Below are 68,161 nucleotides of genomic sequence, written 5' to 3'. Positions count from 1 at the left end.
AATACTTAGTCACTTAGGACAATACTTAGTCATGCAGGACAATACTTAAGTCACTCAGGACAATACTCAATTCAATACTTAGTCACTCAGGACAATACGTAGTCACTCAGGACAATACTTACTCGCTTAGGACAATACAATACAATACTTTGTCACTCAGGACAATACTTTGTCCCTCGTGACAATACTTTGTCCCTCAGGGCAATATTTAGTCACTCAGGAAAATACTTAGTCATTCAGGACAATACTTAGACACTTAGAAAAATACTTAGTTACACAGGACAATACTTAGGCACTCAGGAGAATACTTAGTCACCCAGGACAATGTTTAGTCACTCAGGACAATATTTAGTCACTCAGAAAGGCCTTCAAACAGTTTGATCTTGACTAAGGGCCTATAATGCTGTCCAGTTCTGGACTTGAAGTAGGCTGCACCACCTTTCCTCCAGTTTGGAATTCTCATGTGACATTTTTAGGTAGTATCCGATGATATAAATGCAATTAAAGTGGTCTATCATGGTCCACTGAGCGATTATGCTGACACATAGGAGGATGACAAGCTTACAGACTAAATCTGCGGACTGCTGATTCCCAGATGTGTCTGCTCGGCGTTAGGATGGGGACTGCCATATCGACTCATCATCAGTGTGTGTGGTGGTGTGTGTGTGTGTGTGTGTGTCTGTCTCCATGCGTGTGAGTGTGTATACAGTATTCACATCTGTATGTGGGGTTCATGAGGGGTTCACGTGAGTTCCATGTGTGTAAAATCAAATGAAATCAAATTTCAAATGAAATCAAATTTCACATGCGCCGAACATTTCACCTTACCGTGAAATGCTTACTTAATATTTACTAAATAAACTAAAGCATTACCCTCTGTAGAGCCTTACGGTCGGATTCCGAGCAGTTGCCATACCAGGAGGTGATGCAACCAGTCAGGATGCTCTCGATGGTGCAGCTGTAGAACTTTTTGAGGAGCTGGGGACCAATGCCATATCTTTTCTGTCTCCTGATGGGGAAAAGGTGTTGTCGTGCCCTCTTCACGACTGTCTTGATGTGTTTGAACCATGATAGTTGGTTGGTGATGTGGACACCAAGGAACTTGAAACTCTTGACCTGCTCCTTTGTCTTCCTCACGTTGAGGGAGAGGTTGTTGTCCTGGCACCCCACTGCCAGGTCTCTGACCTCCTCCCTATAGGCTGTCTCATCCTTGTCGATGATCAGGCCTACCACTGTTGTGTCGTCAGCAAACTTAATGATTGTGTTGGAGTCGTGCTTGGCCACTCAGTCGTGGGTGAACAAGGAGTACAGGAGAGGACTAAGCACGCACCCCTGAGGGGCCCCCGTGTTGAGGATCAGCGTGGCAGATGTGTTGTTGCCTACCCTTACCACCTGGGGGCGGCCCGTCAGGAAGTCCAGGATCCAGTTGCAGAGGGAGGTGTTTAGTCCCAGGGTCCTTAACTAAATGATGAGCTTAGTGGGCACTATGGTGTTGAACGCTGAGCTGTAGTCAATGAACAGCATTCGCACATATGTGTTCCCTTTGTCCAGGTGGGAAAGGGCCGTGTGGATTGCAATTGAGATTGTGTCATTTGTGGATCTGTTGCGGCGGTATGCAGTGGTGGAAAAATAACTAAATTGTCATACTTGAGTAAAAGTAAAGATACCTTGATAAAAGATTTAGATGCACTATTGTAAAGTGGTTGTTCCACTGGATATTTAGGTGAATGCACCAATTTGTAAGTCGCTCTGGATAAGAGCGTCTGCTAAATGACTAAAATGTAAAATGTAAAATAAAATGACTCAACTAAAAGTGAGTCACCCAGTAAAATACTACTTGAGTAAAAGTAAAAAAGTATTTGGTTTTAAATATACTTAAGTATCAAATGTAAATGGAATTGCTAAAATGTACTTAAGTATCAAAAGTAAAAGTATAAATCATTTCAAGTTCTTTATATTAAGCAAACCAGACGGCACAATTCTCTTGTTTTTTTGTTATTGACGGATAGCCAGGGGCACACTCCAACACCCAGACATAATTTACGAACAAAGCATTTGTGTTTAGTGAGTCCGCCAGATCAGAGGCAGTAGAGATGACCAGGGATGTTCTCTTGATAAGTGTGTAAATTGGACCATTTTCCTGTCAAAATGTAACGAGTACTTTTGGGTGTCAGGGAAAATGTATGGAGTAAAAAGTACATACTTTCTTTAAGAATGTAGTGAAGTTGTGACGACTTTCATTTGAAGGAGTGGACCAAGGTGCAGCGTGGTAAGTGCTCATGATTAATCATTTATTATAACTCAGAACACTAAATCAAAACAACAAACAAAGGAAACCGAACGTCACATTCCGCAGGCTTTACTGAGCTGTACAAAAACAAGATCCCACAACTGAAGGAGGGAAAAAGGGCTGCCTAGGTATGATTCCCAATCAGAGACAATGATAAACAGCTGCCTCTGATTAGGAACCATACTCGGCTAACCACAAAGAAATAGAAAACATAGAATGCCCACCCCATGTCACACCCTGACCTAACCAAATTAGAGGAAATAAAACGTCTCTCACAGGTCAGGGCGTGACAGAAGTAAAAGTAAAAGTTGCCAAAGATAGAAATAGTCAAGTAAAGTACAGATACCCCAAAAAACGACTTAAGTAGTACTTTAAAGTATTTTTCCTTAAGTACTTTAAACCACTGGCAGTATGCGAATTGGAGTGGGTCTAGGGTTTACGGGATGATGGTGTTGATGTGAGCCATGACCAGCCTTTCAAAGCACTTCATGACTACCGAGGTGAGTGCTACGGGGCGGTAGTCATTTAGGCAGGTTACCTTCATTTTCTTGGGCACAGGGGCTATGGTGGCCTGCTTGAAACATGTAGGTATTACAGACTCGGTCAGGAAGAGGTTGAAAATGCCACTGAAGACACTTGCCAGTTGGTCCGTGCATGCTCCGAGTACATGTCCTGGTAATCCGTCTGGCCGCGCGACCTTGTGAATGTTGACCTGTTATAAGGTCTTGCACACATCGGCTGCGGAGAGCGTGATCACACAGTTGTCCGGAACAGCTGGTGCTCTCATGCATCCTTCAGTGTTGCTTGCCTCGAAGCGAGAATAAAAGGCATAAAGCTCATCTGGTAGGCTTGCATCACTGGACAGCTCGCGGCTGGGTTTCCCTTTGTAGTCCGTAATAGTTTGCATGCCCTGCCGGTGTAGTAGGATTCAATCTTAGTCCTGTATTGACGCTTTGCCTGTTTAATGGTTCGTCTGAGGGCATAGCGGGATTTCTTATAAGCATCCAGATTAGTGTCCTGCTCCTTGAAAGCGGCAGCTCCAGCCTTTAGCTCGGTGCGGATGTTGCCTGTAATCCATGTCTTCCGGTTGGGATATGTACGAACGGTCACTGTGGGGATGACGTCTTCGATGCACTTATTGATGAAGCCGGTGACTGAGGTGATATACTCCTCAATGCCATTGGATGAATCCCGGAACATATTCCAGTCTGTGCTAGCAAAACAGTCCTGCAGTGTGTGTGTATGCGTGTGTGCTCATGTGTGTTTGTGTCGTACATACGTGTGTGTGTGTGCTCACGTGCCTCTGTCGCTCTCTCTCTTCATCCTCATTCAAATTTGACTCTCTGCCTTATATTCTGATGGTGACGGTGTGAGCAGGAGGTCAAAGGTCAAAGTTTCTCTACTTTGAGTGTTTTACTTCTTCCCCCAACATTATGGCTCCTAAATAATTCACACTAAAAGACAGGGGGAAGGTACTGAAGCGAGACAAAGAGAGTTGGCTGAATGGACGGGCATGGGTCCACTGTTTGAACGCTTGCACGAGTTTTAAAAATGTTTGTATTCATATTTTATAAAGACGGTTACAGGGATGTGGATCCATGAATGATTGAAGTTCTCACTCTCGACATGGGCTGTGTCCTCTGTCCACACAGTTTCATGTGTTTTGGTACAATGTTTACGTAACTTTTAGAAACCGACGACTCTAGATTCCCATTCCATTGTTCATGTAGGCTACGGTGAGAATGTTTGCATTCATGTAACTGATAAAACAATGTTTAATGTGTGAAACAAAAATAACCTTAACTGTATGACGATTCAAACATGCTCTAATCCCCAAAATGTTTTTGTATTACCGGCAAACAGTCATTTTAGATGAATGAAATTGAATGTAGACGATCAAAATCCATTCTTACTTCCCATGACCTTCTGTTCATTACATAACAGTGCACAGACATGCATGTCACTGAGATCACGTTAAAGATTCCTATTTCCTCCATCCATTTTTTTCCTTTGGTTAAAAGGAAAGCTCCTACATTAGTAATAATAGAATTACAGTGCCTTGATCAAGTTCATCACACTCAGAATGTAAAAGTTACAGGGCGGAACCGGTCGCTGCCGGGCTGGCGGGATTAACACTCCCGTGGGATAAAAGTGAACTTCGGGAACGTCTGGCTCCGGCCCAGATCTAGGAAATCCAGCTTTCCCTGGACAAGGCCTTAATCCATGGTTTGTGTTTCCTATAGACACTGGGCAGGTGGCTTAGTTCAGCCGTGGCCATTCAGATGGACTGGCTTTCACTGGGAGACTGGCATAAAGTACTGACTCACACACACTCTCCTACTTAGTATAACTTTACCTGGTAAACTCTCCTACCTAGTATAATCCTACTGGGTACAAACACACTCCTGCCCAGTATAAACCTACCACACATACTGCTGCCTAATATAACTTACCACACACACACAGTCCTACCCAGTACATTCCTACCATGTAGGATTATACAGGGCACAAATACTACTCTTTCAGCCTTACTCTTGCAGGGAAAATACCATATAAATGCAAACTTTTGTTTGAAATGAAAACAATAAAAAATGACAGGAAGTCATTATCGGTACTCTGGAACCACGTACAGTTTGTCCCAACACCGCACTTTCACTAATTTGTTCAGCAGTATTTAGTGACACAATCACCTGCAGGGATGGTAGAGAACTCCATGGTACTGTGCTGACCGGCCTTAACTACAGTACATTCCTCTGTCCCCATGAACCGGTGAGGCTGATTTTGGGGTTGTTGTGGCGCTATTCCCAGTACTCATTCCCTAAGGACTCCCAGGCTGTGTCGCAAATGGCATCCTAATCCCTACATAGTGCACTACTTTTGATGAGAGCGCTATGGGTACTGGTCAAAAGTAGTGCACTATATAGGAAATAGGATGCCATTTAGGACGCACCCCTATCTCTGTGCTGGGCTTTGGTCCTGATGTATGACATCATCAGAGGAGAGGGACTCAAAAAAACAGCAACAACCAAACCTGGTCTGAATCATCAATCCACCAGTGAGACAGAGTTCACTTTTATACAGGAGGTTAGTGTGTTTGGTTTTGTGTGTGTGTGGTGTGTGTGTGTGTGTGTGTGTGGGGGGGGGGGGGGGGGGCGGCTGCGTGTTTGCGCGGTTGTGTGTGTGTATGCCCTCCAGACGGAGCTCTCTTGGACAAGCAATATGAACTCAGAATATAGTCCTTTACCTTCTATCAGATCATTTAGATGCACTTGACGGAGCTGGCCTGGCAGCAATATAACCAATAGAATAGTCCCAAAGGTACAAACTGCAACCCCCCCCTCATCTAGCACTCCAGTCTGGCTCAATCAAACGCTTGAGCGAAAAAACAAACTATTTGAAGTCCAAACTTTTGAAACGGCACCAGAGGAAGGTCAGTGAGTGAGATGATTTGTTCTATTGGATGAGGATGGTGCTCGATATCGTAAGTAAACAATGGGTCGACCTATGATGCAATCACCCTGCAGTTAGTGTGTTAGAGCCATAATGGACTTTCTATTTACGGTGATGCTGTAATGACCCTCTAATTACCAACTTAATGGAGTGGAGATGGAGAGATGGGGTTGAAAGAGAGAGAGAGGGGGGAGAGAGAGAGAAAGAGAGAGGGTGGAGGTGGTAGAGGAGGAGGAGAGAGAGAGGGGGGAGGAGGAGAGAGAGAGAGAGAGACGGAGGAGGAGAGCGGGGGGAGAAGGGGAGAGAAGGAGAGAAGGGGGAGAGGAGGAGGAGCGAGAGAGAGAGGGGGGAGGAGGAGGAGGAGAGAGAAAGGGGGGAGAGGAGGAGGAGGAGCGAGAGAGAGGGGGGAGGAGGAAGAGGAGGAGAGAGAAAGGGGGAGAGGAGGAGGAGAGAGAGAGAGGGGGAGGAGGAGGAGAGAGAAAGGGGGAAAGGAGGAGGAGGAGAGAGAGAGGGGGGGAGAGAGAGAGAGGGCTGATGGCCCCAGTGTCTGAGTCACATTAGTGGGGTCTAGGGACTTTGTGAAGGACACAGGTAGGGCTGAGTGCCTCACCTGACCATTCATTAACAAGTCTCTCTGACAATGTGGACACACTCATAGGATAAACACATATCCAATTATTTTAGGAATTAGTCAAATAAACACAGCTAATTGGAGAAAATGGATTAGGTGATTGAGTGGTGTTTGATATGGAGATAAGGTTTACTCTTTGCAGAAGAGGTGTGTGTGTGTGTGTGTGTGTGTCTGTGTGTGTGTGTGCTTGCCTGTGTGTGTGTGTGCTAGCGTCTGTGTGTCTGTGTGTCTGTGTGTCTGTGTGTCTGTGTGCCTGTCTGTCGTCTGTCTGTCTGTCTGTCTGTCTGTCTGTCTGTCTGTCTGTCTGTCTGTCTGTCTGTCTGTCTGTCTGTCTGTCTGTCTGTCTGTCTGTCTGTCTGTCTGTCTGTCTGGTGTGTGTGTGTGTGGGGGGGGGCGTGCGTGCGTGCGTGCGGGGAATAACAGGATGCTATCAGAATGTGGTTGTGATTAAGTGTGTGTTGATATGATATGCCTCTGGAAGAGAAGACCAATACAATCAGCAGATCAAGATTAAAAATCACCACAACCCAGTCCTTTTCCTACTGTCTCATCACCAGTACATCACCACAACCCAGTCCTTTTCCTACTGTCTCATCACCAGTACATCACCACAACCCAGTCCTTTTCCTACTGTCTCATCACCAGTACATCACCACAACCCAGTCTTTTTCCAACTGTCCCATCACCAGTACATCACCACAACCCAGTCCTTTTCCTACTGTCTCATCACCAGTACATCACCACAACCCAGTCCTTTTCCTACTGTCTCATCACCAGTACATCACCACAACCCAGTCCTTTTCCAACTGTTCCATCACCAGTACATCACCACAACCCAGTCCTTTTCCAACTGTCCCATCACCAGTACATCACCACAACCCAGTCCTTTTCCAACTGTCCCATCACCAGTACATCACCACAACCCAGTCCTTTTCCAACTGTCCCGTCACCAGTAAATCACCACAACCCAGTCCTTTTCCAACTGTCCCATCACCAGTACATCACTACAACCCAGTCCTTTTCCTACTGTCTCATCACCAGTAAATCACCACAACCCAGTCCTTTTCCTACTGTCTCATCACCAGTACATCACCACAACCCAGTCCTTTCCAACTGTCCCATCACCAGTACATCACCACAACCCAGTCCTTTTCCAACTGTCCCATCACCAGTACATCACCACAACCCAGTCGTTTTCCAACTGTCCCATCACCAGTACATCACCACAACCCAGTCTTTTTCCAACTGTCCCGTCACCAGTACATCACTACAACCCAGTCCTTTTCCTACTGTCTCATCACCAGTACATCACCACAAGCCAGTCCTTTTCCAACTGTCCCATCACCAGTACATCACCACAACCCAGTCCTTTTCCAACTGTCCCATCACCAGTACATCACTACAACCCAGTCCTTTTCCAACTGTCCCATCACCAGTACATCATCACAACCCAGTCCTTTTCCAACTGTCTCATCACCAGTACATTGGTATTATGTGACCAGTACATCACCACAAGCCAGTCCTTTTCCAACTGTCCCATCACCGATACATTGGTAGTATGACACCAGTACATCACCACAAGGCAGTCCTTTTCCAACTGTCCGTCCCATCACCGAGTACATTGGTAGTATGACACCAGTACATCACCACAAGCCAGTCCTTTTCCAACTGTCCCATCACCAGTACATCACCACAACCTAGTCCTTTTCCAACTGTCTCATCACCAGTACATCACCACAACCCAGTCCTTTTCCAACTGTCCCGTCACCAGTACATCACCACAACCCAGTCCTTTTCCTACTGTCTCATCACCAGTACATCACCACAACCCAGTCCTTTTCCAACTGTCTCATCACCAGTACATCACCACAAGCCAGTCCTTTTCCAACTGTCCCGTCACCAGTACATCACCACAACCCAGTCCTTTTCCAACTGTCTCATCACCAGTACATCACCACAACCCAGTCCTTTTCCAACTGTCCCATCACCAGTACATCACTACAACCCAGTCCTTTTCCTACTGTCTCATCACCAGTACATCACCACAACCCAGTCCTTTTCCAACTGTCTCATCACCAGTACATCACCACAACCCAGTCCTTTTCCAACTGTCTCATCACCAGTACATCACTACAACCCAGTCCTTTTCCTACTGTCTCATCACCAGTACATCACCACAAGCCAGTCTTTTTCCAACTGTCCCGTCACCAGTACATCACTACAACCCAGTCCTTTTCCTACTGTCTCATCACCAGTACATCACCACAAGCCAGTCCTTTTCCAACTGTCCCATCACCAGTACATCACCACAACCCAGTCCTTTTCCAACTGTCCCGTCACCAGTACATCGCTACAACCCAGTGCTTTTCCAACTGTCCCATCACCAGTACATCATCACAACCCAGTCCTTTTCCAACTGTCTCATCACCAGTACATTGGTATTATGTGACCAGTACATCACCGCAAGCCAGTCCTTTTCAACTGTCCCATCACCGATACATTGGTAGTATGACACCAGTACATCACCACAAGCCAGTCCTTTTCCAACTGTCCGTCCCATCACCAGTACATTGGTAGTATGACACCAGTACATCATCACAAGCCAGTCCTTTTCCAACTGAGACATCACCAGTACATTGGTAGTATGTGACCAGTACATTTTTTGTATGTGAGGTAATATACTGTGGAACAAGGACACAGATGGCTAGTTCACAGTCAGATTAGCCCTACTGTAATACAGTACACATTTACAACTTTAACCCTCCTGTAAAGTACAGTACATATTTACAACTTTAACTCTCCTGTAAAGTACAGTACACATTTACAACTTTAACCCTCCTGTAAAGTACAGTACACATTTACAACTTTAACCCTCCTGTAAAGTACAGTACACATTTACAACTTTAACCCTCCTGTAAAGTACAGTACACGTTTACAACTTTAACCCTTCATTAAAGTACAGTAAATATTTACAACTTTAACCCTCCTGTAAAGTACAGTACACATTTACAACTTTAACCCTCTTGTAAAGTACAGTACACATTTACAACTTTAACCCTCCTGTAAAGTACAGTACACATTTACAACTTTAACCCTCCTGTAAAGTACAGTACACATTTACAACTTTAACCCTCCTGTAAAGTACAGTACACATTTACAACTTTAACCCTCCTGTAAAGTACAGGACACATTTACAACTTTAACCCTCCTGTAAAGTACAGGACACATTTACAACTTTAACCCTCCTGTAAAGTACAGTACACATTTACAACTTTAACCCTCCAGTAAAGTACAGTACATATTTACAACTTTAACCCTCCTGTAAAGTACAGTACATATTTACAACTTTAACCCTCCACTTCTCCCTCTTCCTCCTGTCCCCCCTCTTCTTTTCCACTGAGCACTCACTCACTCACCTTGTATAAAAGTAAAGCATCGCCACATAAATATTGAACAGGTGTTGGAGTACTGAGTGTTTCATTCAGCTGTTTCGTCTTCACTCTCCCTCCCTTTACTCTGAGTAACTTCATTGAGATGGATGGCCATACTACACGTTGCCCTTGGACAGGATTGTATATCAGTCTTTAAAGCTGGAAGCACCACTGTCATCACTCAGAGTTTCACTGTGTCGTTCTCCTGCGTTTAAATGTTAGTTTAGCGTTTGTCCTCCTTGAAACTCATGTCAGCACTTCCTTGACAAGCATGCACACACGCACACACACGCACATACACGCACACGGTCAAAAGCAGAGAGGAGTGCAATAAAGCTTTTTACTGCAGAGCTATTAGAAACCTAACCTGTTGTTGTTTACATAATGGCTGAGGTACTGCAGGTACAACAACCTTCCTTTGGCCTATGCACCATCTCCTGCCGTTATGCCCTTGAGCAAAGCACTTAACCCCGCCCCACAATTGCTCTGCATCCAAGGGCGCTGCATTGCTGCTGACCCTGTGCCTCTCAACATGTGTGTGAATCCTGGGGTATTGGGAAAGACAGAAGATGAACTGCCATTCTAACCTGTGGACAATAAAGTAATATTCTATTCTGTTCTATTCTATGTCAAGGTTGACACTCATCTGACTGAGAGTACACCACACGGCCAGGGAACGAGAAAGGAGATACACAACTGAATGCATTCAACCGAAATGTGTCTTCCGCATTTAACCCTTCTGAATCAGAGAGGTGTTGCCTAGTTTATCATGGCTGAGTGAACGGAACAAATATTTAATGTATGTTGTGGCACAGATTTCCACATGTGCTTTGATCTATGCTCTCAATTGTACAGACTAGTTACAATTTACAAAACAGCTGACACTTTGGCTCTTGCATGTGTTAACATGTTGGCACAATGACTCCAATAACCCCACTGAAAGACTCTAAAAAGGAGAGCAAAAACAGATTAATCCTTCACTTGAAAGTTGAGTAATCCACGACTCAGCATCCGCTTGTTAGCGGATTTGTCAGATCAAACTTTCTCTTAACATGGGAAGACATAATGCTCCCAGCACAGGAGGCTGCTGAGGGGAGAACGGCTCATAATAATGACTGGAACGGTGCAAATGGAATGATATCAACCACCTGGAAACCATGTGTTTGATGTATTTGATACCATTCCACGGATTCCGCTCCAGTCATTACCACGAGCCCATCCTCCCCAATTATGGTGCCACCAACCTCCTGTGTCTCCCAGACAATTATGTGAATAGTGGAGAGAGGGTGCTATCCCCCTCGCACAATAACAATGACCATGTTAAACCACTTGAAGGGTTCTTCTTGTTCTAGGGGATTTCTCAGCTAATCACATATTCCATGTCATTTTATTAGGCGCTAACGTATGATTTGAGATCAAATTCAGTTAATGACTTTAAAAGGCTTAAAATGGAGAACGGCGAGGCTGACCTCTAATGTGGGTTTGCTTTCCAGCAGCTTACCGATAAGTGGATTTCATTTAATTGAATGTGAATTTGTATCTGTTTTTTTAAGGTAACTGAGGCCAGACTAGCTGTCTCACCCTTATCATTATCTGGGGCAAAGAGAGAGGGGGGGTTTGTTGTGATCTTGGGCAGCTGTCATGTTGGGTTGGATCATAAAAAAAGACAGAAACAGCAGAGGTTCAGAGGGAAGACTTAATTTGATTGTTTACAGCAAAGGTTCAGAGAAGACTTCATTTGACTATTTACAGCAAAGGTTCAGAGAAGACTTCATTTGACTATTTACAGCAAAGGTTCAGAGAAGACTTCATTTGACTATTTACAGCAAAGGTTCAGAGGAGACTTCATTTGACTATTTACAGCAGAGGTTCAGAGAGAAGACTTAATTTGACTATTTACAGTAGAGGTTCAGAGAAGACTTCATTTGATTATTTACAGCAAAGGTTCAGAGAGAAGACTTCATTTGACTATTTACAGCAGAGGTTCAGAGAGAAGACTTCATTTGATTATTTACAGCACAGGTTCAGAGAAGACTTCATTTGACTATTTACAGCACAGGTTCAGAGAAGACTTCATTTGACTATTTACAGCAGAGGTTCAGAGAGAAGACTTCATTTGACTATTTACAGCAGAGGTTCAGAGAAGACTTCATTTGACTATTTACAGCACAGGTTCAGAGAAGACTTCATTTGACTATTTACAGCAGAGGTTCAGAGAGAAGACTTCATTTGACTATTTACAGTAGAGGTTCAGAGAAGACTTCATTTGATTATTTACAGCAAAGGTTCAGAGAGAAGACTTAATTTGACTATTTACAGCAGAGGTTCAGAGAGAAGACTTCATTTGACTATTTACAGCAGAGGTTCAGAGAGAAGACTTCATTTGACTATTTACAGCAGAGGTTCAGAGAGAAGACTTCATTTGACTATTTACAGCAGAGGTTCAGAGAGAAGACTTCATTTGACTATTTACAGCAGAGGTTCAGAGAGAAGACTTCATTTGACTATTTACAGCAGAGGTTCAGAGAGAAGACTTAATTTGACTGTTTACAGCAGAGGTTCAGAGAGAAGAGTCACGACTTCCGCCGAAGTCGGTCCGTCTCCTTGTTCGGGCGGCGTTCGGCGGTCAACGTCAACGGCTTTCTAGCCACCGCCGATCCACTTTTCATTTTCCATTTGTTCTGTCTTTGTCTTATCACACCTGGCTTCACTCAAACAATTACTTGTTTATTATTTAACCCTCTGTTCCCCATGTTGTATTTGTGAGTGATTGTTTATTGTTACGTGGATATTTGTCAGGCGTTGCACTTTTGTTTTAGACCATGTTTTTGGCACTAGTATGTGTTATGTGCTGTCATTTGTTAACCAGTATTAAAGTGCACCTGTTTATTATACTCTGCTCTCCTGCACTTGACTTCGCCTCCCATATACACGCCTTACATGAAGAATTCATTTGACTATTTACAGCAGAGGTTCAGAGAGAAGACTTCATTTGATTATTTACAGTTGAGGTTCAGAGAGAAGACTTCATTTGATTATTTACAGCAGAGGTTCAGAGAGAAGACTTCATTGGACTATTTACAGTAGAGGTTCAGAGAGAAGACTTCATTTGATTATTTACATCAGAGGTTCAGAGAGAAGACTTAATTTGATTATTTACAGCAGAGGTTCAGAGAGAAGACTTCATTTGACTATTTATATTTCAGACGGATATGTGTCTGGATGGGACAGAAGCCTCATTGTCAGGGAGAGAGACGTAGGCAGTAGTTAATTACATTTTTCTACTTAAGAAATGAAGAACCTTTCTATGAAAGGGCTCTTTCAATCAGACCTTTGTCTCTATTCTCTCCTGAATCTAAGACATCCTCTTACGACAAAGATCATGGCTCCAGATACAACACACGCACGCACACGCACGCACACACGCACGCACGCACGCACGCACGCACACACACACACACACACACACACACTACTCAAGTCTCTTATACTTCACCAACTCTACTAATAACCCAACTCCTTTCACCTCTGGATCACTCTGTCATTCCTAGAAACCTTTGGTATTTGGTATTTTATTAGGATCCCCATTAGCTGTTGCAAAAGCAGCAGCTACTCTTCCTGGGGTCAGTGGATATGACTAGCTTGTATAGTAACACACCGGGCACACCAATCACACCTCTTATCATCATCTGGCAAAGTAGGCCAATTTATCTGGCAAAGTCCCTGCATAGTGCTCTTGAGAGGTGGAGGGATACAGTCTGAGCTCCTAATAGACTGGACAAAGCACTTCTTTTGTGTTCCTCCTCACATTGTCACAGCAGCACACTGTGACTGATGCAGGGACTGAGGCCAACGGAACTTTTTTCTCTCACTGAGATGATTAGATCAGACCATCCACAGGCAGACCTCCAGTCTAAGACAGATTGGTTTTGTCCCTTTACTTATCTGGTCAGGGTGTGAGGTTCAGTGTTGAGGAGATTTGAGGGCTCACACAGCCTAATAGAAATGGCACCCTAAAAGTATAGACTCAGGGGTGTCAAACTCATCCCATGGAGGGCCGATAGTCTGCTGGTCCTGTTCAATTTGTGTCCAATTAAAACCTAGACAACCAGGTGAGGGGAGTTCCTAACCAATCAGTGACCTTCATTGACCAATGAAGTACAAGGAAAGAGTGAAAACCCGCAGACACTCAGCCCCCCGTGGAATGAGTTTCATACCCTAAAGGTGTAAAGGGACTCAAATTTTTCTGTTTGTTTCCTTCTGAAAAAAGACAGGATATGATGTCTTTCAACAGATGTCTTGATGTCGTCATGAAAACTTTTCTGAGAGTAAAGGGATATATTTCTTCACTCGGTGTCACGTCCTGACCAGTGAAAGAGGTCATTTGCCATAGTAGTATGGTCAGGGCGTGGCAGGGGGGGTTTGTTTTGTATGTATTTTGGGTTTTCTGTTTCTATGTGGGTTTGTTTTAGTTGTCTATTTCTATGTGTTGGTTTTCATGTTCGGCCGGGTATGGTTTCCAATCAGAGGCAGGTGTCTTTCGTTGTCTCTGATTGGAAGCCATACTTAGGCAGCCTGTTTTTCCTTTGGGGTTGTGGGTAGTTGTTTTCCGTTCTAGTCTAAGTACCTGACGGGACTGTGTTGGTCGTTTTTTTTATTTTGTCAAGTGTCTTCATTAAAAGATTGAAAATGAGCACTATCCACGCTGCGTCTTGGTCTCCATTCCACGACACCTGTGACAATCGGTTTGATTAGCTTTAATCTAGAGCACAAAACGGTTGCTTGGTAAAACACAACATGCATTTTCTACATTATATACAGTATGTGAAGCCATGCCAGGCTTTATAGGCTACACATAACAACACAACTTTATAGCCTACACATAACAACACAACTTTATAGCCTACACATAGCAACACAACTTTATAGCCTACACATAACAACACAACTTTATAGCCTACACATAACAACACAACTTTATAGCCTACACATAACAACACAAATTTATAGCCTACACATATAAACACAACTTTATAGCCTACACATAACAACACAACTGTATAGCCTACACATATCAACACAGCCTTATAGCCTACACATATCAACACAACTTTATAGCCTACACATAACAACACAACTTTATAGCCTACACATAACAACACAACTTTATAGCCTACACATAACAACACAACTTTATAGCCTACACATAACAACACAACTTTATAGCCTACACATAACAACACAACTTTATAGCCTACACATATCAACACAACTTTATAGCCTACACATATCAACACAACTTTATAGCCTACACATAACAACACAACTTTATAGCCTACACATAACAACACAACTTTATAGCCTACACATAACAACACAACTTTATAGCCTACACATAACAACACAACTTTATAGCCTACACATATCAACACAACTTTATAGCCTACACATAACAACACAACTGTATAGCCTACACATATCAACACAACTTTATATCAACACAACTTTATAGCCTACACATATCAACACAACTTTATAGCCTACACATAACAACACAACTTTATAGGGTACACATATCAACACAACTTTATATCAACACAACTTTATAGCCTACACATATCAACACAACTTTATAGCCTACACATAACAACACAACTTTATAGGGTACACATATCAACACAACTTTATAGCTTACACATATCAACACAACTTTATAGCCTACACATAACAACACAACTGTATAGCCTACACATATCAACACAACTTTATAGCCTACACATATCAACACAACTGTATAGCCTACACATAACTCAATCCTCTTCCAATTCCTCTTTCTTTGACTATTTTCAACTATCCCAGACAGTGAGAGCAGGATCAAACATAGCTTCTTTTCTCAATTCATGTGAATAATGCTGTCAAGACAAAAATGGCCCCTCTGAAACAAGCAGGAATTTTATAATAAAGACAGTCTTTGTTGGGCCTTTTAGAGTAAGAGAGTCACTCTATGGAGTGCATACATTGCACCAGCAGTCCTATAGCGAAGAATACCTTAGCAATCCCCTCTCCCCAGTCAGTGAAAGGCAGACCAAGTTCAGCTACGGTGCCCCTCTGACAAATACCCAACTGTGTGAATATAAATACCCACCCAGTCAGCATCACATTAAATAAGACATGGACTAGACGTGTCATCTCTACTCACCCTGACACACTCTGTTAAAGAGGAAATCTATGATTGCTACATCCATTTTTGGACTTTTAAATTATTTATATATTAGCCATGATTCTTCAGGAATATAACTTATAAACGTCTCATGAGCTTTGTTCAACTGTATAACCCCCCAGAACCAAAAATATAAGCATGTTTTACACCTTTGTTTGTAAACAATTTAATTGTAAACAAGCACTGTATTTTTTTTTACTATAACTTTGATATTATGGAGTCAGTCCTTGCATTCATAGCTCTGTCTATGAATTTCAGAGTGGTTACATTTCTCCAGCTCCATCCCTATGCTTTTTTCCCAAAAATAGTGGCAGGGTGGCGCTTTGTTATGTTTGAACTGGAGATTGCTCCTTTGAAGGGACAATCAGATTCTCTAGCCCATCACTCATCTTACCAAGCAAAGGGGTGGGGAAGGCTGTTGAAATTGAAGAGCTTGGTTATCACATCTCCTCCGATAAATTATTTAATTGTGTTCTTCTTCAGAGAAAGAAAAGAGTGACCCTGTCAAAGGGGAGTGCATTGATCCTATTTCTATGGTAGCAGACTTAAGCCATAGGCTGGAAGTTCAGTCAGTCATATTACACTGTGATACATTGGCCTACTTTGCCAGCTTACCTGACAAAAGTTAATTAATCTCAAATCAAATCAAATTTTATTGGTCACATACACGTGTTTAGCAGATGTTATTGCGGGTATAGCAAAATGCTTGTATTTATAGCTCCAACAGTGCAGTAATATCTAACAAGTAATATCTAACCATTTCACAACAATACACACAATACGCACAAATCTAAAGTAAAGGAATTAAAAATATATAAATATTCAGACGAGCAATGTCAGCGGCATAGACTAAGATACAGTAGAATAGAATACAATACAGTATATACATACGAGATGAGTAATGCAAAATATGTAAACATTAAGTGACTAGTGTTCCATTATTAAAGTGGCCAGTGAGTTGAAGTCTATGTATATAGGGCAGCAGCCTCGAAAGTGCTAGTGATGGCTATTTAAGTCTGATGGCCTTCAGATAGAAGCTATTTTTCAGTCTCTCGGCCCCAGCTTTGATGTACCTGTACTGACCTCGCCTTCTGGATGAAAGCGGGGTGAACAGGCAGTGGCTCGGGTGGTTGTTGTCCTTCATTATCTTTTTGGCCTTACTGTGACATCGGGTACTGTAGGTGTCCTGAAGGGCAGGTAGTTTGCCCCCGGTGATGCGTTGGACAGACCGCACCACCCTCTGGAGAGCCCTGCGGTTGCGGGCAGTGCAGTTGACGTACCAGGCAGTGATACAGCCAGACAGGATGCTCTCAATTGTGCATCTGTCAAAGTTTGTGAGGGTTTTAGGTGTCAAGCCAAATTTCTTCAGCCTCCTGAGGTTGAAGAGGCACTGTTGCGCTTTCTTCCCCACACTGTCTGTGTGGGTGGACCATTTCAGTTTGTCAGTGATGTGTACGCCAAGGAACTTGAAGCTTTCCACCATCTCCACTGCGGCCCCGTCTATGTGGATACGGGGGTGCTCCCTCTGCTGTTTCCTGAAGTCCACGACCAGCTCCTTTGTTTTGCTGACGTCGGGTGAGAGGTTATTTTCCTGGCACCACACTTCCAGGGCACTCATCTTCTCCCTGTAGGCTGTCTCATCAACTGCAAAGTTGCCTAGGAACTAAAAGCACGGCTGCCCTATCTGTCAGCTTCATTTTACTCCATCTTACTCCACTACTCCATGAATTACTCCATTACTCCACAAAACAAAGATAAACCCATTTTCCTCAGATCTTAGTGTTTATAGCAAACAGTCATTTTTAGCCTTGCAATAAACCAAAACCATTATTAGATACTCTACTGCCATCTACTGAGTACGGTTCCCATTCTCACAGCCCGTCAAACAATATATTTAGCATGTCATTTAATAGCTTTTGTAATACTGCCCTCTTCTGGCAAAAAGGTTTGGCCTAACTCGCAAATATTGGGGGAAAACTCAGAAGAAAGGAAACCTTCTCTCCAAACATTCAGAGCAACTGCCAAATAAGAAATAAGCTAACAGACTAAAAAAGGAAATGTCTCCCAGGGAAAATACCAGACTAGGCCCTGATCTAGTGCTCTTTCTGAGTCAATAGATGGATCAACATAGGAGTGAAATACATTGGATTCAAGGTTAAGATATTGTAACAGGAAAGAGAATTCAGTCATTACATTTCTACAATACCATTATAGACCTACATTAAACAAAAATAGATGTTTAAATGCACAATCTGAACGATTTTCTATTGATAATGACATTGATGAAAAATACATGGCTAATGATCTTAGTACAAGTGAGCTAATCAGGCCTACACCTACACTATCATAAAAAAAATATAAAATGGCATTATGAGTCTTTATGCCTATTGTATGTTTGTCATCCTCAGACATTTGTAAACATTGTCTACTCAGGTTCATCTCGATAAGGGCACTTCCATCTATGGATGCGCAATTAGCCTGGGGAACCAGGTTAAGCTACCTATAGCCTATGTTTAAAACAATAATGTTGTTCTCATGTATGGACTGTCAGTCCTTGTATCCATACAACCTGTCTATGACTTTGAGCATGGTTAGGTTACAATTCCACAGCTCCATCTCTCAGCTTTATAGCAAGTGGCAGGGCCACTTTGGGGCTGAAACAGACAAGGGATTGTCAATTGTTTAGTAAGATGCCTTCGGCAAACCGATAATAATTAGCCAAGTGACAAAATGTAAAACTTTTTTCACAAGAATAAACCCATTGACGCTCACAAAGGGATTAAATCCCAAAAGACGCTGCTAGCCATATTTTATCCAGTGAAGATGTAAAGAAAAGTCATCTCCACTCACTTCCGCTGTAGAGTGGCTCGAGCGAGTTGCAGTGGCGCGAAGCAGCAGTTGCAGACAGTGCGCGCGCGCCGTGACCACCTGTCACAAGGTAAAGAGCAGGACAAACGTGTTGTTCGACTAGTACAAGAGGATATTGCAGGGGCTTGAAGCTGGAGCAAGTACACCACACTCCACCACACTTCCACTGGGCTGGGCCAGAGAGGCAGCAACCACCCATTTGGACCGATGTTCTGGCCGAAATGCAGTCTCGACACATCTACATTCGGAATAAGATCGGCGAGGGCATCCAAGCGACCAGCTTTCAGGTAGGTCACACCAACGGGAGAAGATAGTCAGTTACTGTAACTATTCTCCTCAAACAGTTTTGTTTTCAAGCAAAACAACTTTGGCACTTTTTGAATTCCTTGTTTTACTATACACCGTGCCTCATGCTGTTTTGGAATGTTTTATCATACAATCTCAATATTTTTTGTGTCTAGGCTCCTGAATATTGTTTTAAATCAAAGAAGAGTATCCAAAATATCCTAGCTTCACCTAGTAATTACTAGACTAAGTAATAAATGTGCTATAAGTCACATTTGGTAAGATGTTGAACAAACAGAATGCCCTATTTTTATTGCTGGTTTTATGAAACGTGTAACGTGTTATTTCCTCCCCTACCAAGTGTTTTCACCTAATTATGGCCACACCGCAGCAAGATGCAATACAAGACAAAGGGACACCCAGTGACTAACGTGACCCAGTTAAGATGGCCCTATTTGGTGTAGATTCATGGGAAAAGTAGGTTCTGATATTTTAATAGTGACATTGCTACTAACTCTGGAGACTTAGCCATAAGTGGAGCAAATCACTGCTAGATAATTAACCTGCCCCTTAGAGGTTCAGGATAGGCCTATATTTGGCCCTTTTAGAGACTTGCTAATGAAAGTCGGAAACAGTGAAAGTCTTCATTATAGATAGGGTTGAAAATTTCCTTAAATCTTCCCAAAATCCTCAGGTTTTTCATAAATCCTGGTTGGAGGTTTTTGGATTTCCTGCATATTCCCTCCTGATTCCAGGAATGTTCCAACCAGGATTTTGGGGAAAACCTGGGGATTTTGGGAAAGTTGCCCGAATTTTTCAACCCTTATAGATCATTATGTTTCCTTGAATTTCAATGTTATCGTGGACATATTACTAGCCTACATAACATTACTAGTACTACTACAGATCTACAGTAAGTTACATCTCTCCTATGTTGGGATGACATTGGCTGGCTAGAGACAGAGTGGGGGGGTTGTGATTGGGGGGTTGTGATTGGCCTGTAGGTGTCATGTTGCCGCCAGTGTCATGTCTACCCTATGGGGGGGCGATGTCACCGGGCTGCTCTGACAGTTCTCACACTGAGACCCCCCTGCCCCATGCACACACACACACACACACACACCCACGACACGTGCACGGCACACACACACACACACACACACACACACCACACACACACACACACACACACACACACACACACACACACACACACACACACACACACACACACACACACACACCCGTCTTCCATAGCCTGACAGGATCACAGAGGACAAATGCGACAGGACTCTCCTGACATCAATATATAGAATAGATAGACTAATTGATACTCCCAGTTGGTGTTAAATAGAATGTTGCGGCCCGCCCACCTGTGGGGAAAACAACCCATGGTTACCTTGGTTACCCCATTGGCTCACAGGAAAAACTAGACTTATTCAAACACAATTATCTTGTTGTCTGCTTGTTTTAAACAATTACAAAACTACATTTAACTTTTTAGGGTATAGGGGGCAGTATTTTCGATTTCGGATGAAAAGCGTGCCCAGAGTAAATGGCCTAATCCTCGGGCCCAGAGTCAAATATTTGCATATTATTAGTAGATTTGGATACAAAACACTCTGAAGTTTCTAAAACTGTTTGAATGATGTCTGTGAGTATAACAGAACTCATATGGCAGGCAAAAACCTGAGAAAAATCCAACCAGGAAGTGGGAAATCTGAGAATTGTAGTTCTTCTTTTGAATCCCTATCGAAACTACAGTGTCTGTGGGGTCACGTTGCACTTCCTAAGGCTTCCATTGGCTGTCAACAGCCTTTAGAAATGTGTTTCCTCCTTCTCCTGTTACTGGGCAGAGAATAGTAGCTCAGTCAATGAGTGGACTGCCTATGGACAAAGGGCTTGGGTATGCGCGAGTCCGCGAGTGCGCCGTTCCTTCTTTTTCTCCTGGAATGAATACGCTATTGTCCGGTTGGAATATTATCAACGTTTTATGTTAAAAATACCCTAAGGTTTGATTGTAAACAACGTTTGACATGTTTCTACGACCAGTAATGGAACATTTTGACTTTTCGTGTCCTGATTTACGCTCGCGCCTTTGGATAGGGATCTGAACGCACAAACAAAACGGAGGTATTTGGACATAAATATGGAGTATTTCGAACAAAACGAAAATTTCTTGTGGTTCCTTCTTTTTCTCCTGGAATGAATACGCTATTGTCCGGTTGGAATATTATCAACGTTTTATGTTAAAAAATACCCTAAGGATTGATTGTAAACAACGTTTGACATGTTTCTACGACCAGTAATGGAACATTTTGACTTTTCGTGTCCTGATTTACGCTCGCGCCTTTGGATAGGGATCTGAACGCACAAACAAAACGGAGGTATTTGGACATAAATATGGAGTATTTCGAACAAAAATAAAATTTATTGTGGAAGTAGGAGTCCTCGGAGTGCATTCTGACGAAGATCAGCAAAGGTAAGAGAATATTTATAATACTAATTCAGAGTTTTGTTGTTGCCAGAACTTGGCGGGTAGCTGTATAGCTTGCTTCGATGGCTGAGCTATGCACTCAGAATATTGAACAATGTGCTTTCTCCGTAAAGTTATTTTGAAATCTGACAAAGCGGTTGCGTCAAGGAGTAGTGTATCTATAATTCTTTCAATAACTGTTGTAAATTTTAGCAACGTTTATGATGAGTATTTTTGTAAATTGATTTGCACATTCACCGGATGTTTTGGTGGGAATATATTTTCTGAACATCACGCGCCAATGTAAAATGCTGTTTTTGGATATAAATATGAACTTTATCGAGCAAAACATACATGTATTGTATAACAGGAAGTCCTGTGAGTGCCATCTGATGAAGATCATCAAAGGTTAGTGAATATTTTAGCTGTACTTTTGGTTTTTGTGATGCATGTCCTTGCTAGGAAAATGGCTGTGTGGTTTTTCTTGTGAAGTTTATGTCCTAACATAATCTAATTTTATGCTTTCGCCGTAAAGCCTTTTTGAAATCGGACAATCTGGTTAGATTAACGAGAGTCTTATCTTTAAAATGGTGTAAAATAGTTGGTTGTTTGAGAAAATGAAATTATGAGATTTTTGCTGTTTTGTATTTCGCGCCATGCTATTTCACTGGCTGTTGAATAGTGTGTCCCGCAGGTGGGACGGTCAGGACCCACCTAGCCCATAGAGGTTAAGAAAAGTACATGTCTAATGATTACTTTTCAACATTCCCTGCTCCCAAGCATTCTCACTAACGCTTCCCTCATCAATCAATCAATCAATCAATCAATCAATCAATCAATCAATCAATCAATCAATCAATCAATCAATCAATCAATCAAATGTATTTATAAATGGGGTGGCAGCGTAGCCTAGTGGTTAGAGCGTTGGACTAGTAACCAAAAGGTTGCAAGATTGAATCCCCGAGCTGACAAGGTACAAAATCTGTCGTTCTGCCCCTGAACAAGGCAGTTAACCCACTGTTCCTAGGCCATCATTGAAAATAAGAATTTGTTCATAACTGACTTGCTTAGTAAAATAAAGCCCTTTTTACATCAGCAGATGTCACAAAGTGCTATACAGAAACCGAGCCTAAAACCCCAAACAGCAAGCAATGCCTGTGTAGAAGCACGGTGGCTAGGAAAAACTCCCTAGAAAGGCAGAAGCCTAGAGAGGAACCAGGCTCTGAGGGGTGTCCAGTCCTCTTCTGGCTGTGCCGGGTTGCGATTATAACAGTAGATGTCTATTAAGGCCAGATTGTTCTCCAAGATGTTCAAACGTTCATAGATGACTAGCAGGGTCAAATAATAATCACAGTGGTTGTAGAGGGTGCAACAGGTCAGTAAATCAGGAGTAAATGTCACTTGGCTTTTCATAGCCGGGCATTCAGAGGTTGGAACAGCAGGTGCGGTAGAGCGAGAGAGTTGAAAACAGCAGGTCTGGGACAATGTAGCTCGTCCAGTGAACAGGTCAGGGTTCCATAGCCACAGGCAGAACAGTTGAAACTGGAGCAGCAGCATGAGCAGGTTGACTGGGGACAGCAAGGAGTCATCAGGCCAGGTAGTCCTGAGGCATGGTCCTATGTCGCTAATGTTAGCCATGTGACTGAGTGCTAGCTAGCTACCAACCAGAACATTAAGCTATCCAAGACCAACAACACAAAGAAATGGACTATAAATCTACAAGTAGTGAGTGGAGATAAAAACGGACTACTAAACAAGTTAAATGTCTTACCTGTGATGAAATGTTATCCACACACATACCTATGTGTTTCCTACTTGGACACTGGGTCTCCACAATTTCCCACTCTTCCACAGTGAATAGCCTGAAGCCACAGAGGTCTTCTCGCAGGCTCGTTTTCCATACATGGGAGCATTTCAAACCATAGGTCAGGATTTTTGACCTGGTTACTTGTACATTGAACAACACAGCAGCTCATCAGATTGTTTTGTTATTTCTGTATAACAAAAAATCTATGACTAAGTTGACTCTTTTACATTGGGGGTCAATGGGAAATAATGTTTTCCCCAATTTGTGGTCATGGTTGAGGGGAATTCATAATTTTTTTTATTTTACCCCATTTTTCTCCCCAATTGGTAGTTACAGTCTTGTCTCATCGCTGCAACTCCCGTACAGACTCGGGAGAGGCAAAGGTCAAGAGCCATGCATCCTCTGAAACACAACCCAACCAAGCCACACTTGACACAATGTCCATCCAACATTGTCCAGCCGCACCAATGTGTCGGAGGAAACACCGTACACCTGGTGACCGTGCACTGCACTCGGCCCGCCACAGGAGTCGCTAGTGCACGATGAGACAAGGATATCCCTGCCGGCCAAACCCTCCCTAACCCGGACGACACTGGGCCAATTGTGCGCCGGCTCCTGGGCCTCCCAGTCGCAGCCGGCTGCGACAGAGCCTGGACTCGAACCCGAATCTCTAGTGGCACAGCTAGCAGCTGCGATGCAGTGCCTTAGACCACCTCGCCACCCGGGAGGCTGGGGAATTCATTCTTATGACATGAATACCAACTCGGAGTACACATACCAAGTTACAGAACAGAATATAATATAATTGAATCGAATATAATTGAATAGAACTATGGAATATAGGTAAGATGTAACACGGAAAGCAATTCCATCAGCAACTGCTGTGTACTGTACTGTCGTGTCTTTGGGGTACCATTAAACTGAAGACATGTTCATCAATTAACTCCCTGTAATTATTATCACGCGATTAAACTGATTAATCGTTTAATTGTAATTAACTAGGAGATCGGGGCACCAAGGAGAATATTCAGATTAAAAAGCTATAATTTTCCTAATATAACTTTCCTGTAGTATAATATTATATTCTGTTATAGTATAGGCCGATTATCTTCTGGTTTAAATGGTGTATTTTACCTCGAGTCCAGTCTCATTCCAAACCTCGTAAATTGTTGTATCTGCACGAACCCAGTCTTTACTAAAATCATCCATACATCAATTGTCTTAAAATCATTTATTTACTACACTAAGTAATTAACAGAAAACATACAAACAGTAATTATCGTCACAAAGGATTGGTATAGTAATGTGCGCTAATGGCTAACAGGCATGGCTGGTCTGTTAGACAATGGGTCATAAACGGTCAGCTGAGAATGCACACCTACAGAGTTCATTAATATTAACAATTGACAATTGAAGGCTCACTCATTCGGGATAAGGAATTGGATGGTAAAACCTATTGGCCATGGAGTGGAGGCCTGGTCTAAAGAAATGTAAATCAGGGTGGGTTTTATAGTGACCCTTGAACAGCTTGTCAAATGACGCCTGGTCCTGTATGTGTCCCTGGGGGCGTGCCTATGATTGAGTTAGACTTGGTTACAGAAATACAATTCTATCACATTACATCAGTACATAGCATCTCAATGTATTACAAAAGCTTTATCCTTATTAATACATTCTATACAACCATTATGATGCAAGTCTCAAGCTGAGGCTATTATATAAACAGTTTTATGGTAATATGGCTATATTGTCTCTTCTGAGTATCACAAAATTGTACCAAGCGGATCAGTTCGTAGCTGGATTCTTCACCAATCTTCCATACCTTCTCCAGAACACAAATGTCGCTTGGCTCCCCAATTCTGTGAGTTGGAAGAATTTCCTGTGTCTCTCTATGGGCCATGTGGCCTTGAGACTCTCCTGGAATTTTTGAGTTTTTACAACCCTTTCCCACAGGGCCTGAGTTGGGGGGAAGGTAGGTTGGGTGGTGGTGCAAAAGGGAGGGGGTCAACTGTCCTCCCTGTACCAAAAGAGGCCAACGTCATGACAGTACCATTATGTATTGTTTTTTTTTTCTGTTGATGTTTCTGTTGTTCTTTAGCTTGATTCCCCTTGAGAAGGACTTGGTTGGTTGTGCTGTTTGTCTGATCCCACACAGGTGAACCGAGGGACCTACTCCAGACGAAGCCGATTGAAGAGGTCTGATGGCAGCACCACCTCCACTAGCTTCATCCTCAGACAGGTAGGGCTCCGGGGTTTCCCCTAGGTACAGAGCTAGGATCCCCTCCCCCAATCCTAACCTTAACCATTAGTGGGGGAAATGCAAAACTGACAGAAGATCAGCGTAAAGGGGCAACTTCACCCTATACCACAGGTAGGCTGGGATGGGTTAAATTCCAGAAAGATGTTCCATTCCCAATGTCCTCGTTCTCGACCTCTTCACAGATCTGATAGGACTGGATAGGTGAAAGCAATATGGCGGAAACTAGCTGGAGCTATTGCTAGCTTACACCTAGCCATGTCTTCTTGAATCTGTGATGGGGAGTGACCAAGGGCATAGGGGAGTGGACAACTTTCTGGAATGAGACACAACTTTCTGGGATGGAACACAACTTTCTGGGATGAGAACCCACACTGACAGAGAGACAAATTCAGTCACAAACAGACACACAAACACGCACACACAAGGACACACTTCTTGGAAGCATCTGAGTAGTGCTTTTACATAGCCCAGTTTAATTGAACCATGAATTGATCCTTGAGACATACTACAGCAGGCAGTTAACATCTAACCAGGATGAGGGGACAGCCAGAGAACAGTAATTGGAAAACCAGTCAACCGTTTAGTCATCCATATGTTGCTGACCTGAGGAAACAAACCAAATCACCTTCATTGTGCAGCCCCAGGACAGATCCTTGTAGAACCAGGCCTGGGCAACTCCAGTCCTCGGCCTGATTGGTGTCACACTTTTTCCCCATCCCTAACAAACACAGCTGATTAATCAAATGTCATTCTAAACTGAAGATCATGATTAGGTGGTTATTGGAGTCAGGTGTGTTAGCTGGAGCTGGGACAAAACTGTGACACCAATCAGGCCCCCGAGGACTGGAATTTCCCACCCCTGTTCTAGAGAGATAGAGAGCAACAGAATATGCAGGTTGTTTCTCCAACCCCACTCTAACACAGCTGATTCAGCTAATCAAGGAGCTGATGAGCTGCTGATTAGTACAATGATGTTTCATCAAGGCTGGAACAAAAGCTTACTGTACCTATCTCTCTAGGAGGAGGGTTGGCCAGCACTCATCATTTTGTTATTATTTCATGAACTTAATATGCAGATACACTTACATATATTTTTATAATATAAATACTGTACAAAATATATCTACAGGCCAATGTCTTTATTTCAACTATTTCTACTAGTGTGTCTTTCCATAAGAAGGTCCAGTAGATTTTATGAACCTGCTATTTTCTTATTTGTCTTTTGCCCCTTGTTTATTTTAGAAACGGATACACTTAAATAAGCATCAAAATGATAATGTGACTATCAGAATGAAAGCTTACAATTATAACATGCAATACATTGTGGTACAGCAAACCATTTTGGACTAAGTCAATTATATTCTGGTTATCCACTATACTCTATACAGCTCCTTTTGTTTTATATTCTGGTTATATCTGTGGTGTTTAGCCTATACACTGGAAGAGAGAGATGGAGAGAGAGAGAAAGAGGAGGGGATAGAGAGAGAGAGAGAGAGATAGATGGATATAGGGGAAGAGATAGAGATAGATGGATAGAGAGAAAGAGAGGAAGGAAGAGAGAGATATGATAGAGAGGAAGGAAGAGAGAGAGATGATAGAAAGAGGAGGGGAGAGAGAGAGAAAGATGGATGGATGGATAGTGAAAGAGGGGGAGAGAGAGAGAGAAAGGAGGGGAGAGAGAGAAAGATAGATCGATAGAGAGAGAAAGAGGAGGGGACAGAGAGCGAGATAGATCATAGAGAGAGAGAGAAATAGATGGATAGAGAGAAAGAGGAGGGGACAGAGAGAGATACATGGATAGAGAGAAAGAGGGGAGAGAGAGATAGAGAGATGGGTAGTGAGAGAAAGAGGAGGGGACAGAGAGAGAGAATGATTCTGCTGTCATCCCCCTCTTCCTATACTCCCTCAGTCAAGGAGAGAGTGCCTGTGCGTCCAAGCTGAGTGGAGGGCAGCACAGCCAATCGGCTTGCTGCACAGCCAATCGACTTGCTGCACATTGGCTTTGTCATCGGGTGCTGATATTGAGGAAGGATTCTCTATGCTGCTCCGTTCGGTGTGTTTGGAAGGGCTGATGAAATGCCAGGATTGGGCTGCCTCTAGGGAGAGCCTCTCTGCTTTATAATGTGAGCCAGTAGCATCCAGGCTCGGGCTAACGCACCACCATCGACCAAGCAGGCCTAGGGGAAACCAAGCAGGCCTAGGGGAAACCAAGCAGGCCTAGGGGAAACCAAGCAGGCCTAGGGGAAACCAAGCAGGCTTAGGGGAAACCAAGCAGGCCTAGGGGAAACCAAGCAGGCTGGCTCTGCTACTGCTACTACCTCTTCTCCTCTTCCAGCCGAAAAAGGAGGGATTTATTTTTTACCGTCATCCCCCCATCCATCCCTTGTTCTGTGGTGGCTCCCTCCTCCTCCTCCTGCTCCCCCTCCTCCACCACAGCCTCCTCCGCTCTCTCGTTTTTTTCCCCCTCTTCCTTCTATTCTTCTAGAGGTGCTTTTGGAAATAGCAGACCTCCATGTATGACAATTTGTACCTGCATGGATTTGAAGACTCGGAGGCGGTGAGTGGTGGGGGGTTTAGCTTCAGATCGTGTGTGTGTGTGTTTGAGCGTGTGTTTGTTGATGGAGGTGGCTCAGCTGTGGTGCACACACAAACACAGGGTTTACTGTAGGTAAGCTGACGGTCTCATGCTGTAGATAGAAGGATCGCGGTCTCTGCTGGGGGTGGGGTGACTGTGGGGGGGGGGGGGGGGGGGGGGTTCACTGTAGGGAGAAGACAGCGGCAGACGTATGTGTGTGTGTGTATGCGCACAGTCGTGAGAGTGTAATTAGTGATGATGTGTATAAGAAGAAGTAGCAGTATGTGTCTGTCAGCATCAGCCCAATGCATCTGAATAGCTGCATCATATCATCAGCACATTTCAATGGCTGATGATAGCTATGCGATGTACACAGTAGCCATCCATTTAATGCACAGCACACGTAGGAGCACAAAGATGGAGATAGCATTATATAGCGAGAGAAGAGCAGTGTGTAAATGCTAATTCCTATCCCCCAGAGGGCCGTTTTGCTCCCTGCGTGAGGTTATGATTGTATAATGTATCCTCATATCACAGCCTCTCCAAATGTATGGTATAGCCCTGCTGCATTTACTGCCTTTGTTTAAAGGGCCAAAGCTTCTATTTTTACACCCGGCAACAGCAGTGTGTTGTATTTTTGCTGCCGAGGACAGAGAGGACAGAGAGGAGCGTGCGTTGTGATGTCATATATTGGAGTCAGATAGACATGAGTCACATGTCAGTGCTCAGTTGGAAGCCCGGCAGTCATACAATATGGCCGTGAAGAGATTCTGTACCCCAAAATGCACCCCTCTAACTACCCATATCCCCCGTTATCCGTTTTTTATATATCGGCTGATCAGCAACTGGCTATAATAATTTATTAAGATATATAATGAATATATATAAAGGAATATAGTATTTGTTGAGGGGGCGTGAGAATAAATGTTTACAAAAACACTAGAAGAGCTGGGTGGTAGTGTGTGTGTGGTGTGTGTGTGGTGTGTGTCTGTGGGGGGGGGTTGTTCTAACAGGGTGTTATAATATACTGTATGTCAGCTGGGTGCTTGTGAGTGCTTCAAAAATAGCACATCGTTATAAGACGAAGTGTGAAAACAGGGAGCTTTTACTATTATTAACAGAAAAACTTTTAACAAAAGCAGTGCAGGTTGATTTGTGTCATGTGTTTGTGTCATAAAGGTTACACCCGGTAAAAACAAAAACATTTCATGATTGTGATTAATAATTAGGCTCATAGTACTTTTATCACAGAACCTTAATGTGATCGATGAATTTATATCAGCATCTGTTTCTTAATAGCATTGACTCAAGATGCAATTTCTTCTTTTTTTTTAGCAATCACTTATCTTTCTAAATAAGCAAATCTCCTCGTTTTTTGTTTCCCAGACCTGGCATTTTGTGATTAGCCCACAGAATTCAATAGAGCCCGTGCTGAAGTAAGCCCAAAAAATAGCTTGTTTGTTGTAAAAGGTGCTGTACTATGACTAGCGTCTGTGGATTTTAGCAGACTGCGAGACTTTCTACGTTCCTAAAGCGATATTGACACACATACACAGGCACTCAGGTACGCACGCACACACCGAACACACAGTTTTTTCCCTGACTTGAGTTAATGTTGTTCCCCAATTGGATTATCTTTGGTAGAGTTACTCTCTGTTCTTATAAGGCCAAGGCTTGGGTCAATACTTTAACTCACGCTCCAGACATGTCACAGCCAACCTTTGGGGACAGTTTGCCTAGTGGTTAGAGTGTTGAGCCAGTAACCGAAAGGTTGCTGGATCGAATCTCCGAGCTGACAAGGTAAAGATCTGTCATTCTGCCCTTGAACAAGGCAATTAACCCACTATTCCCCGGGTGCTGAAGGCGTGGATGTCGATTATGGCAGCCCCCCGCACCTCTCTGATTCAGAGGGGTTGGGTTAAATGTGGAAGACACATTTCAATTGAATGCATTCAGTTGTACAACTGACTAGGTATCCCCCTTTCCCTTCCTGGTCAGTCCAGCTACTTACGGGCCACTGTGCTCACATATGAGCGTAACCGGTGGTCATGTGTAACCAACCGGTGGTCATGTGTAACCGGTGGTAATCAAACATCTGGGCAATCAAGTCTCAGGCAGTGCTACCTCATCACAAGACTGATTCTATGCATGCTCTTCCTGGTACAATAGTGCCCCCAAGAAAATTAAAAAATAAACTGCAGACATCTCAGAATATATTAGTCAGGATTATTCTGAAATTTCCAGCACGTACTCATCTAGACCATTCCCACTTTGAAGGCCTCCGATAGATCAAAGTGGAGGAGAGAGTCTCTCAGATTAAAATGGGTCTCGTACATAAGCTTGTCCACAGACCCAACAGTATTGTCCCCGGGTACCTATGTAACTACTTTAACTTACGGATAACCGTAACTATTCCACTAGAAGGAGTGAAACTGACGTTGTTCTTTTTAGATTTAATAGTGGTATTAAATAGTGGTATTTGTACTCAGCTGCCATTCTTTGAAATAGTCTTCCAAATAATTTGAAATGTATAACCTCCATAGGCAATTTCAAGTTCTCACTGAAAAAAAGTCTCAAAAGTGAGTTGTAAGACTATAGTACGTGGGTAAGAAGAATAGAAAATGCCCCCCCAAAATAAATTAAATCAATCAATGAATCAATCAATTCCAAATCACCTCACCGCTGTTTAGTAAGATAAACCGGATACAGTTACAGAGCATTTTGGGTACTGTAGAACGTAATGCTACAACCTCCTCCACCTGGTGACAACCTGGTGACGGTGACGCTGGCTGTGTGATCATAGTGACAGCTGCTGTCTTCCTGTCTGTCCCTGTCCTGTTGTATTGCAGGGCTCAGCTGATTCCTACACAAGCAGACCATCGGACTCGGATGTCTCTCTGGAGGAGGAGCGGGAGGTGCCGGGGCAGATCCAGGGCCAGAGCCCGAGCCAAGGGGGCCCGGGGACCCAGGCCCCGGCCCAGACCCGAGAGCAGAAGGAGCAGCAGGCCACCGTGCAGCTGGAGAGAGCCAAGGTGAGACCCAGAGAGAGCGATACCTCACTAGGTTGTGTTCAGTAGGGATAAAACGTTTTTAAAAGTTTTAAGTGAAATATGAGGGTAGTACCTGGACTTGTGCAGCAAGAAGACTACTATGTAAAGGATGGCAGAAGGGTTATGCCACAATTGGCAAAGCACCAGATGAATGGATCTGTTATAGCATCTGTTATACTTATTGTATGACATTTGCTTATAAATGATTTGTGAAGCATCCATGTAGGCATTATAAAGTGTTTATGAAGGCTTTATTAAGCCTTGTAAGTCATAGTTCATTCATGTGAACTTAAGTTCATACTGTGCGGCTCTCTGACTGACCCATCTTGTTCCTCTCTCTCTCCCAAAGGCTAAAGCCGTGGCTTTTGCTGTGAAGACCAACGTCAGCTACTGTGGAGCATTGGACGAGGATGTGCCGGTGCCAGCAACCGCCATCTCATTCGATGCTAAGGATTTCCTTCACATAAAGGAGGTAATGTTTTTTGTCACTAGGGCAAAGTTGAACTGTGGCACACAATCAATCAGATTTTGATAAAATACATTTGTGAAATTCTTTTCAATGGCAAATGATTTAGGTCGGCGTGTGCAGTTTTCTGGCTATACCATTGTACCAGACAAACTAGATTAAGCATAGCAATCAGTATCAACAGAGGCTGCTGAGGAGAGGACGGCTCATAATAATGTCTGGAACGGAGCAAATGGAATGGTATCAAACACCTGGAAAACATGTGTTTGATGTATTTGATACCATACCTCTTATTTCACTCCAGCCATTATCACGAGCAGTCCTCCCCAATTAAGGTGCCACTAACCTCCTGAATGTGATATGCATTTGACCCAGGGCCGTGATCAACCACTATTACAACAGTGTCTTGACTTGACTTTAACATTAATCCTTTGACATTTATCTAATTACCTAACTATATTTAATTGTTATCCGATGAAATTAGTCATGTAACAATTAACTCATTAGGATCTGGGCACCACGAGAGCGGTTCTTTAAAGAGTTTCCATCTCCCGAATTAAACTCTGAAGGTCTTTACCTATCACATCTATAAACAGTCAACTTATTAATCATAACCTCGTATCATATCATCATTCTGAACAGTCATACCTCCTTGCATCTGCAAAAACCCCAGCCTAACTTATGATTCAGTACTACACAAATTGGTTTAATTACTTATTTACTAGCTTATTAAATGAGAACACAGGATAAACATACACACTTTGCATCGGTTATTGACTGGAAACCTAATACGCTCAAAACAGGTCCCTAGCGGAATGACAACAACATGGCTGCTTGTTACAAAAGAGATGGAGGGAGAGGGGGGACAGAGACACTTAACATTGGTACTTTCAGAAACTACTCTCACTTACAGTAACCATATACTTTGCACATGAACCGCCGCCCGCTTGGTTTGCCGGATCTCTCGGTGGACAGGGTCACCTTGCAAAAGGAGTTGGGCCTTTTTGTGGCACGCTTGTAAGGCTCTGATTTTCCAAAAGGGTTCCAACAAGTCTTCTACTGTTGTTCTTCTTTGTAGTTGTCCGGTATCCGGTGACTTGTTGTGCAGTCCTGCACAGAACTACAAAGTTTATTTTCCTTACATTCGCTCTTGAAGATGCTTCTTTGAAGATAGGCTAGCCAGCTGTGTCGCTGGTTTCCATTGGGGTGATATGAGAGTAGCATAATACGATGGTTTGAGCAGAGTAGTATAATGGTCCTACTTAAATTCGCTTTCGAATATACTTTACTTAGGACAGCTAATCAGCCGTACCAGTGATTGTCCGGAGGTGACTATCGTCTCTACCTCGTGTTGAGATTCACAGTTCAAACCACTTTAAACGTAAAGCTGCAGCTTGATGCTTTTCTGGTCTAGTATGTTCATTTACATAGTTTGTTCGAAAGGGGCGGTTCCGTCATGCTGACCCGCTCTCTGACCTCACTCGGGGGCATTACTTGTCACTTGTACAAAGTTATGTAAAACAATGATCTCATATAGCTTCTCGAATCACATCCCTCTCTTAACAAAAACACATCATTTTTCATATTACATGCACAACGCATAGTATGGAAACTTCATACATGTAGTGGGTATACTTTCCAAGTTACAGTATTTCCTTTATAAGATTTTTAATGACATCACAAAATAACAAACAAAATGACAATAGTGTTCTATAGATCACCTCTGACCATTCCCTACGTTCTATGTTAGAAATATTGTTCCAGTAGTTGGTTTTGAACGTGTTAAGAGTTTCAGCTGGAAAAAGGTCTGTTGAGAAAAAGCACAACCCTATGGTGAATTTGGAGAGGGAGACCTGAATCTTTACAACAGGACTTGAGTTGTTAATCCTTTCTAGTTCTTTCCTCCTCCCCTCTGCGGGTGAGAGGGGGTCTGACCTATTTGGATTCTCGTGGACAGTCATGACAACAGGAAGGCATATACACTGAATTTAGTACCTGTGTTCTGAAACACACTCACTGTCTGTTCAAACTAGATAAAACTGCTTATTTCCTTATGTTCATGTCATTTTGGCTGCGTTTAGACAGGCAGCCCAATTCTGATCTTTTCTTCCACTAATTGGTCTTTTGACCAATCACATCAGATCTTTTCACATCAGATCTTTTTCAGAACTGATCTGATTGGTCAAAAGACAAATTAGTGAAAAGAATATCAGAATTGGACTGCTTGTCTAAACGCACTGAAACGTATTTTTCAACCACACCTCCAACCCATCCAGAAGTTCAACAATGACTGGTGGATCGGCCGGCTGGTCAAGGAGGGCTGTGAGATCGGCTTCATCCCCAGTCCTCTAAAGCTAGAGAACATCCGCATCCAGCAGGAACAGAAGAGAGGGCGAGTCCAAGGGTAAGGCAGCCCATCACCAGTCCTCTCTCGCTCAGTCAGAGACCTATAGCCTTGTAACCCAGGGAAGGGGGTTAGGAAGGGGCCAGCAGTGCTATTCAAAGTTTAGTAAAACTGATTCGGTTATGACAAATTAGTCAAATTAGTACAACTCATTTGGTTATAAATGTGCTTATCATGTGTTATAAAGAGGGTATTCATAGGAAGTGTTACAGATCATTTCGAATAATTACATTTCTCTCCATCCATATCCAGAATAGAACAATCTAAATATTTATAAGGTCTCTGGCCTTAATAATCAGTAATGCTTTGGTTCTTCTAGCGACCTAGCTGCTCTGTCTGTTTAATCGCTCTGGAAGCTCCCGTCACCAGTGGTTTGTCTCGTGTGCGTTCTAGCCTTCAGAGCCATTTGCTGCACTAGGCCTGTTCAGTTTTAACACTAATTCAGCGTAATGAGAGGACTAGACTTTGGATGAGTTGACAGGCTCACCTCGAGTCCTTCATTCACCCTATAAGGCCTGGATTCTGCATTTAGAACCCCGTCGCTGTTCGCCACATTAATTCTGTGATTCTTGTGTTTCTTTTTATCCCCCTCTTGTCTTTTCCAGTAAGTCTGGAGGCAATTCGTCCTCAAGTGTAGAGGATGAGGTGTCCGCCTCGATCAGACCCCTCATCTCCTCTGCAGGTGAGAGCCTCTTAAACATGATGGGGGGACGTTGTCCGCCCCTACTGGCCCTCCGCTAGGTTAGAGAAGAACCAGAAAACTTTGTCAAGGCAACGTGAGACGTAGAGCAAGTATTGCTTAGTGTTTAAGCCTTCCCATGTCTCTCCATAGAACCTAAGATAAATGATTCCCAGCGGGCAAAACTGGTTGCAACAAAGTCATTGTGATGTCTTTTTGTGACGTCATGGTCAAGTTGTATTATGGTTGTAAAAGGATGTTTTTCTGGACGTCTTTTTAGCAATCGGAGAAAGACGTCTTTTACTGGTTGTAATCTGAACAGATACCAACCAAAGTATGAAAGTTTTCAACCAGAATATGATGTCAATGTAGCATTGGTTGTAATCCAGACTTCTCAACAACCAGAAAAACAGTTTACAACCAGAATATGATGCCATTATAACATCCCATAACAACTTTTGCCTGCTGGGTTGTGGATCCATAGAGTGTATATATATAGTGTATTCTCCCATCCTCTTCCTCCAGCTGAGGACTGCAGGCGCTCTGAGACTTGGCTTACCACAGGGTGAACCCATCGACAAGACTTTGACCCCCCCTGAACTTCAGTCATGTGACTTTGTGAATATGCCTCATAGGATATTAGGATCATGTTTATATGTTTGGTGATGAATCTAAAGGGTATATGTTTATTTCCTGTGGCAGTTCTAATCCTCGGTTGAAAATGTATTTACTGTAAATCACGTTCTGATCATCACAATTCCCCAAATTAAGTACAGGATCATCAGGTCTCTGACCTGACAAGTTATGGTGACTTATGACACAATACAATACAAGACATTGACAATTCTGTTTTGTTTTACTTCACAGGAAAGCAGAAACAGAAAGTGGTAAGTGGGTGATGGTAATACCAAACTGTCTCCATCAACTATAGCTGTCTACATTACAATAGTACAGTTCACATCCTACATCCCATCTAACGTCCCATCCAACATCCCATCCTACATCCCATCCTACACCCCATCTAACACTCCATCTAACACTCCATCCAACATCCCATCCAACATCCCATCCTACATCCCATCTAACACTCCGTCCAACATCCCATCCAACATCCATCTAACATCCTATCCTACATCCCATCCTACACTCCATCTAACACTCCATCTAACACTCCATCTAACATCCCATCCTACATCCCATCCTACATCCCATCTAACACTCCATCTTACATCCCATCCTACATCCCATCTAACACTCCATCTAACACTCCATCTAACATCCCATCTAACATCCCATATCTAACATCCCATTTCCAGTGGTCACTGTTGTAATTACACTGATTGACCCGGCCTCAATCCCTTACAATACTATTGAGATTGACTTGGGCTTTTAGACTATATCACAATATTATTCCATTCAACTATTCTACTATATTATTGAAATAGATTTGAGTCAGATTGTGTTGTCCCAATGATCCATACATCCCATACTGTGGTGTGCATCTATCCAATTTTATTACTGTGGGAAAATCTCAATAGCATGTCCTTGACTCCTCATGTCCTCTCTCCTCACCTCATTCTCAAAACCCATTGGATGAGAAGCTAAAAGGTTCCTCCCCTCTGATTTCTCATCCAATGGGTTTTGAGTAGAGGCGAGGGTTCTAGGAAATGCAATTGAGATTCTCTCAATGTGTCCCCCTGCTCCACTGATTCCTTTGTTACTCTATTACAGACTGAACACGTCCCCCCCTACGACGTGGTGCCATCCATGAGGCCTGTGGTGCTGGTGGGGCCCTCCCTCAAGGGCTATGAGGTAAGCAGCAGCAGCGGCGGCCATCGAGTCACATGATCATCCACTGACTCCTCCCATGGGGGCCATCCTAGAGCTCCCATTGGTGGAATGACATTAACAGTGCATCATGTTAAATGATTGTTGTAGCGGCTGTCATGGTCACATCTCATTGAGAGAAGATCTCCTCATGGCTGGATGATGTTTCTATTGACTTCATGTTTATAATCATTCATGTTTCGATGTAGGCAATGTTTTTCTAATGTTGTGTTGACACGGGCCTGTTAGAGCTCTACTAGAGTCTATATTTAGGCTGCTGAGTGAGGTGCTTTGTTGATGTTTTTCCAAGTCATTCTCAGAACACCATAGTACAGGGAGTTTCTTTCCTCTCCTCCCCTCTTCCTCTCGCTCTCTCTCTCTCTCCCTCCTTGCATGAAGGGAACACAATCAGTCGCCTCATCCCACAGTGTGCTCTGTTGCCACGGTAACAACCTTCTGGGTGCAAACACGTCAGCATCAGAAGTAGAGCAACGTTTGAAATTAGAAAGAGAGGAGAGAGGAAAGAGGAAAGAAGGGAGGCGAGAGAAGAGAGAGGCGAGAGAAGAGAGAGGCGAGAGAAGAGAGAAGAGAAAAGAAGAGAGGAGAGAAGAAAAGAGAGAGGAGAGAAGACAGGAGCGGAGAGAGTAGAGAGGAGAACCTCTGGAAGCAGCATCTAGACTGCTGTTAAACCAGCCACTAAAGGATCTTTGTATAGGCCACCATCCTTACTGGCAGGCCTCTGACCAGTTCCATGATACCATCTAACTTCAGTCATTTCAGGAGATCCATTTTAGACTGAAATTATTCTATTGTTGACTATGAGGATTTTCCATTGCATTTCAGTAACATAATATGAATCTATCTAGTGAGTTGACTGATAGTGACTTGCCTAGTTAAATAAAGGTTAAATAAAAATGTAAACAAACGTAATATCATGGAATTGACCCCAAATCCTGCTTTACTATTGCAAATGGCATAAAATGGCATGTTTGATATGATTTTCAGTATCCCCCTGTCAAATTACTGAATATCTGAACTACTAGTATATAATTTATAGAATTGTTAGAATGATAAATGGTTTGTTGCACGTAGGCTGTCGTCATGGGACATCTTAGCACCATGTGCTCTGGCCATGAGGAAATTATTTCCCAGGAAGTTTGCTTGATGTTATGCTGTTAGGGTTAAATGTTCTCTTTTTGAATCATACTCAATCTGCTCTCTGTCTCTCTCCGCTCTCTCTTTGTCTTTCTCTGTCTCTCTCCGCGCTCTCTTTGTCTTTCTCTGTCCTCTCTCTTTCTCTCTCTCTCTACTATTTCTCCTCTTATGGCTTCTCTTTCTCCACAGGTGACGGATATGATGCAGAAAGCACTCTTTGACTTCCTCAAGCATAGATTTGACGGCAGGTAAAATGAAAGCGTGCTCTTCCTTACTTTTTTTGATTGACTTATGAAGCCCTACAAGATAGATAGATAGGCATAGAAATTCACATGGAATAGCTCTTTATTAAAGGAGTGTCTGTCTGCAAAATAAGGTTTACAGTATTTATCCACTGAATGCCTAAATTGGTGTCTTTGTTTGACCATTTCAGGATATCTATCACACGAGTCACAGCAGATATATCATTAGCCAAGAGGTCTGTTCTGAATAACCCCAGCAAGCGGGCCATCATCGAGAGATCAAACACCAGGTCCAGTTTAGGTATGTACCTCCATAATGTTTTATCTATTTTACTGTAGGAGTCTTTTGAGTTTGCCTTGTGTATCGAATACGGTTGCCTACTCTTCTCTGTAGCTAGCATCTCTATGTCACGCTTGTCGTTGGAAATGGAGGACCAAAACGCAGCAGGTATGTGTATGCTCATCTTGATTTTTAATTATCTTCAAAAATGAACATACAAAATAGCAAAGAATGAACAATCGACAAAAACAGTCTGGTAAGGCACAAGGCTATACACAGAATAATCACCCACCAATCACACACACAAACACACCCTGATATATGGGACTCTCAATCAAAGGCAGATAGACAACACCTGCCTTCAACTGAGAGTCCCAACCCCAATTAACCAAACATAGAAACACACACACCAGACTAACCATAGAATACAAACACATAGACCATCAACCAAAAACCCGGAAATACTAAATCAAACACCCTTTACACAAACACACCACCCCGAACCACATAAAACAAATACCCTCTGCCACGTCCTGACCAAACTACAAAACAATTAACCTTATACTGGCCAGGACGTGACAGTACCCCCCCCCTTAAAGGTGCTACCCCAGAAGCACCTTAACAAAAAAGATCCCCAAGCAACACCAAAAAAAAATCCCCTTTTCTAAAGGGAGGGAAGGGAGGGTGGCTGCCGTCAACGACGGCACTGTGCTACACCCCCCCTCCCCAACCCACCTATTTCTGGAGGTGGCTCCGGCTCAGGCCGTTCCAGGCTGTCGGGGCAGTCTGGCAGCTCGGGACAGTCTGGGCAGTCTGGCAACTCGGGACAGTCTGGGCAGTCTGGCAACTCGGGACAGTCTGGGCAGTCTGGCAACTCGGGACAGTCTGGGCAGTCTGGCAACTCGGGACAGTCTGGGCAGTCCGGCAACTCGGGACAGTCTGGGCAGTCCGGCAACTCGGCGCAGTCTGGCCACTCCGGCAACTCGGCGCAGTCTGGCCACTCCGGCAGTTCGGCGCAGTCTGGCCACTCCGGCAGTTCGGCGCAGTCTGGCCACTCCGGCAGTTCGGCGCAGTCTGGCCACTCCGGCAGTTCGGCGCAGTCTGGCCACTCCGGCAGTTCGGCGCAGTCTGGCCACTCCGGCAGTTCGGCGCAGTCTGGCCACTCCGGCAGTTCGGCGCAGTCTGGCCACTCCGGCAGTTCGGCGCAGTCTGGCCACTCCGGCAGTTCGGCGCAGTCTGGCCACTCCGGCAGTTCGGCGCAGTCTGGCCACTCCGGCAGTTCGGCGCAGTCTGGCCACTCCGGCAGTTCGGCGCAGTCTGGCCACTCCGGCAGTTCGGCGCAGTCTGACCTCTCCGGCAGTTCGGCGCAGTCTGACCGCTCTGACGACTGTTGACTGGCGGGCAGCTCTGACGACTGTTGACTGGCGGGCAGCTCTGACGACTGTTGACTGGCGGGCAGCTCTGACGACTGTTGACTGGCGGGCAGCTCTGACGACTGTTGACTGGCGGGCAGCTCTGACGACTGTTGACTGGCGGGCAGCTCTGACGACTGTTGACTGGCGGGCAGCTCTGGTGACGACTGTTGACTGGCGGGCAGCTCTGGTGACGACTGTTGACTGGCGGGCAGCTCTGGTGACGACTGTTGACTGGCGGGCAGCTCTGGTGACGACTGTTGACTGGCGGGCAGCTCTGGTGACGACTGTTGACTGGCGGGCAGCTCTGGTGACGACGTTTGACTGGCGGGCAGCTCTGGTGACGACTGTTGACTGGCGGGCAGCTCTGGTGACGACTGTTGACTGGCGGGCAGCTCTGGTGACGACTGTTGACTGGCGGGCAGCTCTGGTGACGACTGTTGACTGGCGGGCAGCTCTGGTGACGACTGTTGACCGGCGGGCAGCTCTGGTGACGACTGTTGACCGGCGGGCAGCTCTGGTGACGACTGTTGACTGGCGGGCAGCTCTGGTGACGACTGTTGACTGGCGTGGCTGGGTTGACGCACTTGTAGCCTGGTGCGTGGTGCTGGTACTGGGCTTACCAGATTATGTACACGCACCTCCAGGCTAGTGCGGGGAGCGGGAACAGGACGAGTCGGACTGGGTTGACGCACTTCCGGGTCCGCACGAGAGACAGGAGCTGGAAACCCAGGGCTATGGAGGCGCACAGTCGGTCTCGATCTTACCTCCTGCACAACCCGTCTTGGCTGGATGGAACTAGTAGCCCTGTACGAGCGGGGTGCTCGTACAGGGCAGACTGGGCTGTGCAGGGGCCTGATGGTAGCCGTGCGTAGAGCGGGAGTTGGGTAGCCTGGTCCTCGGAGGCGTACCGGCGACCAGATGCGCTGCGCAGGCATCCTCCTACCAGGCTGGATGCCCGCTCTAGCACGGCACCTGCGAGGGGCTGGAATAACGCGCACCGGACTGTGCGTGCGTATGGGTGAAATAGTGCGCTCCTCAGCGAAACATAGCGCTCTCCACCCCATACGCTCCTCCATATAACCACGGGTAGCTGGCTTCCGGCTCTTCTTACGCCTAGCCAAACTACCCGTGTGCCCCCCCCCAAAAAATTCTTGGGGGTGCCTCTCGTGCTTCTCCCTCAGCGCGTACTTGGCCTCGTACCTCCGCCTCTCTGCCTTGGCTGCCTCAATTTCCCACTGCGGGCGGCGATAATCCTCAGCCTGGTGCCAAGGTCCGGCCCCGTCCAGAACTTCCTCCCAGGTCCACTTCTCCCGCCAGTCCAACTCGAATTCCCTCTGCTCCTTCTTCTGCTGCTTGGTCCTTGAGTGGTGGGTGATTCTGTCACGCTTGTCGTTGGAAATGGAGGACCAAAACGCAGCAGGTATGTGTATGCTCATCTTGATTTTTAATTATCTTCAAAAATGAACATACAAAATAACAAAGAATGAACAATCGACCAAAAACAGTCTGGTAAGGCACAAGGCTATACACAGAATAATCACCCACCAATCACACACACACAAACACACCCTGATATATGGGACTCTCAATCAAAGGCAGATAGACAACACCTGCCTTCAACTGAGAGTCCCAACCCCAATTAACCAAACATAGAAACACACACACCAGACTAACCATAGAATACAAACACATAGACCATCAACCAAAAACCCGGAAATACTAAATCAAACACCCTTTACACAAACACACCACCCCGAACCACATAAAACAAATACCCTCTGCCACGTCCTGACCAAACTACAAAACAATTAACCTTATACTGGCCAGGACGTGACACTCTATGAGACCTGGCTAAAGAAGAATGATTTAGCTTGATTGAGCTTACCTGCCGCAATGGAATCAATGGAATAGTCCCAAAAGTGGAAACTCCGCCCATCTGGCTCTACAGACAGGCTCAATCAAATGCTCAACGTATTCATTGGCTACGTTCCAGTGTTCATACTAGTCACACTTAGAATGAATCAATGTATTGGGAATGCAATGAAGGAATGGGAGTCAGTGTGTACCGGTTATTTGCATATATACAGTGTACTAGGCTGACTGTTTTCAGTGTGTATGATTCTTGTACGGTGATGCCAAAGTAAAATGTCCATCCTGAATGGACAATAAAGTTGTATTCTAAAGTCTTGTGTTGTTTCCATCCTGTTCCCCAAGCGGAGGTGCAGAGTGAGATAGAGAGAATCTTTGAGCTGGCCAGGTCCTTACAGCTGGTGATCCTGGATGCAGACACCATCAATCACCCAGCCCAGCTGCTCAAGACCTCGTTGGCTCCCATCATCGTCCATGTCAAGGTCTCCTCGCCCAAGGTAGGGACTGGAGGGTAATGTGTTTTGAAACACATCCATGTCTACTATAGGTAATAATACTATTATATCACCAGGAAGCAGACACATCATCTAAAGCAACTCACAGAACTGTCAACATTGTCAATTATACAGTACGCTATAACCTACTGAGCCACTGGGACCACCACCTTTTGAAAATTAATGTCAACATGCTTAGACACAGTTATACAGTTATACATGTGTATTGTTATCAGACAAACACACTTTCATCTATCTAATGGATTATTCATTTATTTTAAATTATACTATTTGACCGGTTTACCTGGTTAAAGATGTGAAAAGTAGTATTCCTGTAAAAAACGTGTGTAAATATGACATTACATTAGAAAAGAACAGGACCATTTGAACAGAGGTCTGACACTATCTAACACATATTTAAATGTCTTCCCACCGTTTAGGTTCTGCAGAGGCTGGTCAAGTCCAGAGGGAAGTCCCAGAGCAAGCATCTGAATGTACAGCTGGTGGCAGCTGACAAACTGGCCCAGTGTCCTCCAGTGAGTGACTCTCTAACAGCTCACCGTCTCTTTAATCTACACCAGCCAGCATACTGTCTCTTTAATCTACACCAGCCAGCATATTGTCTCTTTAATCTACACCACCTAGCATACTGTCTCTTTAATCTACACCACCCAGCATACTGTCTCTTTAATCTACACCACCCAGCATACTGTCTCTTTAATCTACACCAGCCAGCATACTGTCTCTTTAATCTACACCACCTAGCATACTGTCTCTTTAATCTACACCACCCAGCATACTGTCTCTTTAATCTACACCACCCAGCATACTGTCTCTTTAATCTACACCACCCAGCATACTGTCTCTTTAATCTACACCAGCCAGCATACCGTCTCTTTAATCTACACCAGCCGCATACCGTCTCTTTAATCTACACCACCCAGCATACTGTCCCTTTAATCTACACCACCCAGCATACTGTCTCTTTAATCTACACCAGCCAGCATACTGTCTCTTTAATCTACACCAGCCAGCATACTGTCTCTTTAATCTACACCACCCAGCATACTGTCTCTTTAATCTACACCAGCCCAGCATACTGTCTCTTTAATCTACACCGCCTAGCATACTGTCTCTTTAATCTACACCAGTCACCATACTGTCTCTTTAATCTACACCACCCAGCATACTGTCTCTTTAATCTACACCACCTAGCATACTGTTTCTTTAATCTACACCACCCAGCATACTGTCTCTTTAATCTACACCAGCCAGCATACTGTCTCTTTAATCTACACCAGCCAGCATACTGTCTCTTTAATCTACACCACCCAGCATACTGTCTCTTTAATCTACACCACCCAGCATACTGTCTCTTTTTAATCTACACCACCCAGCATACTGTCTCTTTTTAATCTACACCACCCAGCATACTGTCTCTTTAATCTACACCACCCGGCATATTGTCTCTTTAATCTACACCACCCAGCATACTGTCTCTTTAATCTACACCACCCAGCATACTGTCTCTTTAATCTACACCAGCCAGCATATTGTCTGTTTAATCTACACCAGCCAGCATACTGTCTCTTTAATCTACACCAGCCAGCATACTGTCTCTTTAATCTACACCACCCAGCATACTGTCTCTTTAATCTACACCACCCAGCATACTGTCTCTTTTTAATCTACACCACCCAGCATACTGTCTCTTTTTAATCTACACCACCCAGCATACTGTGTCTTTAATCTACACCACCCGGCATATTGTCTCTTTAATCTACACCACCCAGCATACTGTCTCTTTAATCTACACCACCCAGCATACTGTCTCTTTAATCTACACCAGCCAGCATATTGTCTGTTTAATCTACACCAGCCAGCATACTGTCTCTTTAATCTACACCACCTAGCATACTGTCTCTTTAATCTACACCACCTAGCATACTGTCTCTTTAATCTACACCACCCAGCATACTGTCCCTTTAATCTACACCACCCAGCATACTGTCTCTTTAATCTACACCAGCCAGCATACTGTCTCTTTAATCTACACCAGCCAGCATACTGTCTCTTTAATCTACACCACCCAGCATACTGTCTCTTTAATCTACACCACCTAGCATACTGTCTCTTTAATCTACACCACCCAGCATACTGTCCCTTTAATCTACACCACCCAGCATACTGTCTCTTTAATCTACACCAGCCAGCATACTGTCTCTTTAATCTACACCACCCAGCATACTGTCTCTTTAATCTACACCAGCCAGCATACTGTCTCTTTAATCTACACCACACATTGCTCCTTTTCAAGGTGTCTTCTTTCTACATTAACCTCCAACAATGTCTCCCTGGGTTTGCTTGAGGTTGATTCTAGACAGGGCCATTGAAAAGGTCTATTAACAATCAAGTGACAAAATGACAGTATTCAGTTTGTATGACTGACCGGTGTTCAAACTCAGGTTTTCTGTGATGCACAAGACAGCCTAGGCATTAGTTTAGGGAGCAAACAAGTCAGCTCAGCTGTAGTGCCACGTTACTCATCATGCGAGCCTGTTTCACCAAACCCTCTCTCTCTCACCCCCTCTCCCTCTCTCACTCCCTCTCTCCCCCCTCACTCCCTCTCCATCTCTCTCTCTCACTCACTCTCTCTCCATCTCCACCCCTCTAACAGGAGATGTTTGACATCATCCTGGATGAGAACCAGTTGGAGGATGCGTGTGAACACTTGGCTGAGTATCTGGAGGCCTACTGGAAGGCCACACACACCTCCATGGCCACGCCGCTCAACCCCCTGCTGGGACGCAACCTGGGCCCCACCGCCCTCACTCCTTACCCCACCACCATCTCTGGACTGCAGGTTGGTCATAAACAGATAGCTACAGCGCTATGGGGTTAAAGCGACATTACACTCCAAAATCAAAGTTTGTCCAGAAATGTTGCGTTTGGAGTGTGATGTCCCTTTAAGGGGAGACAGTTAATTGTCCTAAGTTAGATGAGTTGATTAGTGCCCAGTGTAACATACAGAAATGTAACAGAAAGGGGTTGTTTGTGTGTGTATGAGGTGAATCAGCAGACTCAAAGAATGAGACAACACAGCAACCACACAGGAGACCACTCCACGCCCAACGAGCGTCGCAACCTGATGACCGCCGACGAGAACTACCACAACGAGCGGGCGCACAAGGGACGCAACCGCATGTCGTCAGGCTCGCAGCACAGCCGAGACCAAGACCCGTACCACCAGGACTACCAGGACCCCTACCAAGACTCCTACAAGCCCCACCGCAACCGCTCCTCCCCGGGCAGCTACAGCCACGACTCCCGGCACAGGCTTTGAGCCCGAATGACGTCCCAGCTTCACAACCCTTATAGGCCTCAAGTCAACTCTCTGGTGGCAACAGAGTCAAAATGGTTCCCGTTCAAAATATTGTGTCAAATTCTGTTGTTTTCGATTATTTGTTTTACTTCAGGCGTTAGATGAGGAGAAGTCCCGCCCGCTTGAACAAAATCTCCAATCACCTCTCATTCCCATTCTGTCTCTCAGTCTTGCCTGGGCAATGGCAGGGACCCCTGTTAAGCAATGTGGTCAGGATGAGGAAGAAGGACATGATGCTAATGCTACATAACTGAGTTAATACAACTCATATGACTGAGTTGCTTTTCCTCACAAGGGGACTTTCATAGTTCCTGTGTTCCCCACACAGAGAGATGGGTTGTTGAAGAGGAAGCAGTATGAGATTGAGATTTGGACTTTGCTAAGCTAACAACAAGCTAAGCTATTTTAGCTAGCATAGTTAGATTGTGGGTACATGTGTACCCACAATCCCCCCCCCCCCCCCCCCAATGAGTCACCATAGCAAGTGGTGGAGTCACTGCTGAAAGCTGGTAGTCTTACCAAGAGTTCCCAGACCGTTCAGTTGTTTGCATGCTGACTGAGAGTTTCGCTAGTATCGTCAATATATTCACTTACAGTACATGTCTGTTGTCATGGTGAGTTGTATACTTAGACCTGCCCCACCATGACTGGCAGTGGTCTTTTACCAGACCTCAACTGATTCCTGAGAGGAGCATGTGGAGTATTTGGTTGTTTTGTTAACAAGTGCTTTCACATGTCAGATACTGTATGTGCCATTTGAACACCTGTCTAGCTTGGCCTTTCTTTGGCAACAGTCAATACTTTGCATATCTCAGTATTTTTCGCTACTCTGATTCGGTTGTGTCAGAGACTCATAGAGGTATTATAACAAGAAGCAGGTGTGTCAAACAATCGGAGTTCGCCTCATCTCTGGCCAGCCTCGTGATTGATTGACCGTCCATGCTACTTCCTGTGTTTCTCTCTGGCCAGCCTCGTGATTGGTTGACCGTCCATGCTACTTCCTGTGTTTCTCTCTGGCCAGCCTCGTGATTGGTTGACCGTCCATGCTGCTCCACTAACGTTGGATTGTGTCTTCCCAGGGTCCTTTGCATCATGATCATTGATTCTCTGTGTAGCTGGCATGTTTTCCCTGACTTGAAAAAGTAATGCTCCCTTTGGTATTAATATCCCTGTGTAAAATAGAGGAGGGTGTTTAAGGAGGGAGAGCACACATTGGTGCAAAATAGGTGGTCTAATTACTTGAGAGTGCGTCATCTGAACTTTTTGGGGTATTTAAATACATGGAAATGGAAGAAATTAATTCGGTCAGTTTATTTCTAGCAACAATTTTTCTTCAGTAATTGTGGGTTTTTGGTGTTTTTGATGAGATGAGAAGCATGCAGTTGTACCCAAGGTGGTTTGGTGACTAGTTGCATTGGCTCACCGATCCAATGCCTAGGCTTTAGTTTAGTGGGCTAATACACTCTGCTGGCGTGCAGGAGGCCCGGGTTCGAACCCGGTCGGTCACAGAGACACAACCACCCTCCAGGACCAGGGTTTTCCCTGCGGTGGATAGGTCATCTAAACTGGAGCTTTGACCAAGATGGAGATGGTGGTCCCTCCCTGTGCATCCTGGGAGAGTGAGTTCTTGGGGCAGCATATTCTGAGGCATTGTTAGAGAGATGTGCAGGGTTAACTTGTTATAGCTGTCTTTTAGTGTAATTCCCTCCAATAGAGTGGATGTACTGTAGTGACATTTGTAGCACCCGCAGCAGGTGGTGCCTTAACATTCTAAAACAAGAAAGAACCTCTGAAACGATAGGATCTTAATTATGATTTAGCTCCAGCTGTCTGGTTAGGGCACTGACTGACTGTTTTCAGAGAGCCCGTTGATTTCCTTGCTCATATCTGTCTCTTATGCCAGTTTGTTCACTGACTGAAAACAATAGACGGCAAAACGAAGAAAAAAGAAAAGAATACAAGTACATCTGCTGTTGTTTATGAGCATGCTTCTCTGTCATATTGTGATTCAGGCCAAAGTGAGTGTTGGCTGATTGAATGGGGAGTTACCCACTGTTCATTAAAAACCAGAACCAAGAACCAGAACTAAGATTCAGCTCTGTTGAGACAATCAGAGGGATTTTCTATCCTATTGCCCTCTGTCCCACCAGAGTCCCAGACCAGTCTGTGAGGATTTGGTAACTGAAGGTTGGGTTACTGCTACTGGGTGTAGTATGTCTTAACCTTTTTGAAACAATGGGGGATCTCCTTTTCTATTAACAATGAATTAACTGAATTCCAATAGATTTTCTGAATTGACTGGAAATGAAAATTTACTCTTTTTCCTGTGAATGCCCTGGAAAGAAAACTTTTGTTCTTTGAATGGTGTAGATATAATTTCTAAAGGTCTCTGTTACTGATCTGAAAAAAAGCACGTGTCCTGTACTTTTCTTTTGTCTTCTTGTAAGAAATTAAGAGGCTGCATTTTTGCCTCTAAATTAAGTTGAATTACAATTCTCATTATTTGATTAAATAACATGAGTTTAAACTCGACCAGACCATTAAAACAGTTAAATGTTTTTTTCTTTGGTAAAAATGTACAAAAAATAAGAAAAAGTCAAAAATGTATCTCAATATAGGAAAAAGTAAAAGATACATCTTTGCTGGTGATTATTTTTATAATAAATACATACATGTACATAATGTCTTTGAGGGATGCTATTTGCTGTATACTTGCATTCTCATTAAAAACTACGATCCTCGACGGGACAACTTGGAACAACAAACGTTTCAGTATACAAAAGTTTCAGTAATGTGCAATACAAAAAGCATGCTGTTTTAAAATGAGGAAATTCCATGTACTATGCAACCGCAACCGTGTACATCGCTTCATGCTGTGACTAATTCTCCAACTGTCCTTTTCCAAGCAGCTTCATCAGAACTCTAAGGACATTTTGTGTTGATACTTTTTGTGGAAGACGAACAACTCAACGGCTAATGCGATATTGCATGCATAATGTACCATTTTAATTTATTAAAACGAATGAAAAGAAAATAATGTGAAATGCGAGATGATTGTGTCAAAGGCGAAGCTAGAAGTAACTTAAAAGTTTTCTTTTACAAAATAAAAGAGTCGTTCTACAACAACTGTCTCAGGTAACTTTTTATCATGTATTATCTATGTAGGCTTTTATTCTTTTTTATCAATATTTTACATAGCAACATATTGTACCTACCAAATAGAATCTCATTCTGGTTCTGTGCTACCTACAATGAGGAATGCCACACTTAAAAGGCCCCTGTTGTTTACAATGATAATGCTGTGCAGTACACGAATCAACCACACAGTGGCACTGTCTAGTAATAAGAGAGTATATCAAGTCTCGTTTCAGTCTCTTGCCCTGGCATAGCCTGGTGGAAACAGACCGATCGCTGCACTCACCATTCTCATTCACTTCACATATTATCACTAATTAAAAGATGATTGATATATGAAGTGAAATCAGGGTGGTCCCACCAGGCTAACCCTGTCATAGGCTACCGCTCCAGTAAATCCATGTGTTATTTTCACAGAGGAAAAGGTCTGATCCCGAGCTGGTCCAACTCAAGATCATACAGTAAATATAGTACAGGACAACATTAATCTGATTTTAATCTGATTTATTTTGGACTGAGCTGTCAATGATATCCAGAGACTGAGCTGTCAATGATATCCAGAGATCTAAGCCGGCAATGATATCCAGAGACTGAGCTGTCAATGATATCCAGAGATCTGAGCTGTCAATGATGTCCAGAGACTGAGCTGTCAATGATATCCAGAGATCTGAGCTGTCAATGATATCCAGAGACTGAGCTGTCAATGATATCCAGAGATCTGAGCTGTCAATGATATCCAGAGACTGAGCTGTCAATGATATCCAGAGACTGAGCTGTCAATGATATCCAGAAATCTGAGCTGTCAATGATATCCAGAAACTGAGCTGTCTACCCTCTCCCTACTGAACAACACAACTCTACCCTCTCCCTACTGAACAACACAACTCTACCCTCTCCCTACTGAACAACACAACTCTACCCTCTCCCTACTGAACAACACAACTCTACCCTCTCCCTACTGAACAACACAACTCTACCCTCTCCCTACTGAACAACACAACTCTACCCTCTCCCTACTGAACAACACAACTCTACCCTCTCCCTCCACTGAGCACACAACTCTACCCTCTCCCTAATGAACAACACAACTCTACCCTCTCCCTACTGAACAACACAACTCTACCCTCTCCCTACTGAACAACACAACTCTACCCTCTCCCTACTGAACAACACAACTCTACCCTCTCCCTCCAGAGCTCATAACTCTACCCTCTCCCTACTGAACAACACAACTCTACCCTCTCCCTACTGAACAACACAACTCTACCCTCTCCCTACTGAACAACACAACTCTACCCTCTCCCTCACTGAACAACACAACTCTACCCTCTCCCTACTGAACAACACAACTCTACCCTCTCCCTCCAGAGCTCATAACTCTACCCTCTCCCTACTGAACAACACAACTCTACCCTCTCCCTCCTGAGCACATAACTCTACCCTCTCTCTACTGAACAACACAACTCTACCCTCTCCCTACTGAACAACACAACTCTACCCTCTCCCTCCAGAGCTCATAACTCTACCCTCTCCCTACTGAACAACACAACTCTACCCTCTCCCTACTGAACAACACAACTCTACCCTCTCCCTACTGAACAACACAACTCTACCCTCTCCCTCCAGAGCTCATAACTCTACCCTCTCCCTACTGAACAACACAACTCTACCCTCTCCCTACTGAACAACACAACTCTACCCTCTCCCTACTGAACAACACAACTCTACCCTCTCCCTACTGAACAACACAACTCTACCCTCTCCCTACTGAACAACACAACTCTACCCTCTCTCTACTGAACAACACAACTCTGACCCTCTCCCTCCAGAGCCTCACAACTCTACCCTCTCCCTAATGAACAACACAACTCTACCCTCTCCCTACTGAACAACACAACTCTACCCTCTCCCTACTGAACAACACAACTCTACCCTCTCTCTACTGAACAACACAACTCTACCCTCTCCCTCCAGAGCTCATAACTCTACCCTCTCCCTACTGAACAACACAACTCTACCCTCTCCCTACTGAACTCACAACTCTGACCCTCTCCCTCCCTACCACACAACTCTACCCTCTCCCTACTGAACAACACAACTCTACCCTCTCCCTACTGAACAACACAACTCTACCCTCTCCCTCCTGAACAACACAACTCTACCCTCTCCCTACTGAACAACACAACTCTACCCTCTCCCTCCAGAGCTCATAACTCTACCCTCTCTACTGAACAACACAACTCTACCCTCTCCCTACTGAACAACACAACTCTACCCTCTCCCTCCAGAGCATCACAACTCTACCCTCTCTCTACTGAACAACACAACTCTACCCTCTCCCTACTGAACAACACAACTCTACCCTCTCCCTCCAGAGCTCATAACTCTACCCTCATTTCTCCACAGTTCGGGTTGTAAATCTACTGGTAATTTACCAAGGTTAAAATAATCTTCAGTAATTTTGATAATTAACAGGTTATGGTAACTTGGGTAATTTATACTTCAATAACTTAAAAAAAATGCATACATATATCGTATTCGTTTTTTTTATATATCTGTGTCCATATTGTCATTGAGTTTTTAGTGGATAGACCATATGGTTCAACAGCATTTAGTCTAATTAATGAGAAAAGCATCTTATCAACAGTATTTCTAACAACTGTAACTCAACCAACTACTGACTTTTTTTCACAACTGCCACCAGTTTGGTGCAAAATATTTATTACAAAGACATATGAACATAGCTAAATAAATAAAAGTGTGGACATTTTTTTTAAAGGATATTTTATGCTGAAACCCTCATATTAAACACAAATGGTATCCACTATGGTTTATATTTAGGACAATGCTTTATAGCTTTGTCATATTTTTTGTTGGTATCATCTGAATTTATTATTTTCCATGTGATAAGCCACACAGAGGGCCAGAGATAATTACAGACACCTGTGATAATCTGAAGTACCCCAAAAGGCCACTAAATGTCATCTTATAAAATAAAAAACTTAAAAGCTACCAAAATTCTGGTAGTTTACTGGTAAACGTTTCCAGTAATATACCATCCATTTGCAACCCTATACACAGTCCTCAGCACCAGCCTTTCCCTCGATAGCTAATCCGCTTCAAAATAGGGCCACTATCTCAGCGGAGTCAACTGAAGCCCTGACCTGGCATAGCTCTGACCACATATATGGCTCTGGCTGGGGTTAGGTAGGACAGAGAGGTGTGTGAAGAGGGTTGGTCTGAAAGTAGAGCTAAAATACACTACGGAAAAAGAAGGAACAGCACGTCAGAAACCAGCTCAATGTAACTGAAGAATCCATAGAATCTAACCACCTCTGGGAAAATTGGAACACACTAAACAAGCAACAACACGAAGAGCTATCTATCCAATACGGAGATGTATGGATAAACCCCTTCTCCAATATTTTTGGCCCTATAACAAAGAACAAACAGCAAAAACATATACATGATCAATTACAAATCTTAGAATCAGCTATTAAAGACTACCAGAACCCACTGGATTCTCCAATTACCTTGAATGAACTACAGAACAAAATAGAAACCCTCCAACCAAAAAGGCCTGTAGAGTTGATGGTATCCTAAATTAAATGATAAAATATACAGACCATAAATTCCAATTGGCTAAACTTGAACTATTTAACATCATCCTCAGCTCTGGCATCTTCCCCAATATTTGGAACCATGGACTGATCACCCCAATCTACAAAGGTGGAGACAAATTTGACCCCAGTAACTACTGTGGAATATGCATCAATAGCAACATTGGGAAAATCTTCTGCATTATCATTAACAGCACTTATACATTTCCTTAGTGACAACAATGTACTGAGCAAAAGTCAAATTGTCTTTTTACCAGATTACCATATGACAGACCCGTATTCACCCTGCACCCCCTAACTGACAAACAAACCAAACAAAAGCAGTCTTCTCATGCTTCGTTCACCAACTTTTTATTCCGTTTTGTCATTTTTCTCTTTCAGAGTGGTTACAGGTACAAAAACAATCAAATATATGCATACAAAGATAACCCCATCCCATTTCCCCCCTCAGTCCCCATCCACCCGCATCCTCCCTCCCCACCCGGAAAACATGCTTTTCAGTGCTGCCTGCCAGCAGTAATGTTCTCTGAGTGATTGATAGATTCGAGGGCCTATCATAGTTAAATAACATAATAGACGGAAAGCATTGAATATTTCAATTCATCCACTTCAAAATAAATGTTGAAACTTTGCACCAAAAGCATTTAACTGCAGGGCATTCCCACATCATATGAAGGAATGTGCTTACTTGATTTAGGGGAAATGGTGAACAGTTTGGAGTTGGGACCAATTTAATCATAAAACGTTTCCTTAGTGTTAAATATAGTCTGTGAACAAACTTAAAATGTATAAATCAAATCAAATTTTAATTGTCACATGCTACGTAAACAACAGGTGTAGAATAACAGTGAAATTCTTACTTACTATAGCTTGGCTATATACACCGGGTACCAGTACCGAGTCAATGATCGCTATATACACTGGGTACCAGTACAGAGTCAATTATCGCCATGGCTGTGTACATCCTGCCCCAAGCCGACACCAAAAATGCTCTCAAATACTTTCATTGGACCCTGTACAAGCTGGAGACCGCATACCCGGAGGCAGAGTTCATTGTTGCAAGGGACATTAACAAAGGTAATTTGATGTTCGTGCTTCAGTATTATTACCAACACATTGACTGTCCTACTCACGGAAATTCCACACTTGACCACTACTACACGCCTTTTAGACACGTGTATAAGGCCTCTCTCGTCCTCCTTTCAGTAAATCTGACTGAAAGGATTTACCGGAGATCACATCCATTGAACATGTATGCCGGCTTAATTTAGATGTGTTGTTTGCACACAGGAGTTTCAATTACATTCGCTACATTTCAATGTCACACAGAGGTTTCTGAAACTTTTTTGTTTGTCTAGGACCGAGATTGGGAAACACTGAACTAGTTGACTGCTGTGGCTTGCCTAAAAGGGACTTGTTTATAAAGTTGGATCATCTTATCCTGAGGTTTTGTAACTTGCTGTTTGGACAGTCAGTATTCCAACACAGATTAGAAGAACCAACTATTTTGACCATTAAAGTCTGCAGGGTGAACAAGGCTTGCTGGTTTACTGGTGCTCTTCCATGCCGTCCCTAGGAGGGGTGCATCACTTGAGTGGGTTGAGTCACTGACGTGATCTTCCTGTCTGGGTTGGCGCCCCCCCCTTGGGTTGTGCCGTGGCGGAGATCTTTGTGGGCTATACTCGGCCTTGTCTCAGGATGGTAAGTTGGTGTTTAAAGATATCCCTCTGGTGGTGTGGGGGCTGTGCTTTGGCAAAGTGGGTGGGGTTATATCCTGCCTGTTTGGCCCTGTCCGGGGGTATCGTCGGATGGGGCCACAGTGTCTCCCGACCCCTCCTGTCTCAGCCTCCAGTATGTAGTTTATGTGTTGGGGTGCTAGGGTCAGTCTGTTATATCTGGACTATTTCTCCTGTCTTATCCGGTGTCCTGTGTGAATTTAAGTATGCTCTCTAATTCTCTCTCATTTTCTCTTTCTTTCTTTCTCTCTCTCGGAGGACCTGAGCCCTAGGACCATGCCTCAGGACTACCTGGCCTGATGACTCCTTGCTGTCCCCAGTCCACCTGGCCGTGCTGCTGCTCCAGTTTCAACTGTTCTGCCTGCGGCTATGGAAGCCTGACCTGTTCACCGGATGTGCTACCTGTCCCAGACCTACTGTTTTCAACTCTCAAAAGACAGCAGGAGTGGTAGAGATACTCTGAATGATCGGCTACGAAAAGCCAACTGACATTAATCCTGAGGTGCTGACCTGTTGCACCCTGGACATCCACTTTATTATTTGACCCTGCTAGTCATCTATGAACATTTGAACATCTTGGCCATGTTCTGTTATAATCTCCACCCGGCACAGGCAGAAGAGGACTGGCCACCCCTCATAGCCTGGTTCCTCTCTAGGTTTCTTCCTAGGTTCTGGCCTTTCTAGGGAGTTTTTCCTAGCCACTGTGCTTCTACACCTGCATTGCTTACTGTTTGGTGTTTTAGGCTGGGTTTCTGTACAGCACTTTGAGACATCAGTTGATGTAAGAAGGGCTTTATAAATACATTTGATTTGAAGTACAGGTGCCATTCTAAAGGCCACATCTTATTGCCTGTTCTTCATAGGACTATTGTAATACTGTATCTTGAAATCAGGAATGTGTCAGATGTTGTATATTGTTACAGATTCATAAGAAGTGGAATTCAATCAAAAATACCAACTCATCTTGAACCACAGTAACACGTCACTGAAAGCTAGATTGGTTGGTCAGAATAGGAAGAGACTCAATATAACACTTTGAAGCAGAAAGTATAGTTTATTGTATCCGGTATAGAAAATCAACCAAAAGCAGTGGAAGGCACACATTGTATTTGTGGGGAAAGGGGGGGGGGGGTTGTCACTTGTATAAGTGCCAGCAAAACTCAACGTCGTGGACAAGACACCCCCCAACCCACATATAGACAGAATCATATCAAAATATACTGGTACACACATGTGACGCCGACACAGCCCACCACTCAGTCAACGGGGAGGTCTTTCTAGGCTTCGACCCACTGCCTTAATACGGTGTCCATATTAGGACAGCCTCAGTCTTTTCAGGACTTGACAGACAACTCCTGCGGAGACTAGGGATGTGTCCTAATATGGACACCGTAACTTCATGACAAGAATTAAAGGATGCAAACCAGATACCAGGCCAAACATTCCAGCGTGTACAATGTCAAAACAAATGACTTTGCAAAAATATATTCATATTCTACATTTTAGATGTTTGTTTCAGATACTCCCCGATAAACTATACAAAAAGCAGAAAACTTTTGAATGGTACAGCAATAGGTTGGTACAGCTTTCTGTGAGAAAACAATGCGAAGAGTAGAGTCCCCCCTGTTTAGCTTACTATTGGCAGTTATAGTTTTTGGAGAAGGGACTGCGTGACAGTTGCAGTACTTTTGTCATCATAGTACATAAACATGTATTTTCAATACACACTTTTTAATAGGAAGTCAACGCTTCAGGAAAAATACTGTTTTGTATGCGTGTCCCTTTTACATGTTACGACAAAAAGAGTCAAATGAAAGAGCTAAACAAAACGTCAAGGAAAGATACATCTGGTAGGACACGCCAACATCTGGTAGGACACGCCAACATCTGGTAGGACACGCCAACATCTGGTAGGACACGCCAACATCAGGAGTAAAACAGCATCATAAAGGTTTTACATTTTTGGGTGAGAGAAAAAAAAACAATTCCCCGAGTCTGAAGAGAATGCTGAGCTAGCGAGTCCTGAGTCCACCTCTCCCATTTCAGATTGGATTTCAGTGTGTTGGTGTTTTTAATGAGTGGGCATGCCAGCCAATGCAACTTGCTCAGGGGTATTCGTGTCCCAGCTTCTTTATAGTCGTACGATGTATTATGGATTAATAAGAACAGTCGGTTGCCTGTGTGTTTGGCCCATTCATTGCATACAGAGTTACATTACATCACCACCTGTAGTACTAAGGTTCATTGGAGTCGTAGTTTCTCTCCAAGGTGAAGCCCTGTGTGCGTGTCGAGTGTACTACTCTGTTTGGGATCAAGCCATAAAACAATTGCTATATCAAAAGGGCAATGTTTTATATCCTCGCCATTATTTGTCATACTCGTACCTAGCAGATTGTGGAAACTGCATGGCTATTGGCTACAATCCTGGCACACTCGTGTCCATTACTTGAGTCCCGTTATAATCATGTGAACCGTGTCCTTGCTCAACCCCCGTAAGGGAGATCACTCAGTTCACTTTATATTGATGAGGATGTGGACCGCACACCTTTCGCCACAATTCAGTTTGATAACAGAGGGCAAAGAAGAAGCAAGACGGCCATCTCAGGTTTGACTGTTTTTTTCCTTGGGACTTGGGGAGGGTAATCTCAAGACTGGCAAGAGGAGCTGAGTTTGGCATAGGAGTAGGGGAGGGGGGTTAGAGAGCTCCAAATCCACTCAGCAGCTTGGGCTCTGGGTGTGTAGTTAGGGGACTAGGGTTTGGGCTCTGGGTGTGTAGTTAGGGGACTAGGGTTTGGGCTCTGGGTGTGTAGTTAGGGGACTAGCGTTTGGGCTCTGGGTGTGTAGTTAGGGGACTAGGGTTTGGGCTCTGGGTGTGTAGTTAGGGGACTAGGGTTAGGGCTCTGGGTGTGTAGTTAGGGGACTAGGGTTTGGGCTCGGTGTGTAGTTCAGGGACTAGGGTTTGGGCTCTGGGTGTGTAGTTAGGGGACTAGGGTTTGGGCTCTGGGTGTGTAGTTAGGGGACTAGGGTTTGGGCTCGGTGTGTAGTTCAGGGACTAGGGTTTGGGCTCTGGGTGTGTAGTTAAGAGATGTGGGGTAGGGTAGTGGTGTGTAGTTAGGGGATGAGGAGTAGGGAGGGAGTGTATAGTTAGGGGACAAGGGGTAGGGTAGTGGTGTGTAATTAGGGGACGAGAGTTTGGGGTAGGGTAGGGGTGTGGCAGGGTACCAGATGACAGCTGTCTTTATGCCGTCATTGGTCAGAACATTCAGAAGGAGTAGTTATCGGGGAAGCCCAGTAACGAGACGCCCCGCTCCCCTCCGTCGGCCAGGTAGGAGCCACAGCCATCCTCGTAGTGGGCCAGGGGCACGGTGGTGTCATCTTCCCCCGCAGACGGCGGCAGGCAGTCCGGGTCCTGCTTCAGGCTGGGCCTCTGGTTGTCAGGGAAGGCCATGGAGAAGAGCGCCTCGGGGTCACACGTAAACTTGTACACGTACCTCTCTCCAGCCACCTGATCCCACCCAAAGAGGAAGAGGAAGTTAAACAGTCGTTCAGCGCACAACCACTAGTAGTTTGAAAATAACGTTTGACTTTATAACCCAACCTTCTGACCTGTCCTTATATACAACCAACGTACTATTTATTGGTGCAATGTAGCCCTCCATTGTACTGTGATGTTTTCCATTCATTCATAAAGCCTCCACTGAATTTGACCCAAAACAGAAAATTGTAATCGACTGGAATTAAATACAAATTTACCTTTACCTTCTGCATGATGCCCTTCTCATAGTAATAGCGTAGAGAGCGGCTCAGCTTGTCGTAGTTCATGGCAGGCCGGTTCTTCTGAAGGCCCCAGCGCCGGGCCACCTGCCACATGAGAGGAGAGAGAAAAGGTTCAAATCAAGGTGAACTCTTCTGATCAACCTGTAGATACATACACCAAGCTCTTTGGTTAGTTTCTGGTGTGTCACTTCTAGTGCCTTAGTAATACTGTGTGATTATTCCTGTAAACACAGCGTAACAACTATTATCATGACCTGTTGAAACACTCTACTTACTTTAAACTCGGAGACATAATGATGAAAAACTCCAAGAAGCCCTAAAGTCGCTAAACTCACTAGGACCACAGCACTGCCTGCTGACCAACTGCCAACTGACCTCTTCGGGCTCGATGAGTTTGAACTCCATGCCGCGGCCGGTCCAGGAGATGAAGTGACCATTGGCCGGGTCGTCCAGCAGAGTGACCAGGAACTGCCAGAGCTGCAGGGAACCTCGGCGCTGGTAGGGCGGTCCGTCACGGAACACTCCGGCCTCCTGCTTTATCTTGCCTGGATGGACAGAAGGAGAAGGGGAAAGAGGGAGTGAGTGGCGTGGTCACAGTCAGGTGAAAGACTCCAGTGATTGGCAGTCTGAGCGTGGGGATAGGATAAGAGGCTCTGCTCATGTCACACAGGCTTTCTCTGTCCAAGGCCCCTTGGGTCTCCTCTGGCATCCACACTGCCATGACATAACAAGAAGATGTCAGATTCCAGGATTCACTACCTGCTGCCATTTACACCTAAAGCCCTGTGTCAAACCAGTCAGAGGTTCAAATAGTATCCGGTTCTTTTAAAATAATTTCAGTGTTCGATTCTGGATGGATGGGGTTTGCACTTTTGGGACAATTCCAGGGGTTCTATTGTGCCAGACAAGCCCTTGTATTTCATAGCAATTTATGGAAGAATGTCTTACCTTCTAGTCTCTCTGGAACCACGCATGTGTCGTCGTTGTACAGATGAGGCTCTCCGTCGTAGACCAAACCATCATTGTTTTGGTAGAAGTTACCGGACTTCCTGAAAGAAGACGGGCAGTTCTGCATTTCTGTAAGACACAAGGGAAAATAGAAAATATTAGACATATTTTTTTTTAACACGTGCTCTTTAAACCAGAAAGATAGACAAAAAGAAAGATACAAAAACTAATAAGTGTTTCTTTGAATAGATTCTTACTACTAACTTAATTTTTCAACGCTATCTTTTTAAAGTAGCCATTAGCCTAATGACATAATACCCAGCAGAAGACAGACATACATTCTCACACAGCCAACGGTCTCTTAACAGTCCCCTGGGGTTTTCTTAGCTGGGACTTTATTAAGAGGATTTGACTGTTACATCACTGACAGAAAGTGACCTAGACATGGAGAGTGAAATGAGGTCACCTTAGCTTAGGAGAGTCTTAGAATGCTACACTGCTACATACCCAACCACTACGGCTAATAGTAGTGTCCACATCAGTCTGAAACATGCTGTTTTATCCCCATCTCTGTACTATTAGCCACGTACAGTAGACTCTCAAAGGAGCAGCTAACTTGGACAGCTTGGGCTACTTCCAAACCCTTAGGGCCTTCCTGTCCGGACTCAGATTAAGCCTAGGCATGGAAGGAGAAGCACTTTCTATTGAGATTCTCCATTGAACATGTTTTTTTAACTCCAGGACTAGGTCTAATCTATGAGTGGGAAACTGAGCCTCAAAGACCGTTGCCACCCAGCGATTCCCCAGGGCTCACCTTGGTCAAAGCAGAAATCCCGGGGCTCCTGCTTGATAGAGAGGCCCTGGAATGGGGTGCGGGGAGGGCCCATGGTGGGGACCCCCTGCTCGGTGTAGCGGAGGTCCACCAGCTCCTGCTTGAAGCCCTGAGCAGGGAGGAGGACCAAGGGCTCTGACAGGTGTCGCTGGTAGATGGGGCGGCCGTCCCGAGACAGGGGGGCGCGGTGGGGGTGATGGGGCTGAGGGGGGTAAGGGGTACAGGCGGCACCGTCAGGCGGAGGGAAAGGCAGTAATGGCTCAGAGAGCTGCCGCTGGAACCTGGAGAAGGGGAACGAGAGACAGAGAGAGACAGAGAGAGAAAATAAGGACACATTTGTCAATTAGGGTCTTAAACCAGAGAATCATATAACAATGGGATTTCAACTGTAGCACTGAACATGCATGCTGAGTCCCAGCCTACAGTGGTTCCAATCATGGCTTTACAACCAAGATATACAAGCTATGGGGTTAAACAGTGCATGGTGTCAACACATGGTGCCAACCTGAGCCAACACATGGTGCCAACACATGGTGCCAACCTGAGCTAACACATGGTGGCAACTCACCTGTGTTCTGAGCTGTAGGAGGCATCGGAGTGATGAACAGGTAGGCGGGGCACGGCGAAAGGCTGGCTTTGGCTCGGGTGTGGCGGGAGTGTCCGGTGGTGGGAGGGGCTGTGCCTGTGAGTCGGACGACTGTGGCCGGGGTGTGTCGCCTGGACAGGGGACGTGATCTGCCTCTGTAGGGGGTGTGTCCCCGGGGTGGGGGTGGGGCTGCAGGGTGAGGCGGGTGTGGAGGGAGGGGTTAAAGTATTGATGCCAAGTGGCTTCCTGTTGTTGGCACTGTGGAGGGAGGAGGGGGATGGAAGGGGTTAACTTGGGCCTGTAGAGTATGGCTGGGTTCTCTCTGTGACCTTAACATTACATATGTGTGTGTGTTATCTGACATTATAAACTGGGTGGTTGGAGCCCTGAATGCTGATTGGCTAACAGCCATGGTATACCACAACATTTATTTTTACTGCTCTAATTACATTGGTAACCAGCACGGCAAGCGGTACCGGAGAGCCAAGTCTAGGTCCAAAAGGCTTCTACCTCCAAGCCATAAGACTCCTGAACAGCTAATCAAATGGCTACCTGGACTATTTGCATTGACCCCACCCCCCCACTTTTATGCTGCTACTCTCTGTTTATTATCTATGCATAGTCACTTTACCTCTACCTACATGTTACCTCGACCAATCTGTGCCCTTCGCACATTGACTCTGTACCCCCTGTACAGAGCCTCGCTGCTGAGCCTCGCTACTGAGTCTCGCTACTGAGTCTCGCTGCTGAGCCTCGCTGCAGAGCCTCGCTGCAGAGCCTCGCTACTGAGTCTCGCTGCTGAGCCTCGCTGCAGAGCCTCGCTGCAGAGCCTCGCTGCTGTTATTTTATTGTTGCTCCTTAATTATTTATACATTTTTCTTATTTGTTATTTATTCATTATTTACTTCAGTTTATTTTAATAAATACTAAGGCACCTCGGGGGTTTGTGGTATATGGCCAATATACCACGGCTAAGGGCTGTATCCAGGCACTCGTATATTGGCCATATGACACACCCCCTCAGGCCGTATCAACCTGATTTAGGTTTACCTAATTAAGCAATGTCTTAGTAGAGAACTTTATTATGCCTTTACCCTCTTTTATGATCTTTTATTGGTTGTAACTGTAAATACCTCTTGCTACTGAGAGTACAATTTGTGTGGGGTGTCAAAACCTGGTCCGTCTCAGTGTTTACTGTAACGTACCTGTAGCTGTAAAGGCACTTGTCTGTGTAGAGAGAGAGTCTCTGTTGTTCCTGACTGCAGGGGGACAGATCTCTGGAGGCACTGGACTCTCGCTTCACTTTACTGGCTGGAGGTCCATGGAACATTACTTTGAAGAAAGAAAGGAGAAAACATTAAAAAACTGAAATTCATAATATATGCCATTTCAAAGATTCACAAAAGAATCACTACGTTGAATATATTTATTTAGTATTCTTGTTTAATGTGCTTCACTAAGGAATAAGAAGCAAAATAGTTTTCTATCAAAGGATCAAATGTGTCTCCTATGCTGGGATTGGTCTTTAATTACAACTTCCCAAATGTTTGTTGTTTAGTGAATTGGTGAGGTTGTAAATCTGTCCTTCCGTTTGGGAGGGAAAACTATAAACCCAGCACTGAAAGACAAACAGTGTACTTTCACTAGATGTTTTTTCATTGTTTCCAAGGCAACAATCAGACCAGTAACAAAGATTCCTTTGTATTCAATTGCACAGAAAAGAACAATCTGCTCTGACTTCCACCACCTGTTAGTAACTAACTTTAACTGGGTGCTGTGTTGGCATCAGAGGCTGGGTCTGTCAGAGGCTGGGTCTGTCAGAGGCTGGGTCTGTCAGAGGCTGGGTCTGTCAGAGGCTGGGTCTGTCAGAGGCTGGGTCTGTCAGAGGCTGGGTCTGTCAGAGGCTGGGTCTGTCAGAGGCTGGGTCTGTCAGAGGCTGGGTCTGTGCCTACATCAACTCCCCATTTCCTGCCACAGAACGACCATCATTCAGCTTCCGCAGCCATGGGCCAGCAGAAGTCAACACACACTCACGTTATGGGGTTAGGCCTCTCTGTCCATAGTGACCTCCATTACAAGCTAAAGTTTTGAACACCTAGCATCTATGACTGAAACACTGTGTTTCAGTTAGAAAACCTCAAACAACTGGACTGTCTGTGTTACAGAACCACAGTGCAACTCTCAAGCGCGGCCAGAAGACATTTAAATCTCAGGTTTCAAATCATTTGCAATGGCAAATCTTGCAACATTTCTTTAAATCACTAACTGGTAGTTAATAAGAGCGTGTTCTCACTTCTCAGCCAAGTTCATTGCTAAATTAAGGAGATGATGGCATAATGCCATTTGATCGCTATGGACACTGCCCCTTTGCCCAGCTGCAGAGTCCACACACACACACACACACACACACGAGAGAGGAGGACTGCTGAATGAAGGGTCTGTGAGACCAACTGGGAGCGTGCCAAACTAGGGAGCGTCATGCCAACCCCGTCGCCGCACACACACTCAGACTCTTCAGCAAACAACAATCACCCGGCTGTGCCACGGCAGAATTCCCTCAGTGTGTACACACTGCATTAAAAATGGCACTAGCTGCATCCGCAACAATGAAATACAACATTACAGGGAAACAAGGCCATACTGGGCCTCTAAAAACACTCTTTCTTCCTCCACAGGATCATTCACATCTTGAAACCCAGGCCTGCAACTACACCAGGCCTGCAACTACACCAGGCCTGCAACTACACCAGGCCTGCAACTACACCAGGCCTGCAACTACACCAGGCCTGCAACTACACCAGGCCTGCAACTACACCAGGCCTGCAACTACACCAGGCCTACAGCTCCGTCTGGAGCCCAATCAAAGGCTTCCATTCAAACCTCATGCATATATTATTCTAAACAGTGAAAGAGGAGAGGAGATGAGTACAAAGCAAACAGCATGAGGGTTCTGTGGGCTTGGATTGGAACGTAGCCCATCCTAGCAGCCAAGAGCTGTGGTTGGTCGGTTGGGCCTCCATGGAAGGCCATCCCAGGCTGCTATGGTGCACCTGGGTCATGTTAAGTAAGGCCCACCGTAGCAAAACTCTAATGCAACAGAAAATCTTCCCGTTTCAAACCGTTCTCTCTTTATTTCCTCTGATGTTAATGTGGTGGTTCTGGGCAGAGATCAGAGAATAGCATTTTCCTCATCCGGGTTGACTATCAAAGAGGAAAGCTGAGGGATTTCTGGTATAAAACCACAAAATTCTTGATTTCCACCAAGTGAGTAACGTCTTATTCTGAGGTCGCCCTATTATTTCTGCGCTTTGTTTGAACACAAATCCCTACAATCCAATAATCAAATCAAATTGTATGTCACATGCGCCGAATACAACAGCTATAGACCTTACAGAGAAATGCTTACTTACAAGCCCTTAACCAACAATGCAGCTTTAAAAAAAACACACAACAAAATAAAAATTTACAAAAAAGCAAGGTGTGCATTGAGGGCACTGATTGGCTACAGGGCAGAAGTAGGTCAACGGCAGGGTGAGCAGAGGTTGGTATAATCAGGGCTCAATGACATCAATTGGATTTCTGCTTTCGACGACACAAATCTGTGGATAATGTTAGCCCTCAGCCTGCATAGGCAACCCGAAAGCCCTAACCACGTACCCATAAAAATACACTCACTGACTAGTGACGTGCTGAGTTTATATGCCAACTGGATAAGACTGGTATTGGAAAACCAGTACATCTCCTTGTTGTGCTTGTGACGCTTGTATGCTGTGTCAAAGACCATGTCTGGGAATTAAAGGATGAATTAGGAAATGCGCAACTATGCAGCAGCTGACGCTGCCGATTCCCCTTTGTAACACACATACGTAAATATTTAATTGGTTGGTACTTACGGTTATCCGACTGGAAATCTGGGACAAACTGTTCGTCATCAGGCACCTGAGCTGAAAGAGGGGACAGAGAGAGTTAAATGACTAACTTATGGACGACATGCCACGTGGCTGAGTCACTTTAATATGCTTAATAGAACAAATATAATGCACTTGATACAGTACAGTCAAAAATACAGTAAATATTTATGATGCAGTACAGTCAAAAATACGGTAAATATATATAATGCACTTGATACAGTACAGTCAAAAATGCTGTAAATATTTATGATGCAGTACAGTCAAAAATACAGTAAATATTTATGATGCACTTGTTAAAAAGAGGAAGTCGTATAAAGTTCTAAATAACAACCTATTTTCCAGTTTTCCCTGATTCAATAGCCTCCGGTAAACCACTGATGTTACTTAAAACAATGAGCATGATGCAAGATTGAAAACCTACTGAAATACAAGAGCAGAACTCACCTTCTGCAATCCATGTCTCTTGAAGTTGCATGAGGTCTTGAAAGAGATCTTCTGTGTCCTGGGCGAGCTCAGTGTCAACAAACTTTCTCTTCCGGTCGTTAAATGGCATGTTCACTGGTTCTTCCACATGACAATTCTGCTAGAACAATGTTTAAAACACCTACAACATTAGTGATTGCATTGGTGTGAACAATGATTAGTCTAAACATGATTGGTATCAAAGATCCCTAAGCATCCATATATGCTAAAACGTCATCGTTATCTTAATCCACTATGAAAAGTTTCAGATTAGTGCTTTGATCAAAATCCTATGTGGAAAAACTATCAGAGAACATCCAGAGAGTAGTCCAAATACTCACACTAGGGGGGGCCATGAAAGGGACTTGCTGGTCATAAAATCCATCCATGTTGCCTGACTGTAGCAGCAGGAGACGCTGGTCCGTCTGTCTGTTCTTTCTGTGGAGAGCAGGGAAGTGTGCCCCCTGGTCAGTAGCTTATACCCAAATCACCTGTCATCTAACATCAACACAGACATAGGATGTTTCCCAAATGGCAACCTAACCTATTCCCTGTATAGTGCACTATGTCCTATGGGTCCTGGTCTAAAGTAGTGCACTATGCCCTATGGGTCCTGGTCTAAAGTAGTGCACTATGCCCTATGGTCTAAAGTAGTGAACTATGCCCTTTGGTCTAAAGTAGTGCCCTATGGTCTAAAGTAGTGCACTATGCCCTATGGGTCCTGGTCTAAAGTAGTGCACTATGCCCTATGGGTCCTGGTCTAAAGTAGTGCACTATGCCCTATGGGTCCTGGTCTAAAGTAGTGCACTATGCCCTATGGGTCCTGGTCTAAAGTAGTGCACTATGTCCTATGGGCCCTGGTCTAAAGTAGTGCACTATGTCCTATGGGCCCTGGTCTAAAGTAGGCACTAGGGCATAGTGCCAGCCTGCCTTCAGGATAAGACAGTTGTTCCTTTCCTCTGTCTTGGGTGTTTGTTTTGTGTTGTTTGTTTGAGCAATCCTCCCTGCACCGTAGTGCTGGCGGGCTGTACACTATGCCAGTGAGCATGTACTCAATACACTGGGGACAAAGTTCTTACATAAGCAAGGCAGCAAGGCACACTATCTGGAGATGAGACTGTTGACATTACAATAAGTAGAAGGACTAGGAGGGAGCTGTTTTGAATAAGTCTTCAAAAATAGGATGCAAATCAGGGTATTGAGTTTAGTAGTCCTTGATATGTAAAAATTGGATAAACTATCTTTATAATAGAACATATCAAACATATACATGCAATAATCTGATTCAAAAACATTATAGATCACATTTCAGCATTATTTGACAAGTAGTGGATAAAGTTATTTATTCAGGGCAGCAGGGTAGGAGAGGGTTAATCTCAGCAAAGAAAATCTGAGCCAGTTCAAGAAGTAGCTAAACTCCCCACCCCAGTCCCTCCTCCCTCTACCGTTTCCTATTCCCCCTCTCATGGCCCCAGCTTGTTTTTCTCAATGAAGTGAAATTTGATCCCTGAGCTAAGGGGGGTCGAACCTTCCATTCATAAATGTTAGAATCATCTACGAAGATGCTGCATGCGCAGTAGCAAGTCAAAATACTGCAACCTAAACATTCTCACGTCAAAGTAAGTACTGTAAAAACATTTGACTACAAATAAGAAAATGGTTGCCAAATTAAGATACATATAAAATGGCGTTCACATTTCTGCCCCCCCTCACCAGACAGATAGAAAATGCTTGGCAGAGCGCTTGCATTCTACGGATGCAAGTCGGTCAAAGTAAATGCATTATTACAGGCGCTAGAAATAAACTAACGCAAAAACCTTATACGCATCTTTTTGTTGCGGTTGATAGTTTGATGTTAAACTCACATTTGCGAAGATTTAATTCCTTTGCAATGTTGAAAATAAGTTCTGTTTCACTCCACGCTGTTGCAAACGTTCTTTCAGGATTGTCGTCTATGCTCTTCTCACACAAAGCTTGACTGTGGATTTCTGAATGGAATCGTCTGGTTTTCCCTGAAGCCAAAATAGACGACTCCATAATACACGCCAATTGGTTGTTACACAATGCCATTCAAGTGACTGACCAATTGACGCTCAGCGAGCTCTTTGGACCCCAGTGACCAATGGTGATCGAGCTTGTCTTGTTTTTATGAATGACTGCTTTTCATTCACGTCTGACTGCCAGACACGGGGTGGAAACGAAAAAGTTACAGTAGAAACAGATACTGGCATCTTGAAACATATAACTCGAGTACATTCACACAACAACCAGATACAATGTTTTGCTACAAAGTTGTTACATAGTTATTACAGCATCTGTCTACATTGCTATTACAATATCTTGCTACATATTTGCCACTTCCAGTTTAGAAAAGCAGCCTTGTGTAGGAGAACAGCGGGATATGCAGTTTCCATTTTCACATGTTTTTTTGTTTTTTCTTCTGACATTGATTAACTGCTTGGAGTGGGGAAAGTTGTTCTAATATTCTCAGGACAGAGCTGGCTGTATGGAGACTGGACACAAGCGACCACACAAACACACACACATGTACTGTATGTATGCACACACAGACAGACACACACACACGTACTGTATGTATGCACAGACAGACAGACACACGCACACATGCATGCTACACGCACGCAAGCTCACACACACACACACACACACACACACACACACACACACACACACACACACACACACACACACACACACACACACACCCCCTATTCTGCCCAGGGTTGAACTGCAGTCAGATAAAAAAAGGCTAAAATTGTTACAGTCGATTAAATGCCAAACATGATCTGACTTGCAGGGTAATTATAGCTCCCATAATGACCTCATACTACCTTGTTATGATGATACAGAGGAATGCTCCATTGTCTGCACAGACTCTATAGTATTAAAGAGATGGAACTATGGTACTACAGAGATATACACTGAGTATCCCAAACATTAGGAAACACCTTCCTAATATTGAGTTGAACACAGGAGAAGCTTTTGAGCAGGAAAAACCCAGTTCTTGGCACAAACAGATGAACCTGGTGCCTACAGTGCTTTCGGAAAGTATTCAGACCCCTTGACCTTTTCCACATTTTGTTACGTTACAGCCTTATTCTAAAATGGATTAAATCATTTTAAATACATTTTTACACATAATAATTCTAATTCTCCATAATGACAAAGCGAAAACAGGTTTTTAGAATTTTTTGCTAATTTATAAAAAATATAAAACTGAAATACCTTATTTACATAAGCATTCACACACCTGTCTATTAGGTCACACAGTTGACCGTGCATGTCAGATCAAAAACCAAGCCATGAGGTGGAAGGAATTGTCCGTAGAGCTCCGAGACAGGATTGTGTTGAGGCACAGATCTGGGGAAGGGTACCAAAACATTTATGCAGTATTGAAGGTCCCCCAAGAACACAATCGCCTCCATCATTCTTAAATGGAAGAAGTTTGGAACCACCGAGACTCTTCCTAGAGCTGGCCGCCCAGCCAAATTGAACAACCAGTGGAGAAGGGCCTTGGTCAGGGAGGTGACCAAGACCCCGATGGTCACTCTGACAAAGCTCCAGAGTTCCTATGTGA

At 44.2% G+C, this 68,161-nt stretch overlaps 2 protein-coding genes across 6 annotated transcripts; one reads left to right on the top strand and one right to left on the bottom strand.

The window, feature by feature from the left end:
* The first annotated feature begins 18,930 nt into the window (after positions 1 to 18,930).
* Positions 18,931 to 48,682, top strand: LOC123728190 (voltage-dependent L-type calcium channel subunit beta-4). Of its 2 annotated transcripts, XM_082963642.1 has the most exons (14): positions 18,931 to 19,177; positions 25,614 to 25,697; positions 31,143 to 31,325; positions 31,693 to 31,815; positions 34,086 to 34,213; positions 34,819 to 34,895; positions 35,760 to 35,779; positions 36,624 to 36,704; positions 38,064 to 38,122; positions 38,308 to 38,417; positions 42,026 to 42,177; positions 42,615 to 42,710; positions 44,852 to 45,037; positions 45,242 to 48,682. In XM_082963642.1, the coding sequence occupies exons 1-14, from the start codon at positions 19,112 to 19,114 to the stop codon at positions 45,515 to 45,517; spliced, it is 1,641 nt and encodes a 546-aa protein (XP_082819768.1). In that variant the 5' UTR covers positions 18,931 to 19,111; the 3' UTR covers positions 45,518 to 48,682. The 2 variants fall into 2 exon arrangements, with proteins under 2 accessions (XP_082819768.1, XP_082819769.1); XM_082963643.1 differs by lacking the exons at positions 18,931 to 19,177; positions 25,614 to 25,697 and adding an exon at positions 27,613 to 28,275.
* A 6,399-nt stretch (positions 48,683 to 55,081) lies between these two features.
* On the bottom strand, positions 55,082 to 66,573 carry LOC106575806 (ETS translocation variant 5). 4 transcript variants are annotated; one of them, XM_045698148.2, is made up of 11 exons: positions 66,429 to 66,573; positions 64,905 to 65,001; positions 64,546 to 64,684; positions 64,084 to 64,134; positions 61,396 to 61,522; positions 60,173 to 60,448; positions 59,587 to 59,885; positions 58,773 to 58,901; positions 58,200 to 58,369; positions 57,801 to 57,908; positions 55,082 to 57,552 (listed from the first exon to the last, which is right to left on the bottom strand). In XM_045698148.2, exons 2-11 carry the CDS (start codon positions 64,950 to 64,952, stop codon positions 57,310 to 57,312), a joined length of 1,590 nt encoding a protein of 529 aa, XP_045554104.1. In that variant the 5' UTR covers positions 64,953 to 65,001; positions 66,429 to 66,573; the 3' UTR covers positions 55,082 to 57,309. The 4 variants fall into 4 exon arrangements, with proteins under 4 accessions (XP_045554104.1, XP_045554106.1, XP_045554105.1 ...); XM_045698150.2 differs by having other exon boundaries at positions 57,807 to 57,908; XM_045698149.2 differs by having other exon boundaries at positions 64,546 to 64,681.
* Positions 66,574 to 68,161: the final 1,588 nt, after the last annotated feature.

Source organism: Salmo salar, chromosome 17, assembly GCF_965601325.2.
Source record: "Salmo salar chromosome 17, fSalSal1, whole genome shotgun sequence".
Classification (NCBI taxonomy): domain Eukaryota; kingdom Metazoa; phylum Chordata; class Actinopteri; order Salmoniformes; family Salmonidae; genus Salmo; species Salmo salar.
This window is presented reverse-complemented; position numbering and strand designations above follow the sequence as displayed.

Coding starts and splice junctions, on each gene's coding strand:
- LOC123728190 (XM_082963642.1), top strand. CDS start 19,112: ATGCAGTCTCGACACATCTACATTCGGAATAAGATCGGCGAGGGCATC. Junction 19,178..25,613: donor TCCAAGCGACCAGCTTTCAG/GTAGGTCACACC, acceptor GATCCCACACAG/GTGAACCGAGGGACCTACTC. Junction 25,698..31,142: donor CTAGCTTCATCCTCAGACAG/GTAGGGCTCCGG, acceptor GTTGTATTGCAG/GGCTCAGCTGATTCCTACAC.
- LOC106575806 (XM_045698148.2), bottom strand. CDS start 64,952: ATGGATGGATTTTATGACCAGCAAGTCCCTTTCATGGCCCCCCCTAGT. Junction 64,135..64,545: donor AGAGACATGGATTGCAGAAG/GTGAGTTCTGCT, acceptor CCCCTCTTTCAG/CTCAGGTGCCTGATGACGAA. Junction 59,886..60,172: donor TCCTACAGCTCAGAACACAG/GTGAGTTGCCAC, acceptor CCCCTTCTCCAG/GTTCCAGCGGCAGCTCTCTG.